The 72,089-nt window shown below is 42.4% G+C and overlaps 1 protein-coding gene across 1 annotated transcript; it reads right to left on the reverse strand.

The window, feature by feature from the left end:
• Positions 1 to 373: 373 nt before the first annotated feature.
• Positions 374 to 16,550, reverse strand: GHITM (growth hormone inducible transmembrane protein). The gene is made up of 9 exons (XM_014060091.2): positions 16,444 to 16,550; positions 13,286 to 13,462; positions 11,244 to 11,343; positions 10,344 to 10,455; positions 8,775 to 8,916; positions 4,773 to 4,881; positions 3,519 to 3,707; positions 2,519 to 2,696; positions 374 to 1,286 (listed from the first exon to the last, which is right to left on the reverse strand). The coding sequence occupies exons 2-9, from the start codon at positions 13,427 to 13,429 to the stop codon at positions 1,202 to 1,204; spliced, it is 1,059 nt and encodes a 352-aa protein (XP_013915566.2). The 5' UTR covers positions 13,430 to 13,462; positions 16,444 to 16,550; the 3' UTR covers positions 374 to 1,201.
• Between the last annotated feature and the right edge of the window lie 55,539 nt (positions 16,551 to 72,089).

A 72,089-nucleotide genomic window follows, 5' to 3' on the forward strand; every position in this document is an offset into this window, starting at 1 on the left:
AGCACTCCGGAAAGGAGGGGAAGGCATAGAGAAGTCCTGATGGCCAACTGCAGCACAGGGAGTCAATATCCATCGCTCCCTGTGTTGGGAACCACAATATGAACCTCGGAAGCTGGGTGTTCAACGGGGAGGCAAAGAGATCCACTGTCGGCTGACCGAATCTCTGGCAGATCTGGTTAGATCTAGAGCTCGCTGTGGCCTATTTAGTAGTATTACATCTATAAATTAATTAGTGTCGACAGGGCAATATTTTCTAATGTTGCATCGACTATTGTGGCCATGTGGATAATTTCGGAAGCTGTGTGTCCCTCCCAACGGATCTCAAAAGATGTGTTCTAGAGTGTGAGATGACAAAGACAACACGACTTACAAATTGTTGTGCAAGGACTTTATTTAGTAAGACCCGATATTGACACTATACATCACAGAATTGCTGTTATCTGTGAAAGAACGAGAGCATCACAGAAGCTGGGAGCTTCACACTATTTTGTATTTATTTTCTCCCTTGTAGATTTACGTAATTATTTTTTCCCAGCCTACAATTCTGGAATTAAATAAAGAGTCCTGCTTAATATTCTTTCAGAAATCCCTATCCAGTTGTCAAAAGGACGGACCAGCCAAAGAGGATTTTGAGAAAAAAAAACGTGGCTGAAGATGAGGGTCCATCTGGAGTTTGGGGCAGAGCAAAAGAACGCTTTGCTCTGCTTCCACCCTCTTCCTTCGCTACATCCTATTCCCACCACGAGGCCTCTTCCAAAAGAAGCCAATTGCAGGTAGCAATTTCCATTGAAATAATATTTTTGTAGTTTCTGAATCCACAGCTGAATTCAGCTCTTGATAAAGAGTATAAATGGTCTTCCAGGCCTGAGCAGAGTGGCAGGGAGTCCCCTTTGGAAAGTAGAAGCAAACGTAGCAACTGCTAGAGATATAAATCTACTGATATGAACTTCTCTTCCATTTCAAAAACCTCTCCAACCCGAGTAAAGTGATTTGAGTGGCACGTGCAAACTAGTTACCACTGGATGCTTTACAAATTACAACTGGAAACCAAGACCTAAGTCATGCTGACCAAGAAGAATTTTGAGACCGAGGGCTTAGAATGTCAAACTTCTACATGAAAGTTGCTTGGACGCAACAAACATTTTATTCGAGTTTGCGCTAAGCAGACAAACTGACTGGTGACCCATCAGTGCAGCTGCATCTACTTCTTCCTGCCACCACCGCCTGCAAGCATGGTAGCCACTCTGATGAAGATGTTGAGGGTGTCCATATAGATGCCCATGCACCTGGAAAGGAGGATACAAGGAGATTCGTTGGAGAGAGTTCAGCCATAAAACATATATTTGACTGTTGGACTGTTTTGTACTCTTTCAACTAAAGTCACTTAACTGTTCTTTCGCAAATAAATTCAACATACTCCTCAATATCATTTTTATTAGCTGACTTGCCCATATGTTTTCTTTCAGCTCTGAAAAACCTACTTGAAAATTACTGTTCTCAACCAAGGCAGCTTGAATATATGTGGACTTCAATTCCCAGAATTCCCCAGCTGACATGCACACATCTTCCAATTGCCAAGTTTGAGAAACATTGCTGTAAACCATCAATTTAACAGTCCATATTGAGCTTTGAGCCCTTTAAAAACAGAATCTGCTGGGTTTGAGTTGAATTTAAATTTTAAGCAATAAAAGGCTGACTTTTGAACAATCATTAGCATGCAATTATTAATACATTAATAACAATCATTAATAGGCAGGCAGGAGGTTCACCTTATGCTATTACAAAGCAAGAAACCTCAAAACTTTGCTAAAAAAAATCTGCCTTCTCCTATGCAGAAATGCTATGATGCGGAAGAACCTATGACCCCCTCCCCCTGACAGACAATGACTGATTTACATTTGAAATGGGATGTTTATGCTAAAAACAGTTCATAGTAACATGTATTGTACAATCCTACTTAAAAAGTATCCAAGAAGGCCTTATTAATCAGGCTGAAATGCAAAGGAGTTCAGAGTGAAGCCTCAGAAGGCAAGAAACAGTGGATGGAAACGAAACGAGAAGCTACCTAGAACGAAAGAGAAATTTCCTGACAGTGAGAACCATTAACCAGTGGAACGGCTTCCTTCCAGAAGTTTTGGGTGCTCCACCACTGGAGGTTTTCAAGAAAAGACTGGACAGCTATTTTGTCTGATAATGGCATAGGGTCTCCTGCTTGAGCAAGGGCTTGGACTAGAAGACCTCCAAGGTCACTTCCAGCTCTTTCTGTATACCTGGTCATATGCCCACAAAGATTTCAAATTTCCTGTTTTCAATGGCCAATCCAAGATAGATGCAAGCAAGGTTTTCGAGTGCCCAAGGCTGTGTTTTTAATGGGAATTATATTGTTGTTGTTATTATTATCAGTATCAGCATCATCAAGATGCCATGCCATTTGCTAGCCGTGGATCTCTCCTCAGGCTCCGCATTACCGTCAGCTGGGGCTCGACTAACGTTGCATCCAGCGAGCAGCAACACTTACGCGTTGATAGGATCGTATTTCCGCATTCCGACCACCAGGTATGGTTGACTCTCCGCACGTTTGATAACTTGCTGGGTGTCGTGAAGCAGGAACAGGCTGAAAAGCACCAACCCTCCATAAACGGCCACCGAGTACATGCCAGCACCCAAGATGGAAGTTGGAGGCAGGAACATGGATCCTGGAAGACACGCAGCCCCGAGGGCAGAACAGTCAGTGGAGGACCCACCTTTTCCACCCTCCACCCCACAAAATGGCAGGAATAATGCCATGCAAGTTACTTCAGCAGGATCTCTGGTTGCCCGAAAAGCTAATTACTGGTAGTCCCTGACTTACTACCATAATGGAGTCCAACATTTCTGTTGCTAAAGGAGTCATCTGTTAATTTTGCCGTTTTACGACTTTTCTTGCCACAATTCTTGAATGAATCCCTGCAGCTGTTAAGTGAAGTACCCTGGTCGTTACGTGATTCTGGCTGCCCCACTGACTTTGCTTGTCGGAAGGTCGCCAAAGGGGATCCGGTGACCTTGGGGGAGGTACATGCCAATTGCCAAGCATCTCAATTCTGATGAAAAGTGACCATGGACAGTCATGCCGAAAAAGGGCCGTAACTCTCACTGCAGTGCCACCGCAACTTCGATCAGTCACTAAATGAACTGTTGTAAGCTGAGGACTACTTGTTTATCATTACAATGTGATCTCCATTTATTCCTTCCCCAGCGGGATTCTGACAAGCAAAGTCGAGGGGAGAAGCGGTGGGATTCAATGAACACCCATGACAGAAAAGATCAGGACAACGCGCCCCCCCCCTCCAGATCTGATTCACTTAATAAATGCCTTGCTTAGCAAAGGAGGTTCTGGCCCCAACTGGGGTTGTAAGCCAAGGACTACCTGTACACTGAAATGTTTCCAGAACTAACAGCACATCTGATCCACCGTCAGACTCAGGGGCACCTGGGGCCCTTTGGCCCCCCCTCTCTCTTGGGAGATCCAATCTACTTACCCACGGAGGAAACAAGCACCAGCCCCAGGCCCACGCCCAGTGGGGCTCCCATGTTCAGAAATTTCTCACTGGGGGCGCACATGGCCACGGCGGAAAGGCCTCCCACAATGCCGGTCGTGTACCAAGCAGCTCGGATGAGGAGGGGGCCGCCAAGGAGAGTCAGAGGAGCCACCACGGCACCCATAACACCTGTGCGAAGAGAGAGAGAGAGAGAGAGATGCCAGTGGGAATTCGGCAGGAAAGAGGGGGGGGGAAAACCTTGAGTCCTTGCAGCTTTGTTTATTCAACTCATGTATTATTTTATTGTGATTTCTTTAAAAGTACTAAATGGACCCTGCATCCTAACCCTGACTGTCACAGGGACCCATCAATTTTCATCTAACCTGAGACATTCCTTCCTCTTCTGGGAAAAAGTTAATACAAGAAAAGAATACAAGAATATTCCCAGGAATAGCTGCTTTTTCAAGAGGCAACTGGACTTTCTGATTTTTCTTTGAAGACATTTTGCTTCTCATCCAAGCAGCTTCTTCAGTTCTGACTGGTTGGGGGCGGGGGAATCATTTGTTTTGGTTTGGCAGGTAATGAATGAAAGTACCGCAGGGGTTTTCTTCAAGAGGCAACTGGACTTTCTGTTTTTTTCTTTCAAAACGTTTTGCTTCTCATCTAAGCAGCTTCTTCTTCAGAAGCAAGAGAAGCGAAAGGTCTTCAAAGAAAAACCAGGAAGTCCAGTTGCCTCTTGAAAAAATAGCACCTTTGGGACAACCGTGGCCTGAACGATGGAGAAGCTCCTTAGAAAATGCCTCTTGTGGCATTGGGAATGTGTGTGGTTGTAGGTTTAAATCCAACATTGAGTCTCAAAACCACCATTTCCACCATGTTTCAAACTCCCCCTCCCTTTAATTTTTCTTCTACTGTAGGCAATCCATACACCATACGGCAGAGTGTGCAGAAATACTTCTAATACAAGATGCTAAAATTATACAGCCCAGCTACCAATTATACCAAATGAGGTTCAGATGATGGGTATACGTTTCCTTGAACACAATGAGACACCATGACTCCAGGCTGTTCCACCCACACAACCATTTCTTAGCTTCCAAAGCTGCTAACTCAACAAGCTAAGTTTGATGAGATTCTTCTGCAGAAAAAAATCTAAAAAAAGGCAAAATACAGGAAAGCATCTGGCAGGGATTTCCCCAAAATGCATTGCATTAGGAGGTCAGCGTGTTTTAAGAAAACCATAAAGGCGAGTACCTGCGTGCAGCATCCATGCCAGGTGTTTGGGGATCGGACTCTCTTCATAATCTATGGATCGAACCAACATGCCAGCTCCAATCATCACTGCAAAGGTGGCACCGATGGCCTGCAAACAACACATGGCTATTCATGAAGGCCAACAAGAAGCGCTTCGTTTGGATCAAAGATTTGCCAGCCATGCTTGCCTCTTATGCTGTGCTTTTGGGGTGTTTTCCATGAACACGACCTCAAGGGTGAACATCCCAAATAATTTCCCACCTGTCCCCGCAAGACAAGAAACAATGGATGGAAACTAACCAAGGAGAGAAGCAATCTGGAACTAAGGAGGAATTTACCAAGAATGGAGCAATCAACCAGCGGAAGGGCTTCCTTTCAGAAGTTATGGGAGCGCCAACACTGGAGACTTTTAAGAAGAGACTGGACAGTCACTTGTCTGGAATGTTAGAGGGTCTCCTGCTTGAGCAGGGGGTTGGACTAGAAGACCTCCAAGGTCCCTTCCAACTCTGACATTCTGGTCTGGTGTCTCCAGCCTAGTGTCTCTCCCAGACATACATGATAATTTTAGATAGAAATCTAAAATTACCCTCCTTTATTAAATACTGCACTTATTCAAAACAGACTCATCATGTCCCCTGTATCAGAAAATGGGATAGGAGGAAGAATGGGTTATTCCTGAATTTTGGAGGAGTTTAGGCATCTACTGCTAATAGAGATATAAACCCTCTTCTGAAACTAAGTGGGGCACCCCTGTTTCCGTTTGGGAAATGCTACTTACTTCGAGTAAAGGCTAAGGAGTCCCAGGACTGGGTGTTCTCTTCATTGCAGAAAAACATGTGTATTTATTGAAACAAACTAGGATAGTTAGAATCTGTCCCTCTTGTGGACAGAGATGGATCGCCAAATAGGGCACAAGAGCATTAAAAAAAACAAGTCTGGTATTTTTAATCCATTTCCTTCCATGTTTACAGTTTTTATTAGTTTATAATATGAAATACAAAAATACACTGAGTGCAGAAGCAGAAGTGGATGGGGGCCTGGTCCAGCCTCTCGTCCCAGAGTGTATGATACGAATGGCCTGCTGGGGAGATCGGGGGACGTGGGAGGGGAGGGGGGTCTATGGCGACGGGCCGGAGCATCCCGGTCATGGTTGGGAGAGGCAGGTACGACGGGAGTTTCAGAACGGGCCATTACCGGGGAAGGAGGGATCGCTACATTACAGCGATCCCTCGTTCCGGCCCTGAAAACTCAACCTTCGGACCCGGTGGCAAGAGATGCCAGGGCCCTGGCCTCAGGTTGCTGCTGCTAAATGCCAGGTCTGTGATTCAGAAAGCTCCCCTCGTCCGGGACTTAATATTAGACGAGGGGGCAGACCTGGCATGTATTACTGAGACCTGGTTAGGCCATGAGGGAGGCACCGTGTTACGGTGGTTCTCCTCTTACCTCTCAAGATAGGTCGCAGTCGGTGTTGGTTGGAGGACAGAGGTCCACCCCTAGGCCCCTAAAATATGGGGTGCCTCAGGGATCGGTCCTGTCCCCCGTCCTATTTAACATCTACATGAAGCCGCTGGGTGAGATCATTCGTCGGCACGGGATCAAATATCAACAATATGCGGACGATACTCAGTTGTATCTGTCCGCCCCGTGCCAACTCAGCGAAGCGGTAGAAGTGATATGCCAGTGCCTGGAGGCTGTTAGGGTCTGGATGGGAGTAAACAAGCTGGCACTCAATCCAGACAAGACCGAGTGGCTGTTGATGCTGCCCCCCAAGAACGGACCAGATATCCCATCTCTTAGCCTGGGGGGGCGAAACCCTTTGCCCCTCAGAGAGGGTCCGCAACTTGGGTGTCCTCCTGGATCCTCAGCTGACATTAGAATACCATCTGTCAGCTGTGACCAGGGGGGCTTTTACCCAGGTTCGCCTGGTGCGCCAGTTGCGACCCTACCTGGACCGGGAGGCACTTCAAATGGTCACCCATGCTCTCGTCACCTCTAGGCTTGATTACTGTAATGTGTTCTACTTAGGGCTGCCCCTGAAGAGTGTTCGGAGACTACAACTGGTCCAGAATGCAGCCGCGTGAGCGATATCGGGTGTACCTAGGTACACCCATGTTACACCTATCCTCCGCGAGTGCACTGGCTTCCCATCGGTCTCCAAATGCGCTTCAAGGTGCTGGTCGTTACCTTTAAAGCCCTATATGGCTTAGGACCTGGATACCTACGGCAGTGTTTTTCAACCACTGTGCCGTGGCACACTAGTGTGCCGTGACATAGTGTAAGGTGTGCCGTGGGAAAAACACTTTATATATAGTCAATATAGGCACAGAGTTAAATTTTTTAAACATTTTCTAATGGTGGTGTGCCTTGTGATTTTTTTCATGAAAAAAGTGTGCCTTTGCACAAAAAAGGTTGAAAAACACTGACCTACGGGACCGCCTCCTGCCACATACCTCCCAACGACCTATAAGATCTCACAGATTGGGCCTCCTTCGGGTACCGTCGACTGGGCAATGCCGGTTGGCAACTACTCGGGGGAGGCCTTTCTCTGTAGCTGCTCCGGCCCTGTGGAATGATCTCCCCACAGAGATCCGGACTCTTCCCACTCTCTCGGCCTTCCGTAAAGCCACTAAAACCTGGCTGTTCCGGCAGGCCTGGGGCTGTTGACCCCAAAATATGGTCCAGCCCCACTTGAAATGGAGTGCATGGTGTGTTTTTAAATCTATCTTTTCTTTCCTCTTTTTCTTTTGATTTGTTTGTATTGTTAGCTGCCCGGAGTCCTATGGGATTGGGCGGCATACAAATGTTATTAAACTTCTAAATACAAAAGCAAATGAAAAATAAGGGAGGGAAAGGATTCCAACTTTTATTCCCACAATGGATGAACAGCTGCAAAGGTTGACGGGGGGGGGGGGGTAGCAGAGGTGAGCAAATTGAATGCTTTGATTAAAGGAGGGGAGGGAACCACAATTACTTTTGTTTCTACTTGGAAAGCACTTCTGGATTTTGTGCTAGACAAAGGAAGACAAAAATGAAACTTTGATTTTGGGTTTTTTTTTACTGACGAGATAGGTTTTTTGTTATAGCAAATGGCTAGTTTATATTATTAGGTAAAAATAAAAAGTTGAGGTTTGATTGTGTTTCTTTCCTAAACGTTCCTTGCTGGAGGTATTGCTAAATAAGTGATTAAACGACAGCTAAGCAGAATATTCTAATGATTTTTTTCTACCTATTCTATAATCTGAAGCTGTGTAGAGTCTCCTTGCAGGGGAGACATGTGGCATAACAATATTACAATAAATAGGCAAAAATAAGTAAATGTAAACAAATGGTCCCAGGCCCACCCACCCCTTTACCATCACAACTTCTTGCCTGGCTGCAAGCAAAAGGGCTCACCTAGTTAGGAAATTTTTAAGTTCTAGGTTGCTTCTCTCCTTGATCAATTTCCATCCATTGTTTCTCATTTTGCCTTTTAGTGTTTTGGAAAACAATTTGACCCCTTTGTCTTTGTAAGAGCCTCTCAAATATTAGAAGACTGCTGTCATATCTTCCCTAGTCCTCCTTTTCCTTAAACTAGTCATACCCAGTTCCCGCAACCGTTCTTCGTATGTTTTAGCCTCCTGGCCTTTAATCATCGTTGTTGCTCTTCTCTGCACTCTTTCCAGAGTCTCACCATTCTTTTCTGTATTGTGGTGCCCAGAAATGGATGCAGCATTTCCAAGCTCACTAAGGTTTTGTAAAGTGGCACTAGAAGTTCACGTGATGTTGATTCTATCACTCTGTTAATGCAGCCTAGGATTCCGTTGGTGGGAAGGTAACAGCGTAACAGGATTACGTTGGGTTTTTAAGGCTGCTACTGCAGACTGTTGGCTCATATTTAAACGATTGTCCTCTAGATCCCTCTCACAGCTATTGGCACTAAGACAAGTTTCACCTCATCTGCACCCATAACAGTTGGGTGTCTCCCCCCCCCTCCCCACACAGGGCAGAGAGAGGAAACCTTACCAGCCAGGAACCCTTCATCATGAGCCCCATCATGGCAGGAGTTCTGCTGACGGCCACTGCAGACAAGGCGGTCAAGCCTATGCTTCCGACAAAGTACATGTAAGTGGAATGAATCCGGTCCTTCACATACTGGGGCCAAATCCTGGAAAAACCACAGAAAAAACCATAGGGTAAGCCTCCCTCTACACAGATAGGGCAAGAAACTCTGTCCTTTTCTCTGATGGCGTATCGGTCGTGTTGCATATAGATAGTCCTCGACTTACAACTGACTCCGAACAGTCACTAGACAAAGTGCTGTAAGTCAAGGACTATCTGTAGCCACATGCTGGGACTAAATCCAACGAGGGACCATGCCAGGGTTATGCAAACCCTTCAAAACAGAGCCCACTGGAATGCCAGCTCCTCTCTCATCATTAAAGCAGCTGCCTCTTTCTTCAGGCCCATGAAAGCTGCCCTTGGCTGTGCCCAAAGGGCTGTAAGTACACAGCTATCGCCCCCCCCCCCTCCAGCAAAGGTCCAAAATTACTATGTGAGTTCATTACGCAGGCACGGAGAGGGGTTTTGTGCATGAGCCTCCTGAAATGCCTCTTTTTAAAAGCAATTGCACAGATTCTCAGTTTGGGGCTGAAGACCTCCTCTTCCCTCTGAACTGCCTTCCAAGTGGACGGAGGCTCTCCATTCAAGCGGAAAGATGCCATAAATTTTGCAAAACAATAAAATTCATTTGGAATATTCTTAGAAGCAAACTTTTGTTGTTACAGTAAGACCCACGAGATTTAATTTCTGCAGCCTGTTTTCTGGGTTTCATTCTTTCTGAGGTAAATCTAGGATGTCACAAAAGTCAAGGGAAGTCCCTTTGGAAGAATATGGCAACCCTTACGCTCACCAAGGACCCCGTTAATAAGTCTAGGGAGATTCTCAGCCTTCCAGCTCATGGTTGTCCCAAAGGTGCTTTTACAAAAGGCAGCTGGACTTTCTTGTTTTTTCCCCTGGATAAGTGTCATCTCTCATCCAAGAAGCTTCTTCAGTTCCTCCAGAAGTTTCTTGGATGAGAAGCAAAACATTTTCAAGGAAAAACAAAGTCCAGTTGCCTTTTGAAAAAGCTCCTTTGGGACTTTCATTCATTATATGCTAAACCAAAACAAATAAGAAAGCTTCAAACAAGCCAACAGGCTCTCTTTATCAAGATTGGCTTATTTATTTTTGCCAAGGTTTTTCCACTCAGCAAACCCAGTTCTTGGCATGATGATTAAATCAATACCCAACTTTGTGAGGTGTTCCCCCCTCCCCCCTGAAGTAATTTAAGTGAATCTTTAAAAATAGATTATTGCTAGGGTCTGAATTGCAAATCACCTTCCACTACATTTCTCCAGCGTGTACTCAGAACTATCCATACATTGATTTTACTGTAATTACTTTAATTGCGAGATGAATATGCCATGTTTTCTCCCTTGTGGACTTGGATATACATATACATAGCTGTTGGATTACTAAATAGGTCCATATCCGCTGAGGTTCCCAAAGGCCGGTACGGCCAGAGATGGTTCCCATTAGAAATAAACTGCTTACACAGCTTTTTCCAGTGCGCCGATTTCATTGGACATGCCCAGCCCATAATAACAGAGAGCGCCGAGACCGACAGCAGCGCCCCCGGCCACGATCCATCGTCCTGCCTGGTGAACTGATAAAAGAGAAAAGAGCAATTAACTGGAGATAATTTCTCTCCTTGAGAAAGGGTTGCACCAAGACGATTCCCTAAAGCAGCGATGCTGAACTCTTTTGGCACCGAGTGCCCAAATCAGAATGTCCGTGCATGCGCATGCATGTGTGCATGTTGGAGCACTGGAAACCTGAAGACCAGCTGGCCATCGGGCGCATGCCTGTTTTTTGGCCCTTTTTTTGGCTGTTTTCAGGCTATTTTTAGCCCAGAAAATGCCTGGTGTTTGACCATTTTTCAGGCTGTTTTCAGGCCATTTTCCGGTGCCCATGAAGACCAGCTGGCTTGTGCCCATGTCTGTGCTGAAACCAGAAGCCCAGCTAGCAATGGTGTGTGTGCCCAGAGAGAGGGCTCTGCGTGCCATAGGTTCACCATCACGGCCCTAAAGGTGACCTGCACAGGGCCAATTTTACATTTAGTAAAGACCAAAGGTTTCCGTGTGTGTTTGTGTGCGCGCACACACACATTTCCTGTTTGACACATGTCACAAAAGGACTGTGTACTCCTCTAAGGAGGAAAAGAAGGGTGCCCATGCCAGGATCAAAGTACCTTTGCTTGGTTCAGAGTTGAATCCTGCCCAAGAAGTCTAGGGTTTAAGCAGGAATCGGATGGCATGCTTTATTTGCACAGCGGACATCTTTTAAATCAGAGCAAGTAGGGTAGAAAAAAACAGGACTCCACTGGCTTCTGCCGGCCCTGATTCTGGCAGAGTTAAGGACCCTCCCCCCCCCCCGACATAGATGGGCACCTACTTTTAAAGGCCGTTTCCATTGAGGGTTCAAAAGCTGCTTCTTTCACTTCTTGACCAGTTTTCCTTTGGCGTATCCCTGTCCGAACCCTGGAGGAATATCCCTAAGGTTCAAAACAACAGAACGGGCAAGAAAGGTGAACTCTAGAGGAATTCTCGAAGGAAGAGCTACACGAGAGCTGTGCCTCCTACTTTCCCTGCATGGAAAACGAAATCAGGCTGAGGCTCATTTGCCAAGAGGGATGTTCTGACCGGCATCCCTGACAACTCTCCCACTTCCGGCCACACACAAACCCACAGATTCCGGAGGAACTAAACCATATTAAAGTTTGAAAACCAGGCTTTGCAACTTGGCTGATCAAGGAAGTTAAATCTAGTACCCTTTTCAGCCCCCGCGAACACCCACAATCCCTTTTGAGGAGCTGACAAGGGGAAGCACGGGGCCTTCCTCACTCGGTCCCCCTCCAGTCATGGAGCAAAGGAGGGGCCATTTGGTTTTGCCAAGAGTGGCCTTCCCTGGAGCTTAAAGGGCTAGCGAGAGAGCCTCAGCCGACTGGGAGGTTTCTCCCTGCGGATGACACAGAGGAAAGTTCCCTCAGTCCATCCATCCCATCTGCAGAAGACCAACCAGGGGCTCGTCTATTCGTCAGGAAACAGGTGCTGGGTTCCCAGCTCTGCAGGTGGGTTAATGACCTTGGCTGGCTGAGCTTCTCACGAGGCTCAGCTGGGCTTCCATCCCTCCCTCCCCCCCTTCACATTCCCATCTTCCCCCCCCCCCTCAATGCGAATGTCTGCCTGCCGGGATAGGCGAGACGCAGCCATGACACTTCTCCTCTCTCGCTGCCTGAAAGACAAGAGGTCTGGAGGGTCAGCCCTGGTGGCACCCCAGGAAATGGGTTCCACGTCAATGAGGGAAGTTCAAGGCAGAGCAGAACTCCAAGTCTCCACCCACGTGTGGTGGTGAGCGAGCGAGCGAGAGGAAGACCACGGCTCAGATCCTGATTAAGGGCCCCTCCTATGTCGCTAGCTGGATTTCAGAGGCTCTTGGCTGGACCCATCATGACTCCTACATGAGCCTGCGCAAACCTTGATTTAGTGTTTCGCCCCTTCTCTTTCTCAAACCAGGAGAGGCGGAAGACTTTCACGAATGAAGGTGAATCTACATGTCCCAGGATTATGTCGCAGGATCCAACCTGGGTCGGTCAACGAGAATAGAGGTTTTGTCTTCCGAGCTTTTGGACTGGTGCTGGAGCCCATCATCTGGGAACTTCTCTCTAGCAAAGTGTGGGCTGTTGTGTGCGTGGAATTTATAGTGCCTGCTGTGTGTGGTTTTTTAGATATTCCCTACTACAGTCCCCTGAGACATTAAACTGGGATTAAAGTGGTTATATTTAAAGTATCAAAGGCAGAGCATGTGAGCCCCAAAGCACGGAAGAGCCTCTGACATTGCAAAAAGCTACCTTTCTATTAAGTCCAATCCCCCCAAACCAGCTGTCCCCCCCTTTTCTTTCTGCTGCATTTCAGAGACACCCCCCCCCCCCCCGCAAGTCCACACTGGCCAATTGATCCTGCCAGGCTTCCAGTTATGACTCAGAGCCTTGGTCTGCCTTTTTAAATTGAAATACATACACCATGTAGTTGTTCACACCGAGGGGTGACTAATGAACTGAATAAATGCGAAAGAAAGAAAGAAAGAAAGAAAGAAAGAAAGAAAGAAAGAAAGAAAGAAAGAAAGAAAAGAGCAAAGACTCCCTTGGACCAAGTTCACCTCCCAATGTCTACATGGAGACGTCCGGGCCCTGCTTTGGACCACAAATTGGAAGTTAGGTCATCAACACCTTCCAACCTCTTTTCTTTTTTTGCTTTTCTCATTGATGTTTAGCTTCCAGGCTGGACTGCCTGGTGGTCTCTCTTCAAAATTCTCTCCCAGGCCGACCCTGCTTAGCTGTTTCAAGCTCAGCCAAGTTCCACAAGTCCACTGAGGACTCGTGCATAGAAACCAATTGGAAAACAATAAAGGAAGGATGAGATTCTGGAGAGACGCACCTGGTAAGGCTGCATGAGCCATTGTTTGGTCTTGAGGGAGGAATTGAGGGAGGAATTTCTCACGGTGGGCGAAATCTGAGCGACGGCAGAGCGCAGACTGCTGCCGGGGAGAGCCCGAAGGCACACCAATCGTGCTGCCAACATGGCTGCGGGAACCAAGTCAATGACAACAGCAACCTGCAAAAACAGGAAAGAAGTCAGTGCTCACTGATCCAGAAAAGCAGGAGAAACCTCGGCAAAGCAAAGCTACACAACAACACAATTTTAGTTGCAGGCAATCAGAGGTTGCAGGAGACAGTGTGATGATGTGAAACAAGGGTCTCCAACCTTGGCCATTTTAAGACCTGGGGGTGAAGTCCACAAGTCTTAAAGTGGCCAAAAGGTTTGACACCCCTGATGTAAAAGTACCAGGACCACACTGGAAAACTCTGGGATACTCGACCCCTGAGGACCTCATGCCCAGGACATAAATTTCCCCTGGAAGACTGTTTTGCAGCTCCCTGCCCAAGGATTTCCTACTAATCTCCCATCCAATTACAAACCAGATCCAATCCACCTTAGCTTTTCAAGACTGCCTAAGGACACACAAAAGATGCCATCCAATTGGTTCTTAGAATATGAGACATATAACAGAGCACTGAATCTAAGTGGCTTAGGATTCTCTCACTGAGAAGTAACAATCGGTCCCCAATAGAGCTTTAAATAAAATCCAGCTGGAAAGATATTAGCAAAGCACACATTTCACATTAAATGGAGAAAATCAACAACCATCTAGATGCCCCAATGCCTGCAATGTTGTTAGCACTGCAACTTTTTAACAGAAAGAACAGAAATATGAATGCCTTTTACAGATAACCTTACCCAGAGCCTCAGTAGTAACTGAGATAAAAGGAATCCTCCTGTCAGAGGGAGATATAGGATATAATTCCTGAACAAGTGCCAGCCGAATATACCATTTGAACAACTCTGTAGCAGTTTTTCAAATAAAGTATTCAGTAATAATTTGGTTTTAAATCTAGCCCACTCGCTGCTAGGCAAACGTAGAACAATATTCTCTTTTCAAGCTTTAGTTTTATGTCACTTACACCCAAGCAGGCATGTACGTTAATAATCCATTTTTTAAAAAGGTGGGATGCCCAAGACCGAGACCATGGGGTCTTTTTGTCTCAAGAGTCGACTTCTAATTCTTCTGGACTTTTTGAAAGAAAAGGCACAGCTGCCCGCAGAAGAAGGCAAGAGATTAAATATTTCACTGCATGGTCCTTAACAGCAAACCGGTAAGTGCTGAGTCAAAACTGGATGATGTCACAAAGAGTAATATCTTGTGTGTGTATGCAGACATGTGCCCAGTCTCTTCACCTTAAAATGGCAATTATTGCAACAGGCAAGGAAACTCAGAATGAAAGTCAAAGTGCTGCCCTTCTGATGGTTAATATTCCATAAGAGTTTTATCTCTTTATCTGTTTAGAATCATCCGTTCCTTTTTTTAATAAATAACAAAATTGCTGTACTGCTGCCTGGTTGTTTATTTAGCATACCTAAAGTCAGGCAATCACTGAAACAGAACACTAACACAATACATTATATGGGCTGTCCAGTAACTGATACACCAGGCCGTGGCCTGTTCTAAACTGGGCGGGCAAGAGTGTGTGCAAAGTTCCATTTGTACAAATGAAGGATGTGAGCGGAGTTTCATGGGCGAGCACACACGCTCTCTGCTCACATGAGGGGAGCTTCATGCTCTCATGCAAGCACCCTCCGTTCCTACACAAGGCTTAATTTGGCGAGTGGAGGGAGAGAGGGAGCGTGTGCCCGCTGCTCACATCAATGGAGCTGGGCAGGCATGCATGTGTGCCTACCACTCACATGCCGCCTTTCGTGCCAAGCCGGTATGCACAATCATTTACGCCAGCACCACGCTTCAAAGCCATCCGTTCTTCTAGGATCAGCTCTTCTTAGTGTCCAACTCTCACATCCATCCAGGGAAGGTTATTGCTGCAACTAGCCTGCTTTCTGTATTTGTATCAATAGCTCACAAACACAGATATAAGTTTAAATAAAGCATCAGCTCACACATGGCTGCAGAGCGTGTGGACAGAAAAATAGAGAAAACATTAAATCAGGGGAAAGCCAGGATCAAATCCCCATCAGATGGCAGTGAAGGGGGATAGATGTTAATATCCCCTGGAGGGCGGAAGAGTGGGGTCTTTCCAGAGTGAAATACAGTTTAAGTAATTAAAATGGTCCCTAAATCAGGAAAGGATTTCCCTTTTACACCTGTTTGTCAGGATTGCACACACAACTGTCCTCTCGTCAGTTTCGGTTGTCTTCCCTTCCCACATGAACTGATGCCATTTGTGAGTTGAAAGCCGCTCAGTCTTTTTAAGACGGGCGACTCTCCCCCAGGTGAGCAAATAAAGACCAGAGCTTCATGACACAAAAAAGGATGGAAGAGAAAAAAGTTTCAGTTAGGACATAGTGTCCCTTCGCCCCCCCCCCTCCCCAAATCCAGGCTGAGTCTTCCTTGGTCAGTCTTCTGGCACCAGATGATCTCATGGTGGTCTCCCATCCACCCAATTCACCAAATCTCTTCTCCATCAGAGTCACGTGTAGGAGGAGGAGGGAGAAATGCCCGTGAACTGCAGGGGAGGCTCTGGCAGCCTGGCAGGGACCCTAAGAGGCCATCCATACCACCCCCACGGCGCCCCTCCCGCTCTCAGATCCACCGAGGAGGGGACAGAGGCTGCCCCGGGGCTGCCCAGCGATTCCTTCCTGCCTCAGTTTCCCCAGGCGAAGCCCAAGGAGCCGGAGGAGAGGGCGGGGGCTTCAGGCAGGGAAACTGAGGCAGCAGCCACCATGTATTCCTGCTCCCCCATCAGAGGGCTCCTCATGGCTGCCCTTCCAGCCACAGCAGCCCTGCCAGGAGGGCCAGCCTGAGAAAGAAGGTCTCCCTCACCTCCTTCAGCACAGGGAAGTCACCTGGGGGTCCCGGGGGAATTTAGGCCCAGGCATGCAGACACCCCCCCACACACAAACACACATGCAGCCCTGCCAGGTAGGCCCGCCCCCATTCCTCCCTCCAGCGGGGCGAAAAGGAGAGGCCCCGGGGGCTTCCCAAGGCCAGAGAAGCGCTGTCCTCGACGGCACTACCGACTCACCTCCCGCCGCTCGTCCTTCTCCCGATGGCGCAGCGGCTTTCAGGAAGTGGCGTCCTTGCCAGGAGAGGGCCATCCGCCCTTCCCGCCCTACCATTGGTTTCTCTGCCTCACGTGGTCTAATCTCCCCGCCCCCGAGTGGGTCGGCGAGGCTTCTGCGGCCATCTTGAGTGACGGCACAAGGGCACTTCTTCCGAAGGCGCTCGCCAAATGGCCGCCGCCGGGCGGAAGTTTAGGGAAGAGTTCCACTCGTTGGAAGGGAGGAAAGTCGAGAGTGGGCGGCCATGTTTGGAGCGGGCAGCCGAAGAGCCGTCTGCCATGTCGGCCGCGGGCACGGCCGCGGTCCATTGGGATTCCTTCTGCGGCTTAGACACGGTCGCAAATCGGTTTACTTGCAGACGATCCCCTGCTGGAGAGGAGTGCATCTGATGGGCTGCGAAAGAGAGAGGACGAAAAAGAGCCTTAAGTAAAGCAATTAATTACATGTATTTAATTAATTAATGTCTGGATTGAATTAGGCTGGTCAGACGCTGAGCTGTAAACATGGCCTCGGCCACTAGATGGTAGGCAAGCGCCAGGCAGGATGGGCAGAAGTGTGGGTTTTTTTCAGTCCCAAAATTCAGCCCAAAAATCTGCAGAGAAATTGTGATGCAAACAGATTATGCGGCTGCTGCGTGTATTAATGTTAGGAAATTTCAGACGAGGCTGCCCTCATGCTTGGTATTGACCTCCTTGCCTATATCTGATTTAAAGAGAGTCAACCTAATATTGGCTCAAAAGGATTGTACGGTAGGTCTTGTTTCTGGCTATAGTTATGTATTGGTCAAATTTATATAGCTCGCAAAGCTACATCTCTGCTTCTCGCAAAGCAAGTGACTCTGGGCGGCCTACGACAAAGCTGGTTAATAAAGTAGTTAATCAATACCTAAAACAAGTATTATTAAAATTATATATGCCGGAAGGACTCCTATCCTTGTTGCATTCTGTTAGATATCTCCCCCCCCCCCAACTGACAGAGGTTTCCGCCAAGGTCCTCTGTTCCGGGAACAGAGGTTTAACGCATTGGTCAAGAGGTCTAACAGATCCCTTTAAAAGGGGATGCTGCCCTACCCTTCTTCAGTCGGATGTTTACCTGATTTGCAATAAAGAGCTGTTGTTACTAGATCCTTTGTGTGCCTTCCTTTACTCGATCTAACACATTCTATTTCGTAGTTTTGTTTTGTTGAGGCTCATCAAAGAGAAACTTCTTTCAGGGGTTGCCTGGCTAAAACACAATGACAAGAAATGATCACACAAAACGATCTATTTCATATAAGTCGCATTCTTCCGCTCCGTCTGTATGATTGATGACTTTGACCCAGATCATCTTATGCTGGACCTTGATGTTAAATGAAGTTGATTCTACTGTTGCTCTAGAAATGCAATGTTTTGTTTTCTAATAAACAACCAAGACCGAAAACCTAAATAAAGATGGTCTCTTTGGACTCTGAATGATGGAGGGGCTCAAATCACCAAACAATTTGTGCATTTGAAGAAATCAAATACAATGACCTGCCTTGGCATTTTATCTTAATATCCTCTTCAAGCGGAGAATGTTCCATATTCATGTCTACTAGCATAATATGAAATTCAGTCCGGAAATCCAGAACCAGCTGGAAATCCAGAAATTCAATCCAGAACCCATTGAAAGATGATTGGTTTCAAACTTGATATTGTAAGATAAAATTGCTGTGCCTTATGACTGGTTTTCACACTTACAACCAAACAGCATTCCCCTGGTCATGTGATCAAAATTCAGATGCATGGCAACTTGACTCCACTTGGACAGTACCAGCGGAGATGCCGAGGGAGGGCCTTGATCAGATTTTTTGGAGGGAGTTCTAGCTTGTCACCCCTGAGGAAGGGGACAAGGCCACGGGAGCGATGAGTGCCTCCACCTGTTTGCTGGACCCGTGTCCCTCCTGGTTGGTCTCAACCAGCAGGGAGGTAACACGAGGCTAGCTCCAGAGGATTGCGAACACCTCTCTGCAAGAGGGATCTTTCCCGCAACCTTTGAAGAAAGCGGTCGTAAGACCCCTCCTTGAGAAGCCTTCTCTGGACCCAGCTATCCTCAATAACTATCGTCCAGTCTCCAACCTCCCTTTTTTAGGGAAGGTTGTTGAGAAGGTGGTGGCCTTTCAACTCCGACGGACCTTGGATGAATCAGATTATCTAGATCCCTTTCAGTCTGTTTTCAGGCCTGGTTATTGCACCGAAACCGCTTTGGTCGCGCTGACCGATGATCTCTGGCGGGTCAGGGATAGAGGACATTCCTCTATCCTGGTGCTTCTTGACCTCTCAGTGGCCTTCGATACTATTGACCATGGTATCCTTCTACGACGGCTGGGAGAGGTGGGAGTGGGAGGCACCGTTTTACGGTGGTTCTCCTCTTACCTCTCGGGCAGGTCGCAGTCGGTGTTGGTTGGAGGACAGAGGTCGACCCCTAGGCTCCTCAAATATGGGGTGCCGCAGGGCTCGGTCTTGTCCCCCATCCTATTTAATATCTACATGAAGCCACTGGGTGAGATTATTCACTGGCACGGGATTAAATACCATCAATATGCAGATATATCTATATATCTGCTATATCTCTCTGCCACGTGCCAACTCAGTGTAGAGGTGGAAGTGATGTGCCAGTACCTGGAAGCTGTCAGGGCCTGGATGGGAGTGAACAAGCTTGCACTCAATCCGGACAAGACCGAATGGCTATGGATGTTGCCCCCCAAGGACAGTCCAGATATTCCATTTCTAAACCTGGGGGGGTGAAAATTTACACCCCTCAGAGAAGGTCCACAACTTGGGTGTTATCCTGGATCCGCAGCTGACACTAGAACATCACTTGTCAGCTGTGATCAGGGGGGCTTTTGCCCAGGTTCGCCTGGTGCACCAGTTGCGGCCCTACCTGGACCGGGAGGCACTTCAAATGGTCACTCACGCCCTCGTCACCTCAAGACTCGACTACTGTAACACGCTCTACATGGGGCTGCCCCTGAAAAGTGTTTGGAGACTACAACTGGTCCAGAATGCAGCCTCGTGAGCGATATTGGATGTACCGAGATACACCCATGTTACACCTATCCTCCACGAGCTGCATTGGCTCCCTATTGGTCTCCGAACGCGCTTCAAGGTGCTTGTTATCACCTTTAAAGCCCTACGTGGCCTAGGACCCGGATATCTGCGAGACCGTCTTCTGCCACATACCTCCCAACGGCCGATAAGATCACACAGGATGGGCCTTCTCTGGGTGCCGTCAACCAGACAATGTCGTCTGGCGACTCCTCTGGTGAGGGCCTTCTCTGTAGCTGCTCCGACCCTATGGAACAATCTACCCCCAGAGATCCGGACCCTTCCCACTCTCTCGGTCTTCCGAAAGGCTACTAAAGCCTGGCTATTCCGGCAGGCCTGGGGCTGTTGACCTCATGAGTGAGGTCAAGCTCCGCCTAGATTGAGTGCATGAAGTGTCTTTTTAATATGCTTTTCTTCTCTATTTTTTAATTTTTATCTTTTTAGTGATGTATTTCTGTAAACTGCTGGGAGTCCTTCGGGATTGGGCGGCATATAAATTCATTAAATTTGAATTTGAATTTATAATAGAAGAACCCCTTGAAATGGAAAATATTAAAAGTTGCAGGCTTAAAAATAAATACAAATAGAACAAAGATAATTACTAAAAATCTTACACAAAGGCAAAATGAGGAATTGGAGAGAGTATTGGAAATGCAAATAGTTAAAAAGTAAAATATCTTGGAATCTGGCTAACAGCTAAATGTTCTATCATAAAAGAAGAAAATTATTCAAAATTATTACAACAAATACGAAAGGACTTGGAAAATTGGGCTAAATTACTATTATAGCTGATTGGAAGAATTACGACCATAAAAATGAATATTCTACCAAAAATTGTATTTCTATTCCAAACCATACCAGTAAAATTAGGCATTTTTTCCCCCATAGAACTAATTAAAATAATTTTAAATTTTATTTGGTTGGGGGGAAAAGCTAGGATAAAATTAAAATTACTACAGGACTCTAGAATCAAAGGAAGATTTGGCCTCCCAGATTGGGAGCTATACTATCAGGCAGCAGCGGTAACTTCAAAATAAAAGAATATTGACAATAAAGGGTCATGATTTATTGCTGGGATGGCATACTTTTATCTGGGAGGGAAAGAGTAAAGCCCATAAATACTTCCAGAGACATCAAGTAAGAGGGGCCTTATAGAAATATGGATGAAAATCAAAAGAAACTTCTACGCAAAAATTCCCAGATGGATATCAACCATGGAAGCAAATATCTACCCCAATGTAATAGATCTGAATAGGATATTGACATATAAGGAGTTATTGGATGGGCAAGGAAAACTTAAAACAAATTAGGACTTAAAATTACAGGGAATTGAATTAGGCTGGTGGCCATGCCTACAAATTCAAACAAGATACAAAAAGGACTTAGAACAGTACAGATTTCAAAACTAACAACAAGAATTGGACAAAATAGTAACGGGAACAGAAGAAAAAATGATTACAAAAACATACAATTGTCTCTTAAAATTCAAAATGGAGGAGGAAACCATGAAGGAAACAATGATATTTTGAGCTAAAAACCTCGGGTATAATATTGAATTGGAGAACTAGGAAAAAGTATGGGGGGAAAATTATAAATTGACAATGTTGGTATCCTATAAGGAAAACATTTACAAAATGTTTTATAGGTGGCCTTTACCTCTGGTGAGATTGGCCAAAATGTTCCCAAATAGATCTCCAAACTGTTGGAAATGTAATCACCAACAGGAGACCTTCTACCATATGTGGTGTACGTGTCCGAAAACCAAATAATTCTGGACCAAAATTAAAAAATGGTTAGAAGAAATAATAGAACAAAAAATTGACATGAACCCTGAGCTGTTTCTTCTAGGAATAATAATAATAAAAATATTAGTAAGGATATGCAATATTTAATGCTTCATATAATTACTGCTGCCAGAATTTCATATGCCCAAAGTTGGAAACTAAAAACCATTCCATCAAATGCAGAAACCATAAAAAAGGTGTTAGAATGCTCAGAAATGGACAAACTAACGATGGAAACAATACTATAAGATATGGAACAGGTGGTATAAATGGCTTGAAAAGAGATGTAAAATCAATGCATAAGAAACACATAGCAAACACAATGAAAAGAGATGGCATATATTTAGAAAGCAATAGAGATGGAAATATTGTATATTGATGTATATACTGTAAAAATGAGAAAGTATGAAACAAAGAAGAATGTGTATAAAATAATAGAATGGAAAATGGAAAACCCGAAATTAGAAAAAAGAAATACTGATAGCAGAAAGCTGTAAAAGTGTAATTGTGATTTTAATGTTTGGAAAATGTCAAATAAAAATAATAATAAAAAAACAACTGCGGAAAGAAAGGTTGTAAAATGGGGCAAAAGTCACTTACAAACCTCTTAGTAACAGGAATTTTGGGCTCAATTATGGTTTTAAGTCGAGGACGTTCTCTATTTAGAATAGATCACAAAAACACAAAATACTGGCACCCCATCCATTTGAAATAACAATTCTGCCTCGTAAATATCTTTTGTATTCTTTTACAAACTAGAAGTGAAGTTTTAGCTCTGTGGACTGGTCCAAAGTGCGTTGAAGACGCCATATAAAACTGAAATCCACTTGGTATCAAACAGCCAGAATCTTCAGTGGCTCTTTGCCAACATTTATGCATGAATAGATACTTCTATTCATCTTCTGGAGAGGATGTGGTGCGAGAACCAGTTGCGTGTTTCAGATACCATCAGTTCTGCATTGCAAGCTGAAACTTTAAGAGCCTATGAGGAACACAGCTGTACACAATGGCCCCCACACTTAAAGATTTATCTCTCGGAAGCTGAATTTGTATCGCCGCGTATTGTATTCCTCCCATCTCTCACCAGCCTTATGCGCTTATCACTTGATAGTTTTTTTTATCATTCAAGAATTTCATTAATGCAATAAAAATACCCTCTGTTGTTCCAGCATCAACTGAAATATTCCTAAAAAAGTTGTTCTAACTTTACATAACCCAAACAATGATGCAGGCTGGTTTCTATGCTGTTCAATAAATAGAGGAAGTTCTTGACTCACAACCACAATTGAGCCCAAAAATTCTCTTGCCAAGGGACACATTCAAATTTTGCCCCATTTTACGAACTTTCTTGCCACAGTTGTTCAGCAAATCACTGCACTTGTTAAGTTAGTAACACGGTTGTTAAGTGAATCTGGCTTCTCTGTTGACTTTGCTTTTCAGAAGGTCACAAAAAGGGATCATGTGGTCTCTGGACACTGTGACTGTCATAAATAGGAGTCAGTTGCCAAGCCCCTGAATTTTGATCATTATACAGTGAAGAACATGTTATATTCCTCTTCTTCCTATGCTGCCTCCAAAATTCTTCTTGGGGATTGCAAATATCAACGTGAATTTGCTTAGATAGCTTTTGAGATGCTATTATGATTAACACAGACTTTCAGACAAAGTCTGAAAGACAGATTTGCCTTTAGACAAATCTACCACTTCACAGGGCTTTTATAGCCCTCTCTAAGCGGTTTTATAGAGTCAGCCTCTTGCCCCCAACAATCTGGGTCCTCATTTTATCCACCTTGGAAGGATGGAAGGCCGAGTCAACCTTGAGCCTGCTGGGATTCAAACTGCCAAATTGCAGTCAGCCAACAATCGGCAGACGTAGCCTGCGGTAGTGTACTCTAACCACTGCGCCACCACAGCTTATTAATTATTTATTATGGGGCCCCCTTCAGCCTAAGTTACCCATCAGGAGCACCATAAAAATAGTTGTAGCAATGAACAGTTTCCACAAATTTCACCGGCATTTTAGTCTGACTCTTTTCTTGTGAATTTCAAAGAAATGCTGGCTCAGAAAGACAGTGCATAAATACATGAAAAATACATGAATGCAAGCTGGAGAATCTAATAAAGTTCAGCTTCAGAGTCTCGCTACTTGTTCTTGCTTTGGAATTCATGGGGCTACAGGCATAGTAAGGCTTTGAGGTTATTTGATAGTATCCACCAGCGAATCGTTTTCACATTCAGCTTCTTAACAGCTCTCCCATCACCAGAAAAAAATCCAAACCTTGGTCTAGAATTCAAGGAAATGACATACATTTCTAAGACAAATGGTGAAGAGGAAGGTTTATAGGAGACAGCTGTTAGCTTCGTGCAACCCCTTCTAAGTAAATTCTCCAAGAGATATTTATTTTGGTGCCTCTAAACCAAGCCATAAAAACTTTCAAATTTAGCCTGCTGCTGCTGTGACCAGCAGCCCCGTCCCATAATTGCATTAACAAATGGGGTGATTGCAAACTTTGAAGCTTAGGCTCTTAACACAGCGGTTGGCAGGTTTTCCGTCTGCAGCAAGACACAGTTTTATCAATGGCTCCTGGGGCTGTTTTCATCAGCAGAGTAGGAATTCAACTTTCTATTGCTGCATTGCCTCCCTGGGGCACGCTGGGTTGCTGATGGTCTTCAAAATGAAATCTGATGCATAGCCGGAAGAGGAAAAAAGAAGGGGAAGGAGACACCCAATGGGAATGTTTGCTGGCTTTGCAACCTCTTTAGCGTCTGAGATCCTTTCCTCAGAACATTGCGCAAGGCCTGGGCATTCATCTCTTATATACTATTGACTCTATCAAATAAAGTTGGTTCCTATTTCAGGCTGGACTATAAATCACATAGAGCAGTGGTCCCCAACCTTTTTATCGCCGCGGACCAGTCAGCCTTTGATAATTTTACCGTGGCCCGCTGAGCGCGCGCAGGGGTGGGGGGGTGTTGTTCGCGACGACACATTGATTGTTTATATATCAGATTGTTTTGATTAAACAACTTTTATTTTATTGTATTTAAACATGCCTTACAAAATAAAATACAATTACATAAATATAAAGTGCTTTAATATGCCCCCCCCACCCGGACAGACTTATATTCCTCAAAGACCATCCTGAACCCTCAACCTGGACCAACCTTTCTGCCCGCCCTCCCCCTCCCCACCACATTCGGTGGGCAAAGAACAGAGCGCGAGCGCGCGAATGCCGTGGAGAGAGAGAAAATAAATATATATATAAATATATAACTGTTTGGGAGTAAAAGCGGGGAGGCGCACCCGGCCGGGGGGGGGGAGGAGGAGGAAGGAGGGTGGGAAGGAAGCTGGCAAGCGAAGAACAGAAAGTAATTAGCAAGGATTAAAACGACCTGCCGGAAAAAGGAGAGGGGAAAAAAAAAACACCAGATCTGACGGCTAATGCAGCCTCCACCGGAGGGGCTGCAGAAACACACACTGCCAGTCCTGTCCTTCCTTTCCAACCAGTCTCTCTCCGCGCGCGCATACACACACACACACACACACCACACAAATACACACCCGCCAGCAGATATGCACGCACACACACTTTTTTTTTTTTGCAATTGGCAGAACTACGGTTTTCTTTCTTTAAAAAAATAATAATTAAATGGAGGTGGGGTGTGTGTGGAGAGAAAGGGAGAGAAGCGGACACATAAAACCGAGCCACACTCGCGAACCACAGCATGCATCTGGGTGACAAAATTGCAGGGAGAAAGCAGGAAAAGCCGAGGAGAGAGCAAAAAAAGAAAAGAGCCAGACCAAGCGCGGCAGGGCGGGAAGGAAGGCGATGATGATTGGGGGAGGTTTGAAAAAGCAGATCCAAGCGCAAAAGTTACTGAGTCATTTCAGCGGCGGCCGGAACAGTTTTCTTGACTCCCTCCCTCTCTCCCTCTCTCTCTCCTCTCTCTCACTCTCTCTTTCCCTGGCGATGGATCGGTGCGGGAGTGGGGGAGAGAGAAGGGAGGAGACGGCGAGGGAGGGAGGGAGAGAGAGCCGAGGGTGGGACCAAAGGGGGGGGGAGAGAAATGCATTTAAGAGGAGCGGATTTAAAAGAGCGATCATGGCCCCGGGCCGCTGCGCGGCCCGGTGCCAGGTACTCCACGGCCCGGCACCGGTCTGCGGACCGGGGGTTGGGGACCACTGCTTTAATAGCACACTCTTGTTTCCATGGGCAAAACCTTGCAATGACACTCTATGACATAGAGTGTCATTGCAAGGTTTTGCCCATGGAAACAAGAGTGTGCTATTAAAGGACCAAGACCTTCTTGGGCATGATTTTTCTTGACAGGAGAATGCTGGAATCTAGAGCAAATCTGAGGAAGACAAAATGGGTATTATTCATAACTGCTCTGGAGGAGGAGGAGGGATAGGAGAAGTTGATGGAGGAGAAGGAGATGGAAGAGGAGGAGTTGAAGGAGGAAAAGGAGGGATAGAGATGAATGAAGGAGAAGGAGATGATGGAGGAGGAGGAGGAGACAGGGCAACCTTAGAAATGGCTTGAGAAAAATTAATTTTGGATTTTTTTTAATGCTGTTTGTACTTTCTGATTGCATTTGGCCATTTAAGGTGCCGTTCTCTTTCAACTTCCCCAGCAAAAGAAAAGTAACCTTGTAAATTAACTACGCTTTGATTTAAAATTATTGGCTTTCACCCGGAAAAAGGGAAATGTTCTCGGGAGGTTTAATAACATATTAATGCATGTAAATTCATGCATAATTCTTTTCAGTTCAGTCCCTTGGAAACATTTAACATGCAGAAGGTATTTAATGTACTTGGAAAGGTAACTGTAAAATCCTCAAGGAAAAATCAAGCTGCAGAATATTTAAAAATATTTTTAAAGCACCTAGAATCTGTATGGCAAACACAGTATATATTTCAAGTATCAAAGTCAATTATTAGTCTTTTGAAATGCACACTGTCTATTTGTCATGAACGTTCACAGATATTTATACAGATGGAGCCATTTTAGACATAGTTAGAGTTTGACCTTTAAGGACAGAGGTAGTTATTGACTTATGACCACAATTATGTTGCTAAGTGAGATATTTGTTAAGAAGTGAGTTTTGCCCCATTTTATGATCTTTCTTCCAATACTAAGTGAATCTTTGTAATTGTTAAAGTTAGCAACATGGTTGTTAAGTGAATCCAGCTTCTCCATTGACTCTGCCCGTCAGAAGGCCAGAAAGGGGAATCACGTGACCACGGGACACTGAGACCATAATAAATACAAGCCTGTATGTCTGAATTTTGATTACATGACCACGGGGATGCTGCAATGGCCATAAGTGTGGACAATGCTCACAAGTCACTTTTTACAGTGATGTTGTAACTTTGAACAGTCACTAAATGAACTGTTGTAACCTGAGGCCTACTTGCAGTGGATTTTCTCTGCAATGAGTCATGTACAATCCTTGTTCCTTCCCAGCTTTGGAAATAGGTCCTGGGCTTCGGAAATGCTCTCTTTTCTCCTGAGAAAATAAAACAAAATAGAGATGCCACAGGACACAATACAGAAAGACTGGCACAGCCCCAATGTCACAGCGGGTACAGATATCAATATTGTAGTAGGTATATATGAGAAGAATTTCAAAATATCCATCACATTCTACTGACGCAGACTGCAAAACAGCCATAAAGTCCTGCTCCTCCATAAACCCCACTTCCTTCTAGCACTGATGAAGTTATCTAGTTGGGTAATGAGACATCTGCAAGAAAACCACCAGGCTCAGAGAGCACTAAGGACCTCACACAACTGAAATTCAATGGTGAAAAAAGTAAGGTTCTACATTTAGGCAAGAAAAACGAAATGTACAGGTACAGTATAGTTGGATCCTTGCTCAATAGTAGTAACTGTGAGAGGGATCTTGGAATCCTAGCGGACAACCATTTAAATATGAGCCAGCAGTGTGTGGCAGCTGCCAAAAAAACCAACACAGTTCTAAGCTGCATAAACAGAGGGATAGAATCAAGATCACGTGAAGTGTAAATATCACTTTATAAGACCACATTTGGAATACTGCATTCAGTTTTGGTCGCCATGATGTAAAAAAAGATGTGGAGACTCTTGAAAGAGTGCAGAGAAGAACAACAAAGGTGATTAGGGGACTGGAGACTAAAACATATGAAGAACAGTTGCAGGAACTGGGCATGTCTAGTTTAATGAAAAGAAGGACTAGGGAAGACATGATAGCAATGTTCCAATATCTCATGGGTTTCCACAAAGAAGAGGGAGTCAAACTATTCCCCAAGGCACCTGAGGGTAGAACAAGAAGCAATGGGTGGAAACTAATCAAGGAGAGAAGCAACTTAGAAATGAGGAAAAATTTCCTGACAGTTAGAACAATTAATCAGTGGAACAGCTTGCCTCCAGAAGTTGTGAACGCCCCAACACTGGAAGTCTTTAAGAAGATGTTGGATAGCCATATAGGGTTTCCTGCCTAGGTGGGGGGTTGGACTAGAAGACCTCCAAGGTCCCTTCCAACTTTGCTATTGTATTGTATTGTATAACTCCTCCTCCTCCTCTGCCTCCCTTCTGCAAACCCTCTAGCATGGATGATGTTACCTAGTTGGGTAATGAAACCTCTGCAAGAAAACCACCAGGCTCACCAAGAGTCCCATACTCCTCCTTACTCTTACTCCATGGTGATTCTATCAAGCTGGACTCCCCAAATTCCCTTAAAGTCCCACTTGAGTGTATCTCTTCCTTTGCTTTCTTTTGCATTTAGTCCCGCAGTTCCCAAGGGACTCCACCAAGGAGGAAAAAGTCAGTCAGCCCAACATTAAAAGTAATACAGATGTTCAATGACTTCCTGTTACTGGTACCAAAAAGCCCCTGTCTGCCCTTCCTTTCCTTCTATAGGCTCATCTGCCATTAGAAAGCATGCAGGAGAGGGGAAAATGGCATTGTTTGAGGGGGATAAAACCTTGTTCAAATGGTTCCTCTCTGAGTAGGAATAAATACAGCCAGAAGTTTCAGAAAGATGTGAAACCAGGAAATAGGAAGAACTGTCCAATAAAAATGAGCTGAGATCCCAAGGGGAGGCTGGCATAGAGGCTTCTTCAGTAATAAATGTAATAAATGTAATAAATGTAAAAGCTTTTAGTGCCTCTTTATAGTTTGTTTTCAGTGACGCTTGTAAGCAACTTTCAAAGGCTGCCATTTTTGCAAAAAGAGCTATTTACATTCTCAAAAAGCAATGTTTACATCCTATTCAAGGAGCGAAGTAGTCTATTCAGATTGTGTTTTTGACAGCTTTCTCCGGGCCATCTACCCACACACAGAGAGAGGAATGGATTTAGCTTGCCTTCCTGCCTGCCTTGGAGACAGATTCCCCAAGGAAAACACATTCCAGCCAGGATTGTCCTGCTGGTAGACATTGGAAAGTTGAAGATCCCTCAGATCAAGGGACTTTGTGACCAGAGTTAGACTTGGGTCATGGTAAATGATGGTAGTGGTCCTTCTGTTCCTCATTCATCAGATGATCTTTTAGCTTCCTTCAACATGGGGTCAGCTGAAGAGGGGAAAGCTTCCCTTTGTTCTTTTTTGTAGCAGTCCTGGACTTTTGCTGTGAAGTTCTAGTCTACTTTGCACAAAAAATACAGAACTTGAAAAAACCATTGGGATCTTCATATTAAACCTCTCATTTAGTCTAGGGACACAGAATTAAAGCATCCCAGCAAATAGTTGTCCAATTTCTGTATGGACACAAGGAGTGAAGCTAAGCCCACCACCTGTCAGAGATGACCAGGCTTAGTCTGAGGGAAGGGTCAAATGTGTCATCAACCTCGAGTCCCTTTGCACCCACAAAAAATGTAATTCCGGGGGTGGGGTGACGTCGCTACAACACAGCATGGAATCTTGGAGTTCCAGGATTGCTGTTGAAATCTCTGTTCCTGGATGGTCCTTTCGGACCTAAACCATCCCTAAGAGATGGTGATAGAGAAGAGCATGTCCTGCTGATCTCAGGGACATTGCAAAGTCCCTGATCGATCCAGGAAAAAGCTCTTTTTGCCGGCTACAAGAGAAGCAGCCATTTCAAAGCCGCATAAGGGAGGGACAGTCCCTGAATGGAAGCTTAGCAGGAGACAGAGTGTGTCGGAATTGGTGAGATAAATTTTACTTTTAGAGAACACCCAAAAAGATTTAGAGTAAAGTTAAAATTGAAGACAGAAGAGAGCAAGCAGGGGATTAGCCTGAATTAAAACTATTGTGTTATCTTTTTTCCTTTAATTTTGTTTCCTTTTTATGGATGAAATTTTTACAAATGCCTCTTACTTTTTAAATTGGAGTGGTCTCTTTTTCCATTCTTCTTCTATTTTTTCTAATTTTTTGTATTTGTGGATTAAGGATTCCTTTCTTATCTTTTCTCCAACGCATGGCAGGATTGTTCCTTTTTACCATTTTTTTCTTAACTTTTTCTTAACCCAAAGATAGCTTAAAGAAAGAGCTAAAAGCGGAGGAAAAAGAAGTAACATTGCCATCTAGAAGCTGGAGGGTTGGAGATACAGTTTTTTTATATTTGACATATATCTCATGCTTCAAGGCTTCAGATTTGTTTATTGAAAGAAAAATGGGAAGAGTACAGTTTGTTTGCACAGGTGCTCTTCTGGAATATTATCAATAGCTGGACTGCAGTAACGAGAAAGCCTTGACTTGAAAGATTATAGTGAATTTATTTGAAACCTAGTGAAAGGCCTTGGATGGCCTAGTGGCAGTGTTTACAACCTGGAGAAATTGCACAATATGAAGAAGAAGAGGAAATAACTGCAAAAAATTATGCTAGAAATTCAAAAAGTCCTAATAAGCACAGAAAGAATTGAAAAGAATCTTAGGATTATAGAACAAAGAACAGAAAGAATGGAGGGAAGAGTTGAGGATATTGATGAAACAAAGATGAAATTTAAAGATAGATCCCAAAACATTGCAGAGAAATATGAACAAAGTGACAAGAAAATTGTTGATATTGATAGCAAACCGAGAGTGGAAGGAAGTGAAACATATGGAATACTGAAAGGAGAGGTAGAGGAGCTGGATCTCTATTCCAGTGACGTGCAGTCAGCTTTAGCCCTGATGAGGCACTTTTTAGACTTGTGGATGTCAACTCCCAGAATTCCACAGCCAGGCATGCTCAGTTCCGATTTAAAGTGACAGCATTTTTCCCCCTTGCAAAATAAGTTTTCCCATTCTTTTTCTTCTCCCCCCTCCTTCCTCCCTCTCTCCCTCCCTCCCCCCTCTCTCAAACAGACACACGCACGCAGAGAACTTTGATCCCTCTCTCATTCACTCACTCTCAAACACAAACACAGAAGTTGGATTGGATATATTTTCCAAAGGCTTGAAAGCAGCTCCTCTGCCATACCCCCCTTCCCCTGCTGCCTTCCGATCAAACTTTTTGAATTTCTCCCCCTTCCCCACACGCACCTTTTCTAGCTGTTTCAGAGACGATTTCAACTCTGCTTCTCCCTGCCCTGCCCTGCCCTCCCCTCTTGAAAATCCAGAGTTCTGAAGTCAGACTGAGCTAGTCGCTCCCAGAGAACTCTAAAAAGCCTTTAAAAATGCCCTCTACAGGAGGCGAGAGAATACGTGCCTCATTTGCATAAGGAATCTTTGCTTGTTAACCCTTGCTTAACTCTTAAAAGGCGAAAAATTCCTTAGGCAAAAGAGACCCCTAGTTCTCTGGCCTCCTCCTAGTTAATACTGAGAGCAGACACCAAGCCACTATGACTTGAAATCTGGTAGCAACTACCCTGGCTTTAATTATTTTAAGAAAATTATTTAAAATCCTTTCGTTTCCCTGAGGAGACTGGTGAGGCCCCGCCTCCCTTGCCTCTAGTGATTGCACATCCCTGCTCTATTGTCATGCTTCAAAACATAGATGAAGAAAGGGAAGAAAATTTGGCAGAAACAATAAGAGTATCTTTGGCAGAAGCATCAGTGATAATCAAAGGAAAGCTGATGAAAGGAACAGATGGAGGGTTTCAAGTCTTTACAAAATATACAATGAACAAGCTGTCAAGAGAAGTTCACATAACACTTATCAAGAAAACACCAAGAATTCAGATTTTACAAATAGCAAGAGATATTGGACTGCACTACTACTGGAAGGATACAGGATGATGAAATGAAATAAACAATAAAATTAAGTTAAACTTAGTTAAACTTTGAGTATTATATATAAGACAAAGTAATTAAGTGATTAATAATGATAATAATGCATTTATATATACTAGATTGGTATATGAATTCTATATAAGCTGTAAATGAGAACCATGGAGATGTGGAAAAGCCGCTTTTTTAAATAAAAGATAAATAATTCTACATAGAATAGATATAAAGATGAAACACCATTGCATGAGTCCAGGACGATGTATGAAATGCCATAATATAAATTTGCTTTAAATTTAGTATGCTTCACATATAAAGGATGTAATAATATCTATATTCAATGAATGTTTAATAATTATAATAATTGTATGCACATATATTAGATTGATAAACAATTTTATAGGACATGTGTTCTGTTCCCCCCTCCTTCACTTGTTAACAGACGACAGGCAAATAAAAGCAAAGGGGATTGTCTTTATCAGTTCTCAGTTTCAAAATGGCTGCGAGCCAAACTAAACTACTTAAAGTCTCTGCCAGAAGATAACGGACTCAAACATAAATCTTTCTTACGGTAAATACAAGAAGAATCCAAACGCAAGCAAAGCCCTTCTTCCCAAAGTCTCTGCGAATCAGGGTTACAGAAGTCACAGCAAAGAAACCACACTCCAGGATCAAGGAACGTTGACTTCTGCGAGCAGGGCGTGGCACCACCAGTCCTTTTATCCTTAAGGGAAGCCTCTAACGAGGCACATCTGGTTGCAATCACCTCCTCAGAGTCCTCCGTTGTCCCTTACGTTGGTCAGCTCGTCTCCTACATGCATCCTGAAAATACTCACAGAAGGGTTCTTGCTCAGCCTCTCTTGTCTCCTCCCCACTGCTCCAAGGCTCAGTCTCTTTTATGTCCTTCCCACTGGCCCAAGGCTCAGCCATTACCTGGGGACCAACTAGTCTCTCTGAGCCCTGCTCGGAGGCAGACCCCTGTCCAGAACCCTCCTCCTCTTCCAAATATGACTCAAAAGCCCACTTGCTGTCAGAGTCTGATAACAGCTCCCAAGGCTCTAGCTGAGTCACAACAGACATGGGATCTATTTAATTAGTAGTTAGATTAAATAATAATAATAATAACAACAACAATAATAATAATAAGGAACTGAAAATTTATTAGAGAATGTTACCAACACCAAAATAAGAGAACAATTTAAAATATGATTAAAAGTACTTATTATTGATGTTGAAGATGATGTAATGAATTATTATAATATAAATGAGCCCATATTTAGAATACCTCGTTTAAAATGAAGAAATAAGAGTGACAGTCAAACAAATGAAATACTATAATAATAATGTATACAAATATACTGTCAGCGTTCCAAATACCATGCAGAATTAAATCAGAGTCCAAGGCAGAACTATCTTTAAAGTTCCAATTTAATAAGACAGACATGTTTGCAACGAAATGTGGAAATCCCAAATCTGAAAACTTCCTGGGATTCCACAGAGTTGAAAGTTCATGATCTTATCCCCACATCCATAAATCCATCACATAGTCCAATCTTCTTCGGCCACACTGGTATCTCCACTCAGCTGGTTCCGGTCAGGTGCAGAGGTGTGGAAACAAAAGATGACCTTGGCTTCTAGAAAGGAATGACAACAACACATTCCACAATTCTACTCCTTTCTATTCCCCCTTCCCAACTACTACACTAATGAAACAGCATAATGAAATTATAGAAAGTGTGGCAGGCCAAAAATGATTCACAGGTTGCAGTTCAACCAACAATGGCTGGCAGCCTGGGGTGGGGGGTTGTATGCCAAGGACCCCTCTGCTGTCTTGGAGGATTTTCCCATGCTGATGGTCAAGTAGGTGACCACTGGCATCTTTTCCATCCATACTCTGGGAAGAAAGCCCAATTTGTTGGTGCTTCATTCATAAAGTGCAGCCCAATTTCCGGTGGCTGGCAAGTGAAAGATGCTGGCCAAATCCCTTCTTGCTAGTTGGGTTGAATTTCCCATTTTGATAGGGAATCTGTCTTTAACTCAGTTGCAGGGTAATGGATCATTTCATTTATCGCTGTTTGGAAGGAGTCAAAATCTCCACTCCAGAAGTTTCCCTCCCAAGTCTTGGTGGGGGGAAGGAGGGGATGCATGCACTCACGTTTAGTTGCTCAAGTTGATCTGGGTTTTTCATTCTCCCTCCGTGTGGTGAATTAGGTTTCCCAGTCCCCTCTGGCTGCATCTTCCCAGATGCTATTTATCTGGAATTTCCCTCTTCTACAGATTCCTTTGCTGCTTGGGAGAGATGTAGAGAAGCGTCTCATCTCAGCTTATCTCAAAAAGCTTTCTCTTAATTGTTCACTGACGTTTTATGCTGACCCAGTCAATGTTGGGAAATCAGCACCCCGCTCACCAGCCTCCCTGCCCCTGGGTGTTGGTGATTTATTTTAAAGAGAGATTTGGGATAATGTCAGCATTCCAAATATCATGCAAAATTAAATCAGAGTCCAAGGCAGAGCTCTCCTTAAAGTTCCAATTTAATAAGACAGACATGTTGGCAACGAACTGTGGAAATCCCAAATCTGAAAACTTCCTGGGATTCCACACAGTTGAAAGTTCATGATTTTATCCCCACACCCATAAATCTATCACATGGTCCAATCTTCTTTGGCCACGCTGGCATCTCCACCCAGCTGGTTCTGGTCATGTGCAGAGCTGCGGAGACAAAAGATGACCTTAGCTTCTAGAAAGGAATGACAACAACACATTCCACAATTCTACTCCTTTCTATTCCCCCCTTCCAACTACTACACTAATGAAACAGCATAGTGAAATCATAGAAAGTGTGGCAGGCCAAAAATCCCAAAAGGAATATAACTGCAGGCCTGACATATACTTGATTGACAATATGTGACTTTATATAAAATTTAAGGGAAAGGATGGACAAAAACCTTGTAACCAATCAACACACTTATGGAATTGAAGATGTTTTTATGTTAAGTATTGTTTTTTTATGTTTGTTTTATGTTTTTGTTTGTTTTAAAAATAAAAACATTCCAAAAATGAGAAAAGAAATGTAATTCCACCTTGAATTCCATTGATCCATTGAGATTCGTTCCATTGGCTCTGACCATTAGTAGATCAGATTCTTGTAGACAGCGTTAGCGTACAATAAATCTATATATTCACTTGAACTGCCTGGGCACCTGATTTCCTGAGCTTGACTCCACCCGTCTAACTGGTTTTTCATTAGGATGTTCTCCAAGCCAAGGAAGATATCTAAGAACTCCTAGACAAGAAAGAAAGAAAGAAAGAAAGAAAGAAAGAAAGAAAGAAAGAAAGAAAGAAAGAAAGAAAGAAAGAAGTGAAGCACAATTGGACAATTGCTCTGTTTTTATAAAGAGGCAAAAGAGAGATTTGGATTTGAACAAAGGCCTCAACCAACTTGCCCAGTAGAGTCCATGTTATACACGCAACTGACTCCCTTTAAAAATGTGTATGGGTGCTCTGTAACTTCTAGAGCATGATTGCTAAGAGATGGTGAATACTTAAAATTTGTTTGGGCTAATTGATAGCTAATAAAATGAAAATGTGCCCGAGTGCAGCTTGCTTGTTAAAGAGGATTTAATTGTTTAAACAGCATCCATTCCCTACTATGGAAAAGATATGGATTCTGATGGGATCCATAAAAAGGAGAAAACCACACTGCTTCCTACACTGTTATACAGATAACCAGATGACAGGGGATAGGTGGTCTTTGACTTATGACCGCTGCTTAGTGTCTGTTTGAAGTTATGACTTCCCAGAGCTACTTATGAAAAAATGTCCATTTCAGAGAATGGATTCATTTAATAGCTGCCTCAAGAAAGGTTATAAAATTGGGCACCGTCACCTGGTGATACTCTAATGACTGGCCTGAGTTAATGACCATAATTCCAGGTTCAATTACAGTTGTAGGTTGAGGACAACCTGCAACGTACCCAAAAGAGTGCCAAACAACATGTATTCCTATAAAGTGTTTATGCATAAATCGGATGGAGGTTAGTGCTGAGTTAATTTCATTTATTTGATACAGGCATCATCAATCTCCAAAGACTGCTGTGCAATGCACAATGCAACCACAGAATACAATACAATTCAAAAGCAAACAAGCAAAAAAGAGAAAATAAAATAGAGGGAACACCCGCACACAAACTTAATTTTGATCCAATGGTAAAGCTCTTTTTATGCTTTAAAATCTGACTTCTTGTGATACATTAATAGATAAAGTACTGAATAATAGAGGCAGGAAAAGCTTTCACATGAGGCTGAAATAGAAAAATCCTTCTCTTCTGGCAAAGCTTGCAACTCCAATAAAGTCGGCATCAACTTCAAAAAGCATTTGTGGATTTGTCTAAACGTTGCCTTTGATGCTGGCAAGGAACACGGAGACTGAGGCCCTACACAATGCCTAGAGTGGACCCTCCCCCCCTCATTGGAATGAGTTAGCATAATAAAGCTTTCCGGTTACCCCACTTTTCAAGCCCTTGGTAGAAAAAATTGTATTGCCTTTTTGCAATCCTTCCTACCCTGTAGGAGCATCTTTTCCCTTGAGATCTGAAGTTTGAAGTTTTGTTTTATTTATATGCCGCCCTATTCCCTTTGCAGGGACTCAGGGCGGCGAACAACTCAAACGGGGAAGGGAACATACAATACAAGACACGCATTTAGAGCCAAGGTGGCGCAGTGGTTAAAAGCAGCACTGCAGGCTACTGCTAGATCAGCAGGTCAGCGGTTCAAATCTCACCGGCTCAGGGTTGACTCAGCCTTCCATCCTTCTGAGGTGGGTAAAATGAGGACCCAGATTGTTGGGGGCAATATGCTGACTCTCTGTAAACCGCTTAGAGAGGCCTGAAAGGCCTATGAAGCGGTATATAAGTCTACTGCTATTGCTATTGCTATTGCTATTTAAAAATAACCAACAACCATACCTGTCGAGAGGGGTGGAGGACTCATCAACCCCAGGGCTCCCAGATCTGGCAGGGCTCCCACTTCCCAGACATCTGAAAGGCCTGGAAAAGCAGGATCTTCATGCAAGTCTAGTCTGAGGAAGAGGTGGATTAGGGGTGGCACAATACCACTCTTCCAATATTTGAGGGACAGCTACAAAGAAGAAGGGAGGGTCAACCTATTCTCCAAAGCACCAGAAGGCCAGACAAGAAGAAAATGATGGAAACTAATCAAGAAAAGAAGTAACCTGGAACTAAGAAGAAATTTCCTGACAGAACAATTAACCAGTGGAAACTCTAGAAGTTGTGGTTCTTCATCCCTGGAGGTTTTAAGGAAGAAATTGGACAACCATTTGTCCAGAATGGTCTAGGGTTTCCTGCTTGAGAAGAGGGTTGGACTAGAAGACCTCCAAGGTCCCTTCCTACCCTGTTATTCTGCAAAGTGTTGAGGAAGGGTCAGTTTGAGGCTAAATGAAACCAAACCTTGATGTATGGAGAAATGTTTGCTTTGGGTGAGCTGAGATTTTTTGTGTGTGACCTCTTTATGGTTTTTAGTTGTTATTATGGTTGTTTTGAGCCATCCGTGGTTGTGCCATGTGAGACATAGCACCGCAGCCAGAGCAATCTTTTAAATGAAAGAAAAAAGCCATGAATAAAATTATCAGAGGACCCACCCTGCAGATGGCTTGCATTATATATTATAGCCCCCACTCCAGAAGTTGCTGAGATTCACAAGTAGGCCTCTCTTGGAAAATGGCCCCAGGGGATGTTCTTTGCTCTCTTTTGTTCCTACAAGTGTGAAGAGATGGCACCCTGGAGAATGTAGAAGAAAAGCTTTCCCTCACCACTTCAAAGCTCACCAGCCATTCTTAAATATCCCAGATTATTGGAAAAAGCAATCAGCTGACAATCAGTTCTGAGCAAAACTTCTCCTTTTGTTATGTGTGTATGAATTCATTTATTTATTTGAAATTGGTACTGTGGGAAAAACAAAGGATCGTCTGATTCATTTATCATTCTTTAATTCCAACAGCATAAGCAGAACTTGCATAAAAAGACTAAAAATCCCAAATGCCTAGAAACTGGATAAAATTCAGCTGCAATAAGCATAGAAATAAGCATCTAGAGCACATCTCTGCAACATCTGGGATATAAATCCAGTCATCCGAATGGAAGATCCCCAGTCAGGCCTGGGTTCTGGCACCGGAGATGGTAGCAGGAAAGCTTGTTGAGGGGACTGGGCATACAAGGTGTTGAACCAGGATGTGGGGAAAAGCTACGGTTGGGTCCAAACCCAAAGGTGCTTTTTTCAAGAGGCAGATGGATTTTCTTTGTTTTTCTTTGAAGATGTTTCGCTTCTCATCCAAGAAGCTTCTTTAGTTCTGACTGGATGGTAGAGAACTGAAGAAGCTTCTTGGATGAGAAGAGAAATGTCTTCAAAGAAAAAACAAGGAAAGTCCAATTGCCTCTTGAAAAAGCAATCTTTGGGACAACCAAGACCTGGATGACTGAGAATCTCCACAGAAATTGGGGTTCAGCTTGAATCGCTGTGGGTGCCTTTGGATCAAAAAAGATTTACCAAGTAATTTTACAAGAGAGATGTTGTGGGGGAATAAAAGAAAACATGAGAAATAAATGGGTGCCATCTTTTCCTCAAGCGATATAAAGGAAATATAAACATCTGAGACATATTAAACACTTATTTACAGAAAGCGATTGGTTAATAATCGTGATCAAATACTGTGTGACAAATGGGCTTATGTTAAAGAGAGAACCAACCAAAAATTAAGGAGAATTTTTCTGTCAGTGAGAACTATTATCCACCTCCAGAAGTTGTGGGTGCTACATTATTGGAGGTTTTCAAAAACAGACTGGACATCCATTTGATCAGGATGGAATAAGGTCTCCTGCTTGAGCAGGGAGTTGGACTAGAAGACCTCCAAGGTCCCTTTGTTACTCTGTATTCTAAGCAGTAATGGGTGGAAGATCATCAAATATAAATCCAATCTAGAATTGAGGAGAAGTTTCCTGACAGCGAGAACAATTAACCAGTGGAATGGTTGCCTCTAGTAGTTGTGGATGCTCCATCATTAGAGGCTTTCAAGAAAAGATTGTTCAAATCATTGTTCCACAAGGGAATGATGTCACCTGCTTGAGCAGGGAGTTGGCCTAGAAGATCTCCAAGGTCTTTCCTTCCAACCCAATTATTCTGTGTTCTATGGTGTAGACCAAGGTTAGTTGTAGTAAAAGCAGCCATTCAAGAAGTCTCAGGAGCAGAGGTGGGTTGCTGCCAGTTCAGCCTGGATCAGCCGAACTGGTAGTAGCGGTGGCGGGAGACTCCACCCACCCACCCGGATGCGCAGAAGCATCATGCGTGCATGTGGGAGTGCACCCGAACTGGTAGTGAAAAAATTAGCCACCCACCTCTGCTCAGGAGATATGGAAAAAGTAAACTCTCCAGGAATTCAGAAAGAGAATTAACCAGAGTAGTGGAAATGCTCCAGACATTTGCCAGACATGTCAGAATGAAATTTGCACTTAAGGAAGTCATTGCAATATAATGATCCATGTTGTCTCTTTTGAGAATGACGAATGGAAGGTCTGGCCTTGGGTGAAAAGATGTTCACAGCTGTTCATTATGTCAGCAACCACAATTCTAGGCAGCAAATAATTTGCCTAAAGCCCTAAGTTGAGAGGATGTGCAGCCCTTTGCAGATTGGCTAAAGTTTGAAAGAGTGAGAAAAATCATTTCCCATTATAAGTGCTGGCCATTAGAGATACTTTAATAAGCAATTGCTTGCTTTGATATATAAACATATTTGGAGGCTTCAAGGGATTTGTTTGTTTGGATTTTGGGAAAAAAGTATTTTAAGGAAATGCATGGTAACTTTGCATCAAAAAAAGGAAACGGGAGAACATGAATAGTGTTATTAATTGAATAATAAAGAGAATAATTGAGGACTGAACATTGGTTCAACCAACTGGGTTTCAAAAGCATCTTTATTTCTTCTTTCTCAGAAGTGTAAGAAATTGGTGGCATAAGTGAGGGAGCTGAAAAAACAGAACCACGTTTTGCATGTATTAACCAAATAATAATAATTTTGCCTTTATTCTACTCTGCTCAGGAAAAAGGCAGATCTCCTTAAGCATAACAAAACTTGCTATTTGGAGCTGTTTGTCAGGTCTGCCTCAACTTGCACCTTTAAGCAAGAATGATCCTGTGTTGAGGAAGGTATAGTCTACTAAAGTCACCTGGATTACAGTAAAGCAAAGCTAGCACAGAGGTTCGTTGCAAAATCAAAATGCCAACACATTTTCCGATATCAAAAATAAATGAAGATCGTTGGGTTGTTTCTGAATAAGAGCACACTCAACTGCTACCTTATGTTACAACTCAATCTGGTGAAAAAAAATGGGCTGGTAGAATTAGAAGGAATGTCCCATGGTGGCTGGTAAGTGATAGAATCGTGAAAGGATCTCCACTTTTTGCAAATAAATCCTCCTTTTTGGGAGTATACTCCTAGTGTTGGGAAGGCAATATAGATTCATATATAATAACAAATGGTCGATGTTGCTTTAAATGGGTGAATGTACTTATCAGCTGTAATTAACTTTGCTATAAGAGGAAGTCAAGAAAGCTCACTCTCTCTCTCTGCTTGTCCTATGCTTGATGACTACTTGCTCGCTTGATGACTGGAACGTGAAGTGCCACTGTAAGCAATTGTTTTGTTCTTTGGATTGTGTTTGGACACACATCTACTATCACTGCTTGTGAAGCTATTGTTAGTAGTAAAGCTACTTGTTTTTACTAGCAGCGTCTGAGACTCTATTTGTGTGTTTCTTCTACTAGCAATGCTCCTTCTCTCTAGCTGTACATTCCGCTGTGCTACTTTCTGTCTCCCAACAGAGATACCCCTAACACTCCTCCTCCTCGTATGCCTTCATTTGAAATAGTATACAATGGTACCTTGGTACTCAACTGCTTTGAAACTCATCAAATTTGTTACTTAATGCATTTTGATGTGAACATTTTGTCCTGGTACTCATTGTTTGTTTGGTACTCAACGCTCAAGTTAGAGCTTGTCGGTATCAGCTGCCTGTGACTCACTACATTATTCCTTACCGGAAAAATTTGTTTGGTACTCATCGTACTCATAGAACTTCCTGGAACCAATTAATGATGAGTACTGAGATATTACTGTATTGATCAAGTCAAATCTTCCATTGTTCAGGTAACTACACAAATATGTAAGGTCTTGCCTCTCCAATCTTCCCAAGAAAGCAGGACTTTTATTGGAAGGTTTGTGATAACAAGAGATCTAGGCAAAAACTGAAGCTTCTCACTTAAGACCAACTTTTTAAAGCAATGCTAGCCAAACCCCTCCCACATTACATCATCACATGGAAACAGAAACTTCATATACGGACCACTCCACTCTCCCCCCCCCCTTCCACCCACCAAAATGCCAGAATCCCTGTAAAAATATCTGGGACCTGACAAAAACTTTGTTGTGACTCAAGAGAAGTTAGCTCTTGACAAACAGTTGATGGTTCTCATCATTAAAGCTCACTCTGGACTGTTATTTTATAAGAAGGTTCCGCTTTCTCTAGGTTCAAATCCAACATCTTGCCTTCTGATGGGTAACATCTGTGAGTAACAGTAATCTGGCCTCCATCTTCTCATACTTCTTTTGAAGCGACAGTTGCTTATTTTCTACACCCCATCCTGGGAATTTCCTGCTTCTAAGGGAAACCTTGTGGGTTGACACCTAAGAAACCATTCTTCGGATGTTGTAAACTTCAATGGAATAAGTTGCTCATGCTTTATCAAGTGGGAGCATGGTACTCACATGATTAAGATGCTGGGTAGTCAATCAGCAAGCCTGCGTTTGAGATATGAGAGCTGCGGCATGACAGGGCGAGCTCCTGTCGTTCGTTCCAGTTCCTGTTGACCCAAGCAGTTTGAAAGCAGGCAATCACAAGTAGATAGATGGGTGCCCCTTTGGGGCATGAAAAACACCTCCAATCGAGTGTCCCCTGGGCAATGGTGATGTCACTGGCTAATCCTTTCACTCCAGAAGCCCTCAGTGTTTCTGTCGCTAAAGCAAGAAACAGCTTTACCATTTTTAGTCCTGGGTCCATTTTTCAATCGTTTTCAAGAAATCATATTCAACTGTTCCCTCAATACTTTGAATGGTGTGGAGGAACATTGATCATTCATCAATGCAATATCCATTTAGTATAAGGCTAGTCCATAGGGCAAACAAAATTAGGACAGGTGAGGATACACAAACACACACCCTTTGTTTTATCTTTTGTTTAAACAATTGGCCTAGCAGAAAGAGAGGAATTTTGGATTGGTAATATAAAATACTCTCTGCTTTAACCTCATACCGTATTATTTTTATGTCAAAATATTCTTTTGGAAAAGAGTAGAAAAAAAATACAGGCGCTATAACAAAATTGAGCTACAATGTGGTGTATGCTGAGAATCAATTATTGAATTGTTTATGCTTTTCTGGTGGAAGTCGAAGTTGTCTGAAAACCCTGGAATGGGTTTTTCAATTTTTAAACTTGCATGAACTTTCCTGTAAACAAAGAGCTGGAGGGTTATGGATCGAAGGGAAAAATCTATTCAAGGAGAGACAACTGTGAAGATAAAGCTGCTAAGGTGACGGGCTCTTCGTGGCAGGCTATTTTTTAAACTAATGAGGTGCAGCAGGTTTGGATTTTATTTGTAAAAAAGCCCACGGTGGATTTTTTTTTCTGAACTCTTCCTGCCTTAAAATTCTTTTTGCTGTTCCCCCTGTTCACTTTGGTGCAAATTTTACAATGAATCTATAAAAAAAAATCTATCCCCTGTTATGTTAACAACCTCTGTTCTAGAGAGAGGAGAGGGGCAGAAAAGAGAGAGGAAAAGTAAAACCAAGAAAAACCAAATGGATAACTATGAGAGGATCGTGGAATCCTAGTGGACAATCACTTAAATAGGAGCCAGCCATGTGCGGCAGCAGCTAAAAAAGCCAATGCAATCCTAGGCTGCCTTAACACAGGGATAGAATCAAGATCACATGAAGGGTTAATACCACTTTATAATGCCTTGGTAAGGCCACTTTTGGAATACTGCATCCAGTTTTGGCCACCACGATGTAAACAGGATGTTGAGATTCTAGAAAGAGTGCAGACAACATGATTCAGAGGCTGGGGACTAAAACACGAAGAACGCTTGCAGGAATTGAGTATGTCTAGCCTAGTGAAAAGAAGGACCAGAGGTGACATGATAGCAGTCTTCCAGTATTTGAGGGGCTGCCACCGAAAAGAAGGGGTCAGCCTATTTTCCAAAGCACCAGAAAGCAAGACAAGAAACAATGGATGGAAACTAATCAAGGAGAGGAGCAACCTGGAATTAAGGAGAAACTTCCTAAGAGGATAATTAACCAGTGGAACGGCTTGCCTTCAAAAGTTGTGGGTGCTCCATCAATGGAAGCTTTTAAAAGAAGAGACTGGACAGTCACTTGTCTGGAATGGTATATGGTCTCCTGCTTGAGCAGGGAGGTGGACTAGAAGACCTCCAAGGCCCCTTCCAACTATGTTATTCTGTTGTTAAAGAGACGTCTCTTCCTCTGTTCATATCTGAATTCTAAAATCCAAGCAATGCATACGAAGCATAAAGGGACAATTATGCCCCATTAAACAAAGGCAATGGGAATTACAATTATCCAACAGCATCTTGATGGCTTGTTAAACAAATACATGGTCATGTTTCTGTTTGTGAACTGCTAACAGCTTCCAGTTTAACCTTTCCATATTCAGTGTGATGTCATGTTCATGATTATTTCTCCACCAGCAGCACATAGATTAATGGCCGCAGCCATGGTTGAGGATTTCAGAACAGAATGATTTAGGAACTGATGTGAATGGCAAATCCAGGATTTACTAATCCAGTGTTCTGGTTGTGTAATCAATGTGATTAGCAGGGCTCTGTTCTTTTGCATCTATGTGGACTGACTGATGAGTTAGACTGATTGGTCCAAGGACAGCAGTATCTCAGTACTCATCCTTCATTGGTTCTGGGAGGCGTAATGAGTAGCAAATGAGTACCAAACACATTTTTCCCATTAGGAATAATGTAGTGAGTCACAAGGCATCTGAAAAAGACAAGTTCTTGCTTGTGCACCAAGCCAACGATCAGTATTGGGACAAACTTTTCACGTCAAAATGTATTGAGCGCCAAATTAAATCTGTTTCAAAGCAGCTGAGTACCAAAGTAAAACACTATATCTTAAGAGTCAGAAGGTAAGTATACTTAAAACAGCTCCCTGGATGATTTCCAAAAACTAAGCAGGATCGGATCTCAATGGGAATCCACCAGAAATCACAGAAAGGTAGGCTAGATTGGTAAAAAAAGAAAAGAAAAGAAAAGAAAAAAGAAATATCAGGAAAAAGGAGCACCAAGCACCAAGGTCTGTATTGGTGGTAAGACAATTCCACAAATAGCCCCAGTCAGGAATTTGTCTTGAGTTCAGCTCAAAGAGACTTTCCACTCTATTCCTGAAAAAACAAATGAACAACAAACAAGTTGTATTTCTCTCACTTTCTACAACTGCATTATCTTGGGACAAATTGTGTTCTTTTATGGTTCTCTATACACACTTAACAGAAATCTGGTTGGGAAATCTCATTTAACCTGCAGAAACATCGTTTGCTAAATGATGCCTGAGGTTTCTCTAAAGGGACCTTTTCATAACTGTTTGGGAGACTTTGAGCTGCCTTGTGGAAAAGAGGGTTTTCCATAACTCCAGGATCAGAAAGTTCAGGCCAGAAATATAAAATATTACGATTGGAAGGGACCTTGCAGCTCTTCTAGACCAACCTCCTGCTCAAGCAGGAGGCCCTACACCATGTCCGACAAATAGTCATCTAATCCCTTCTTAAAAACCTCCAGTCCTGGAGCACCCACAGCTGTTCCACCAATTAATCATTCCTCCTATCAGAACATTTATAGTTCTAGGTTGGATCTCTCTTGAATGATCTTCTACCTGTTACTTCTTGTCCTGCCCTCTGGTGCTTTTGTCAATAGATTAACCCTTTCTTCTCTGTGACAGCCTCCCAAGTGCTAGAAGATTGCAATCATGTCACCCCGGTCCTTCTTTTCATTAGACCAGATATACTAGCTCCCTCAATGGTTCATCATATGGTTTAGCTTCCAGAGCCCTTATCTTCTTTGTTGCTCTTCTCTGCTCCCTTTCTAGAGTTTCAATGTTACACTGTGGATTCGAACCACCAAGCTGCTGATCTTTCAATCGACAAGCTCAGCATCTTAGCCACTGAATCACCATGTCGCTATAACAGTAATAAGCATGTACAAATGTATAACCTTTGCCATTTTAAAGTGTATTTTTCTCTACAGATACTGGTGGTGTTTATGGTGCTGAATGGAGAGCTCCTGAACGCATCCATTTGGCTTTTATCTCAGGCTTTCTTGCTTGCTTCCCATGATATTTAAATAAACTCTACAATGTTCTACAATATTTACAGTGGGCAGATGGAACTTTCAGGTGTATCAGCTGAGTGAGCCTGGTCACTTTCTATCCTTTTGCTTCCTGAGGTAGAGTGATGCTCTGCCTTTAAATAAGTAAGTCAATAAAGTAAAGTCAATAAAGGAGAATATTTGTAGCTCAGAGTTGACATGAAGGGTCCTTGGTGTTCTCTGAGCTTGTTTGTTTTCTTTCAGATGTTTCATTACCCAAACTAGGTAACATCATCAGTTCTAAAGAGCAAATCTCATTCTCTTCTACCACTGATGATGCTACCTAGTTTGGGTAATGAAACATCTGCAAGAAAACAACCAAGTTTGGAGAACACCAAGGACCCCTCAATCTCAATGTCTGCCATCCTGATTTGTCAACCACCAGTCTTCATATTGTCATCTTCAACAAATGGTTAAAACAGGAGTGATTGAATTGAGGAAAAGAAATAACTCTACCTAGGCAATCATGTTCCTCTCCAAGCTCTTATGATCAACCCAACTGCTTTCTTTCTCCAAAAGCAGACTGAATGGCTGTGGATGATGCCCCCGAAGGACAGTCCAGATAGTCCATCCTTGATCCTGGGGGGTGAAAACTTACACCCCTCAGAGAGGGCCCGCAATTTGGGAGTCCTCCTGGATTCACAGCTGACACTGGAACATCATTTGTCAGCTGTGACCAGGGGGGCCTTTGCCCAGGTTCGTCTGGAACATCAATTGTGGCCCTACTTGGATCGGGAGGCACTCCAAACGGTCACTCACACCCTAGTCACCTCAAGGCTGGATTACTGCAATGCGCTCTACATGGGGCTACCCTTGAAAAGTGTTCGGAGACTGCAACTAATCTAGAATGCATCTGCGTGAGCGATATTGGGTGTACCTAGGTACACCCACGTCACACCGACCCTCCGTGAGCTGCAGTGGCTACCTATTGGTCTCTGGACGCAATTCAAGGTGTTGGTTATTACCGGGAGACTTCTGGTTTGAGGTTGCTTGCTGGTGGGAGCTTGTCGTTACAGCTCCAGAATCCCGGTTGCATTTAACTGCCAGATGAGCAATCCATCAGACATCTGACAGCTTGTTTATCTTTTCTTTGGGCCAAGGAGATAAGGTGAGCTGATTGTGCCGGGCAACGTGCCAACTAACTCTCGCAGATTGTTTCTGGGAGGGGGGGGAGGCCAGCCGACGGCAAAATCGTCTCCGTGCCAGAAATTCCTGCTGCATTAGCAGCACAAAGCAAACCTCAAATCCTCAGAACAAAATTTGATTTATTGAATCCAATACGAGCGGACCCTGTACATATGAACTTTTAATTGTTTGTATTAATCCTTAGCTTCATTTTTTTTTACAAGAACTCCTTCGGATATCTTACTTGCTAAAGAGATATTCAAAATGGCACCGAGCAACTTAGTAACACTGTTCGAGCTTTGAATTTCTACGGAGTTTAAAACTTCAAAGGGAAGGAGTGATTTAATACTAAATTAATCAGTAACAGCTGCACAATCGTCCAGCACAGACTTATTAATTGGTTGAAGAAGATTAAAACTTGGAATGGCTTTTAAGCAAAACCCTATTCAAAAGGTCCCCCCCCCCTGGCTCCAAAACGTTTGCAGTCATTACTTCCTCCCCCCACAGGGGAGCCATTAACTAAAGAAATTTTTCAGAAGGAATTGGCTGAAGCATTTAAAAATCATGTAGTTGTGATGGAAACAAAACTTAAGGAGGAGATATTTGTTGCGCATAAAGAACTGTCTGATAAACTTGAGACTCGGGTTCAGAAGATCAGGGATGATATGTTAGGGGTTGTTAATTTGTTAAAAGAATATGTCTCAGAAATTGAAGACAGATTAGAAGATCTTAATGATGCCAATACTAATTTGGTCTCGAAAATCGACTTGGTGCAACAAAAAGTTGGAAATGCTGAAAAAGAAATTATTATGTTACAGTATAGACAAATGGAGTCTGCACTAAGAATAAGAGGTTTGTGTGAAAACAATCAGGAGAATTTGAAACAGATTTTTTCAGAAGCTTTCGATAGTCTGTTGGGAAGGCCAGGGGGAAATTTTGATTGGCAAATTGATAAGGTTTATCATGCTAACTCCCTGCTGGCGAAACAGAAGCAGCTTCCATGGGACATTGTGATTTACTTTACTACAAGAGACATGAGGAATATGATATTGCAAGAATCCTATAAAACCAAGCTTCAAATTGGGGGTCAGGAAGTGACTGTTCTGAAAGAGATACCACCTCAAATGCTAAGATCCAGGAAAGACTATGCTTTTTTAGTTGAAGAGCTTAAAAATCGTCAGCTACAGTTCAGATGGGAGGCACCAGTTGGGCTAACATTCATCTTTGAGGGGCAAAATACCGTCTTAAATCAGTATGGGAAGCTCGAGACTTTTACCATAATATCTTGAAGGCCGGACATCCCGCCCCACTTGGACCTAGAGAAAGAGAACAAGAAGGACAAAATAGACAGCAAACTACACAACTATCAACAAGGATGGATCATCTTTCTCCCTCAGAAGTACAAGGAGCCAAGGAAGAAAGACAAAACCGTGTGATTACCAGACGAATGGATCAACAATTAAAAAAAACATCAATCTACTAATTACCAATGATTTGTTTTGTAGGATGAAGAAGATAAAGATATCTGCCAGAGTTTTATCAGATCATAATCTAGTTTGGATGGAGTTGGGAGGGGTGACGCAAGCAAGAAGGTCTTGGAGATTGAATGAAAATTTATTTAGACATGAGAAATATACTAACGAATGTAAAAGATTGTTCACAGAATACTTTGTTTTCAATATGTATAAGGGTACATCTATGGAAATTGTATGGGATGCAAGTAAAGCGTATATGAAAGAAGCTTTGATAAATCTAAATAGATTACATAGACGTAAACAAGGGGGAAAGTGAACAGGACTGGAAGATGAAATTAGGATTATGCAAAATGTTTTTTTTTAAAGGATAAAGTTTACCCCTCAGTTATTTTTGTTAGGTATAATTACTGATTGTACAGCTGTAGAGATTAATTTGATTTTGCACTTAATAACTGCAGTTAGATTGTTGGTGGCGCAATACTGGAAGAAGGAAGACTTGCTTACAATTCAAGAATGGACATTGAAAGTCACAAATTTAGCCGAGATGGCTAAAATATCTGCATATCTTAAACATCACTTAAACGAGAGATATAAATGAGACTGGAAAAAAATGGATTGATTATATACAAAATAAATATGGATAAACGAGATGGGAAAAAATGGATTGATTATATACAAAATAAATACAGGACTAAGAAACTCCAGATAGCTTATGATTAAGATCAAGAATGATATAAATTGTTTAAAGTTAGCTTAGCAAGGAGGAGCTAAGTTCAATTTAAAGATGTTATCAATTTTCTATTCTTTTTTCCAATATATTTTAGACTGTTTTTGTTAAAGATTTATACTGTGTATGGGTTCTGGGAAGTCAGGGAGGGAAGGCTGGGGGGGGGGGTTGGGGGGAGGGTGGGAGGGAGGGAGCTTTGACGAGGGGTGTTAGATTTTAATGTAATATGATTGCACATGTATACTGTCTTCTCTTATTTTTATTTAAAACTAGGATATGTTAAGTATATTGTTATGGAAGTATAAATACCATCAACATAGATTGGAGTTTGCTCAGAAGCGGAAATACACCAATGAGAGGAAGAGAGGGAAACAGAAGGGAGAAGAAAGACGGGAAGAGAGGGATAGGAGAGGGTAAGGGGGAAGATGAGGAGGATAAGGAGGAGTGGAATGAAGAGAGAGGAGAAGGAGAAAGGAAGGGGAAGTAGAGTAGGAAAGGATGCTGGAGGGAAGAAAGGAGGTAGGAGAGAGGTAGAAGAAAGAGGTGTATGGAGAGCAGAAGAGCTAATAATGGGTTTTTATATTTTTGGGTGTTGATGACAAGAGGAACTGATGTAATTGGTATTTAATACAATAGGATACTGGCTATGTAATAGTATACATGTGATTGTATGTTATGAAAATGAAAATAAAAAAGTATATTTGAACAAAGTGTTGGTTATTACCTTTAAAGCCCTACATGGCTTAGGGCTAGCATACCTCCGAGACTGCCTACTGCCACATTCCTCCCAACGGCCGGTGAGATCCCACAGGGTGGGCCTCCTTCAGATGCCGTCAGCCAGACAATGCCGGCTGGCGGCTCCCCGGAGGAGAGCCTTCTCTGTTGCTGCTCCGACCCTTTGGAACGAACTACCCCCAGAAATCCAGACCTTGCCCACTCTCATGGCCTTCAGAAAAGCCGTGAAAACCTGGCTATTCTGGCAGGCTTGGGGCTGTTGACCTCATTGTTGAGGTCCAGCCCCGATCGTAACGAATGTATGTGTGTTGTTTTTAACATGTTTTTATTGTCAATTTTTTTATTCTTCTTTCTTCAATGTAAGCTGCCCGGAGTCCTCCAGGATTGGGTGGCCTATAAATTGATTTAATAAATAAATAATAAATAAATAAGTTGAATCCCGCTTATGCTTTTAGAGTCCTCCATTGGTTCAAATTAAATCCTTTTCAAAACATCGATGGAGAATCTCCATCAGCCAGTTGTCGTGGTTGTCCTAAGGTGATTTTCCAGAAGGCAACTGGACTTTCTTGGCTTTTTCCTTGAAAATGTGTTGTTTCTTCAGTTCTTCTTCAGAATTAGTCTTTAGGGTATTTGTTGCCCTAAATGTCTAGAAAAACTTGTCCTGCAATATTAGTTTAGAAGAAGCGATGTAACCAAAATGATAAAACTTGCATTACAATGTCACGTTACGCTCTCTGCTCCTTCTTTATTTGCAGGCGATTTCTGCACAACGGATGTACAGTAGAGTGGGTGTAAGGCACCCTGTGGGATTTGCAAGCAATACGATGCCCATATCAACTCCTGGCTTTCCCTAGGACATGACACAGTAGTTACATCTTTCTAATCACTTTTCATATGGCGGTGAGACACAACAAATGGACAACATCCAAGTTTATTAATGCCCTTTCTAGCAAAAAGTGGAATCAGGCCAAGGTGAAACATCTCTCAGTGGGACGATCTAAGGAATGGAGCAATGGATTGATGCTAGTCAATAAGCAGAGGAGTAGAAACGAGAATATAGCAATAGCAATAGCAGTAGACTTATATACCGCTTCATAGGCCTTTCAGGCCTCTCTAAGCGGTTTACAGAGAGTCAGCATATTGCCCCCAACAATCTGGGTCCTCATTTTACCCACCTCGGAAGGATGGAAGGCTGAGTCAACCCTGAGCCGGTGAGATTTGAACCGCTGAACTGCTGATCTAGCAGTAGCCTGCAGTGCTGCATTTAACCACTGCGCCACCTTGGAGAAGAACCAAGGGAGCAGAATAAAATAGATCCAAGAGCCCTCCAAGTGGTGTACTAAATCAATCAATCAATAAGCAGGTAATTCTCAGTTCTGCACGCAAAGCATTTGCTCGCTGCTGAACAACTTGCTGCTCTTAGAAGTTTTGGATTACATATCCCATCAACCCCAGCCAGCATAATGAATAGCAGTTTCTCACTAAATCTGTCTAGAAACGAGGGATTACACCCCAAAATAATCAAAGCCAAACTCCTTTGATACTGTTATCAAAACAGCTACATGCACATGACCACAAGGTCCCTGGAAAACAAAATTGATATAAAGGAGCTGTTGAGTAGGAATCCGGATTATTTTAACATATAATGAAATGGGATCCAAACTGCTACTTCTGAATCAGCTTTGAAGGGTTCACGGCCTTAATGAGTGTCCAGCCAGCTTAGATTGTTGTAGTAGGTGCCTCAAATGTTGTAAACAATGTTTTTGAAGAATGGACTCATTAAATGTCCTTCATATGCCCTGGAAGACAACAAGCATATTGCTTAACCTTGCTAATTAGTAAATGTTAGCCCCTGTGTCTCTTGGTGGGGGCACATCTCAGTAAGCAGAGGCAAATTTAATTGGTGTTAGGGCAGGTGAACCTATCTTCTGGAATTGTTTTGGTTGTATATCAGGGATTAAAAAAGCATTACCTAAAACATTCTCTTCCATTTTTAATGCACTTGCTCTAAGAGGGGCTAATTCTCTTGTGAAAAGAATGGCATTGCTCTTGGAAGAGAAACATTTATCTAACTGCGACTGGCTCCCACATGTCCAGGAAGCTTCCTTTTGAAAGTGGTCATCTTAAATTCTCACCCCCTCCCAATATATGATTTTGTCAGCCATCCCAACTTTGTCGGTTAGAAAACAAAGACTCCATTATTAGTACAGTTTACTAAAACCAAGTGGTTATGGCATAGCAAAGCCAAATCTGTTTTTTTGCACCCAAAACATCTAGTTAATTCTTCCCTTCCCCCCACTTTTCCTCCTGGACACCTGCCTGGGTAACAGTCAGGGGTGAGTTGCTGTTGGTTTTACTACCGGTTCGGAACCCGTGTGCAACCCGTTCATGCACTGTTCAATGTAAATTGTTTTTTGCGCATGCGCAGAACAATTAACAGTGAACTGTGCATGCTCAGTCACTAAAAACCGAAATGGCGGCGGCCCAGCAGCAGCGAGGGAACCAGTTTGGGGGCGTGGCAGGCCTGAGTAGCTGCCGGTTCTGTGACCCAGGCCTGAATTCCACTACTGGTTTAGGTGAACAACCCACCTCTGGTAACAGTCTCTGGCTTGGTGGGCTGGAGGACCTTGGACCAGCTGGCAGCTTTCACAGGATGGCAAGATGAGTCGTTTCGATTCCCCTGACCTCTCCACGGCTCCCTCTGTCAAACCTGAGGACTCCATAGTTGAACCTGCTGTCACTTACCAAAGAGCAAGGGAGGTGGCTGGGCATATTCTTAAAGAGGGAGGAAAGCTCTAGAATGGAAGAGAGCCTTCTGTTGCTGGCAAGAGGTATAGACACCAAGGTCAAGTTATGAAATGTTTTTCTGGCACAGACAGTCTTTTCTCAAAACAAAAGAACTGAACCCAATTGGTGAACTATGAATCTGGAGGATTTTCACGAGGAAATCCGAGAACTGACTTTGTTTCTGCTGCACCTAGATGGATCAGTCAATAAATCTACACTCTTGGTAAATTAAAAGAGCTGTGAGTTTCTTTGGTTGAATGTGCCAAATGGGATGTTGACTGGTGCAGCAGGCGACCATCCCGACAGGGGCATTCTGGGAAATTTAAGTGGCAATCCAGTAGGGAGGCCAATGGTTCTCTGCACCAGTTTAGGCTGCCAGGAGAAACCTATCAGGGGCCACTTTGCCGAGGCTGCCTTTAGACTTGGGCCTAGTTCTGTCTTGCTATCTGTCAGGATGCTCTGGGTCAAAATAACTGCAACAGAGCTGAAATTTAATAGATAAAAACTGTGGTGGGGCAGGTTTAATGACATAGCCTCATGTTTACGTGCTCGCCTATTTGTTCTTGATATTTAAAGAGCCTTGTTAGCAAGGCAAATGGCCAAAATAGGCCTGCAATAAATAAAATGAAACAAACAGATGTCTGCAAGATTTTTTTTCTTTTTGAGCTGATGGGCTTGCACAGCAAAGGAACAGAAAAGGAGCAATGCACTGCTCTCCCAAGAACTCAACCTCTACAGTTTAGATGAAATCCAGACATTTACTTATTTTCCATGCTCCAGTGTTTCACTGGATAATTACATGTTCATGTTTTTTTTACATACAAAGAACAAGCTGAAATATTTTGGGGAGGGGGCTTTAGACTTAGAATAACTTTATTGTCACTTTGAATGTACACTAATTGTCATACCTTAAAATGAAATTTTGTTACATAAAGTTCTCAAAGGGTCACCACCTCCATATACACTACATAACCTATACACTACATAACCATGACAGAATAAATAAATAATATGAAATTAAAACAACATAATCTACTTTGGATGTATACATGTCCATGGCGAGAGAAACAAATCCTGTGAGTTTACCAGACAGAGGGCCCAGGGAACAAAGTGGTTACAGAATCTGGTAGTCGTGCTAGAGATACTTTGAAACCTCCTCCCAGAGAAACAGAAACAGACCATAAAGTGGGTGTGTAGTGTCTCTCATGACGCTTCGAGCTCTAAGCATGGAATGCTTGTAAGCAGTATCCTGAATGATGGGAAACCAGTTTCCTATAATCCTCTCCACTGTCCTCACCACTCTCTGTATGGTTATTTTTTGCTATAAATGCAAAGAGGCTTATTTTTGAGAAGAACATCTTTGCCACCCTGTTACAGATCATCTTCAGGGTGTGTCAGAGATCTGTGTGTCAGGATCAATGGCTTGAGAACCAGTCTCTTTTCAGGGCACTTTTAGAAGCAGACAATCAAGATGCTCGAAAGCTCCAAGAATGAAAAAAGGAACAGACAGAAGAATCTCTGTATTAATTTGGGGAAACAGAGGATTGGCTCTGTCACAACATCTGATGGGGATTTCTGATGGTTTTATTAGAGAAGGGGAAAAAGGATGAATGTAATAGCTTCTCTGCTAAACAAAGTGTCTGCTCTTCAAGTCTGATGTATGGATGGAGGCTGATGGAAGACTGGAAGCTAAAACATATGAAGAACAGTTGCAGGAACTGGGCATCTTTAATGAAAAGGACAAGATGTGGCATAAAAGTAGTGTTCCAATATCTGAGGGGCTGCCACAAAGAATAATGGGTCAACCTGTTCTCCAAAGCACCAGAAGACAAGATGAAAAGCAATGGATGGAAACTAAAGTAGAGAAGCAACCTGAAACAAAGGAGAAATTTCCTGACAGTCAGAACAATCAATCAATGGATCAGCTGGCCTTCAGAGGTTGTGGGTGCTCCATCACTGGATGTTTTTAAAAAGAAAATGGACAACCACTTGCCTGGAATGGTACAGGATCATCTGCTTGAGTTGGAGGTTGGACTAGAAGACCTCCAAGCTCCTTTATTCTGCCCCTTGAGAAATGGGCAATGATTTGGATAATGGCAAGATTTTTTTAAAAACGTGAAACAGTCTGGGTGCCTGTTTGGTCCTGCATGTCCACTTTCAATCTTCATCCTTCCATAGAAAAAAAAAACATCTCTTTCAATAGAACAGAGAGGTGGCATTGACACCTGGGGATCAAGGGGATCATGATGGCATGATGCTGACCTGGGAGCTGCTAAGAGGATAGAGAACCAAAGAATCAGAGTGGGAATTGGCAAGTTTTCCCACCAATGAGGAAATGACTTGCCACCTCAAAAGCCCTTTCTGCCATCAAAAAGCTCAGAAATTGTCGTAAGCCTATGCTCAGAGAAGGCAACTCAGGGGCCCCAAATCAAGCCAACGTTGGTGACAGGCGCTTGGCTCTAGCCCTGGAGCAAGGCCTAAGGATCGCTTGCTACAGATCTGAACTGCTAAGTTTAGGCCAAAGATCCCATGAAATCAAGCTTGGCGATCATAAATTTACAGATTTCCAATTTTCATTTTATAAGATTTTCCTTCTGGGAGAAGAAGAGTTCCAATTGCTGCAATATTTCTTCAGGAAAAAGAGGCTGCTGTTGCCTTGATGATTTTTCTTTTCTCGGTATCCTTCTCTGCTCCAGGGGCTCTTCCTTTTTCCAGTAGCTGTGACTTCAAAGGCGCCGTCTCACTGATTTACAATATTGTATTCCAGGGCCAACTATTTTCAATGCCTCTCTGAATAATTCTTCACCTGGCAGAAAGCTGAAGAAAAGGGAAAGGATGGCATTACTTTATGCCTTCTTAATTTAGGTTTTCCAAAAAAGCAAGAGAGGGTCTGCTTTGGTTAAATGGGAGGAGGGACTTCATTAAAAATCCCCACATCTTTCTCTGCCATAATTCTCACACTGTCAGCATGTTTGCTTTTTCCTCTCGCAGGAGCCACAATTTGCCTTGACGTTTTTATCGAGGCTTTCCTTGCACTTCCTAGAGTGAAACATGCATATTGCTTATCAATAATCCTTAATTTCAGAGGAAGAACCTCTGAAGTGGTTTTGTGTTTGCCTGGAGATAATGATAGAGTTGTTCGCAGAGACGATCTGGGTCTTACTCGACTCCATTTGAAGTGATGAGCTCTTTTACTAAGGATTAGTGGTTGCAAACAAAGCAGGCTAGAACTAAAATTCCCATGCAAAAGACTACAAAGTTTTCCCCTTCTCTCCAACCCTCCCCCCTAACTAGCTCCTCTTCAACCAATGTCATACCTTATAGGTGTTTCAGGAACCACTTGGATGTTTGGTGCAATCCACATTCCTTTCTCAGGGTTTACATCCTTGAAGACTGGAACAGGCTGGCTCTTAACACCTCTGGTTTCCCCTAAGCCTGTCATGACCCCTCCCCAGCCCCACCTCCTTACATGCCAATTGCCTATTTTCTCTAACCCCCACCCCCAACTGATGGCAGAATGCCTGTGAAGCATCAAGCAGAAGATGGTAGATATGGCAACAATGATGAGCCCAGGATGTTAGAACTTGATTTGGGCAACATTGTAAATAAATTTCTGCCTCCACCAGGAACTTCTCAAGATGTTTCTCCTGAGGCAGAGAGAACCTCCAGCATTTGCTCTTGGGGGTGATTGCATTCATCAACCCATCTGCCATAAGGCAAGAATGGGCAAAATAAATGCCCTTCCCTACAGCAGCGACCACCAACTTTTTGGGCACCAGGCACTGATTCCATGGAGAAAGGTTTTTCTGTGGACTGGATGGCCCCTGGTTTTGCATGCTGCCTGCATCCCGCAGGTGAGGCTTCACTTGTTTGTATGGCCCAGTTGCTGACTGGATGAGGGGTTGGGGAGCTCTGCTTTAGAGGTACATTGTCCATCATTATTTGTCTTAAAAAGGACAGAGGTGTTCAAGGATCATAGCTACTTTCTTACCTTTTATGCCTTATCTTTGAAATCAGTAATTTTGAAGGTTCCTGGAAACATAAATACACTCACTGCAGAGCATAAAGACAGTCCAGATGAATTGGTTTACTAAGGATTCTTTGGCTAGAGATAATGGGAATGATGGTTTTATGCTGGTGGCATCTGCCACATTGAAGAAGGTTGCCTTAGGGTTATGGTCATCCAGGGACCCTTTTCTCACTCACATGCCACATATAGCTAATGGGCATTATTTATTTATTTAATGTATGGCAAATAATATGTGAACTAGCAATATACAGTATATCAACATTTCACCTATTTAATAGACCAATAAAGTATAAATGTTAAAAACATCTAGGTTCAGATATCAATCTCTAGGCCATCTAAAGATTGAGGTGCAGCATTGTTTATATGAAATAAATCAGATACTGGACTTGAATATGCCCTCAAGTTGCAGATGATCCCAATGTGATGTATAGTTTGATGTGAAGCAAAACGCCTTGGGTGAGAAGCAAAACGTCTTCAAGAAAAACAAAGGAAGTCCAGTTGCCTTTTGAAAAAGCATCTTTGGGACAACCCTGACCTGGATGACTGAGGATTTCCAAAGACATTTAACTAATTTAACATCATTCCACCCCTGCTTCTCAGCCTCATAATCTTTTGGAACAGACTTTATCCTATGCGCTCCAGATTCCCCTGTTAGCCACACTGTTTTCAAAGCGGTTGACCCGAGACCCGGATCTGGATGAGATGCCCACAAGCATCAAATGCTTGGTAGGTTTTATGAGTGAAGTAACATAGTCGAGGTGTGGAGTTGGCAATAACGTTGCGGCATGGAACATCAGAAAGCAATTATGCAGAGGGACAACTGAATGGATTTGGTTACAATCCACCATTCAGGTCTCCAAGTGCTTCATAGGCAGAAAGATCGCCTGTCTTCATCTCTGCTGATCCTCCCTTGCCAACTCCCAGTAGCCTCTCACCTCGTCTACGGAGAGGCTCTGGATGGCAGCGTCAGGTTCTCCATTAAGGTCCTTGTTTTGCTTTTATCAGAGATTGGGGACCTTTTGCTATGAGTGGAGTGGGAGGGGATTTCATGGAAGTCACATTGTGCTGAAGACTAAAACCTATGAAGAACAACGCTTACAGAAAGTGGGTATGTCTAGCCAAATAGAAAGAAAGACTAGGAGTGACATGACAGCATTCTTCCAATGCAAAGGCACAGCAGTCAGCCTATTCCCCAAAGCACCAGAAGGCAGGACAAGAAGCAACAGGTGGAAACGAATCAAGGAGTGAAGGAGAAATCTCCTGACAGTGAAAACAACCGGTTCCACCACAAAACCGCGGTAGACTAAAGCGCGCTCAACGAAAGCGCGTACGTGACGTCATCACAGCGCGACGAAAACATCACGCTGTGAGCGGTAAATTTAAAATTAAAGCGAAAACCTTACCCTAACCCGCCCAAACCTAACCCTAAACCTAACCCTAAACCTAACCCTTAACCTAACCCTAAACCTAACCCTTAACCTAACGCTAAACCTAACACTAACCCTTAACCTAACCCTAAACCTAACCCTAACGCTTAACGTAACCCTAACCCTAACCCTAACCTTTAACCTAACCCTAACCCTAACCCTAACCCTAACCCTAACCCTAACCCTAACCCTAACCCTAACCCTAACCCTAACCCTAACCCTTACCTTTATGTGAATCGGTTTGCTTTAATTTTATTTTAATTTTAATTTAATTTATTTTTAATTTTTTTTGTCGCGCTGCTGATGACGTCACATACGCGCTTTCGTCGGGCGCGCTTTAGTGGACCGCGGTTTTGACGGGTCACGTCCTACTTGAGCAGAGGGTTGGACCAGAAGACCTCCAAGGTCCCTTCCAACTTTGTTATTCTAGGTGTCTATGTCACTACACAGCACTCTTTTTCTTTTTATGAAATTTAGTAGGCTCACGTTTCCTCTTCTGCTTCTCCTCCTCTGGAGCCAAAGAATTGCTGTCATCTAGGCCTTTTTTAAAATCCCAGAGATGTCGCTCTGATGCTGTCATCAGGAATTTTCTGATTTCTGGAGTGGCTCGATCAGTGTGAAGTACAGCGAGGTGGATAGCAGATTCTTCAATATCGTATTTAATAAATATTTTTATTGATTTTATTTTTATTTTTTAAACAGGTTCAGGTGATAATTTTACAGTTAATGCTAGTTGTTGAACATGAATTATCCTAAAATATTCAGTATGGTCAAATAAATCTCAATAAAGGATAATATTTGTAGCTCAGGTTGAAATGAGGGCTCCTTAGTGTTCTCTGAGCTTCCTTGTTTTCTTGCAGATATTTCATTACCCAACTAGGCAACATCACCAGTGCTAAATGTCTAGCACTGATAATGTTACCTAATTTGGGTAAGGGAATATCTGCAAGAAAACAAGGAAATTCAGAATAAAAAGATATGTGTACAAATTAATTTCAATTCTCAAATGCACCAAGTACTTTTGACTTGGTCTTGTGGATTGGCTTCTGCAGCAAACGTCAAGATGTACCAATGCAATAAAAAAACTTTTTGCTCATTTTATTGATGGTATTTTTATTAGTCAGTGACTGAAATATAGCTTCCTCTGTTTTCTCCTATGGCATGCTAGATAGCATTCTAAATTCATAATGGAATTATTTCTTACTATTCTGAACCAGACTTATATAAGATAAAATACTTTTAATATGTGTATCTATGAAGACCTCAATTGACATCTAAACACTTCTAAATTCTTCCATAACTTCAGAATGCATCTTTAAAGGGATCAAGGACTCCCCTACAGGCACACATTGTTAAAGCTGATTTATACTAGCGGACAAGGCTTCTGGAAAAGTCTGATTGAGAAATCAGACTCAATGAGATTCATTGAGAAATAAGCTTCTAAAGGCTCTCTTGAAAACATTTCCTTTTAATGAAATAAGATACAAGGGCATGTCACATTCACTTCTTCATCATATCAGACCAGAAAAAAGAAACTCACTCACTCACTCACTCTCTCTCTCTCTCTCTCTCTCTCTCTCTCTCTCTCTCTCTCTCTCTCTCTCTCTCTCTCTCTCTCTCTCTCTCTCTCTCTCTCATTTTTTGTCTGTCTGTCTGTCTGTCTGTCTGTCTATCTATCTATCTATCTATCTATCTATCTATCTATCTATCTATCTATCTATCTATCATCTATCTATCCTCTCTCTCCCTCCCTCCTTCCCTCCCTCCACCTCTCTCTCATCTACAGTATCATCTATCATCTATCTATGTCTGGCATTGAACAGAGAAAAGTGTTGGGCGCATTCCAAAGAAACATATGAAGTGCCCTTCCACCTCTCTTCATTAGTATTCATATTCTCTCAATAGTTCCTCTGCAGATAGTTCTTGCTTATAATCACAACTGAACCCAAAAATTCTATTGCTAAGTAAGACAATTGTTAAGTGAGTTTTGCCTCATTTTGTGACATTTCTTGGTTGTCAAATGTTTTGTTTAAAACCTCAAGTGATAGAGCAAACACAACTTCGGGAGGCAAGGCGAAGTTAAGTTTTCTCATAGTCAGGAAATTCCTCCTTAATTCTTGATTGCTTTTCTCCTTGATTAATTTCCATTCATTGTTTCATTGTTTCTTGTCTTGTCTTCAGGTGTTTTGGAGAATAAGTTGACCCACTCCACTTTGAAGGAGCCCCTCAAACATTGGAAAACTGCTATAATCACCCCTAGTCATTTCTTTCACTAGATTAGATATACCCAATTCTTGCAATCGGTTGCAAGAATTGGGTATATCTAGTCTAATTTAATTAATGTAATTAATAAATTAGTCTAATTTAATTAATATATTAAATTTATTAATGTCCAGAGTGCACCATGGAAATTAATAACTCAATAATAATAATAATAATAATAATAATAATAATAATAATAATAATAATAATAATGTCAGAAATAGAAATCCAATCATTGACAAATACAGTCCGAGTATTCAGCACCGATATTTCAATGGAGTTTGGCATGGAAAAATGCGCCACTGTATCCATAAAAAGGGGCAAAATCACTGCATCTGAGGGAATTGAAATGCCCAATGGCCAACTAATTAAATGCAAAGAAAATGAAGCCTACAAATACTTAGGCATTCTGCAGTTGGATAACATCAAGCATGGAGAAGTAAAAACTATTGTCAGGCGAGAGTACACCAACAGATTTAGGAAAATTTTGAAATCTAAATTGAATGGTGGAAATACAATCAAGGCCATAAATACCTGGGCAATACCAGTTATAAGATACACAGCTGGCATAGTTAACTGGACACAAGCTGATTTGGACATTTTGGACCGAAAAACCAGGAAACTAATGACAATGCACTACAGTTTACATCCACGTGGTGATACTGATAGACTATATCTGCCCCGAAAATCAGGTGGCAGAGGATTATTACAAGTGAAGCAAACAGTTGAAGAGGAAAAACATGCACTGGCTGATTATTTAAAAGAAAGTCAAGAACATCTATTAATCGAAGTAAAGAACAAAAATCTACTGAAGGCCCAACAGACAAAACAAGAATACAGAAAAGATGTGATAAAATCAAGAATGGAGAGTTGGCAGAACAAAGCACTGCATGGTCAATTTCTGGAAAAAATAAAAGATAAAGTGGACAGTGAACAAACTTGGTTATGGTTAAAAACAGGTACATTAAAGAAAGAAACAGAGTCACTAATCCTGGCTGCGCAAGAACAAGCTATCCGCACAAATGCCATTAAGGCCAAAATCGAAAAATCCTCTGATGATGCCAAATGCAGACTTTGCAAAGAAGCTGATGAAACTGTTGATCACATACTCAGCTGCTGTAAAAAAATCGCGCAGACTGATTATAAATTGCGGCACAATTCAGTAGCACAAATGATCCATTGGAATTTGTGCAAAAATTATAATATTAAAACAGCAACAAACTGGTGGGAACATCAGCCTGAAAAAGTCACCGAAAATCAGATGGTCAAGATCTTGTGGGATTTCCGTATACAAACCGACAAAATACTGGCGCATAATACACCAGACATCACACTGGTTGAGAAAAATAAGGTCACAATCATAGACATCGCAATACCAGGTGATAGCAGGGTCGTCGAGAAGGAACATGAAAAAATCGCAAGATACCAGGACTTAAAAATCGAAATTCAACGACTATGGCACAAACCAGCAGTGGTAATTCCAGTGGTAATTGGCACACTGGATGCTATTCCAAAAGCACTGGAATTACATTTAAAACAGTTAAAAATTGACAAAATCACCATCAGTCAAATGCAAAAAGCCGCACTGCTTGGATCTGCACGCATATTACGAAAATACGTTATGACGTCCTAGGCCCCTGGGTGGGGCCCGACTAGTAACCAATGCCAAATCCGGCGAAACAACTGGCCGCTGTGATACAATTGTATAATAATAATAATAATAATAATAATAATAATAATAATAATAATAATAATAATAATAATAATAATAATAATAATAATTCACTTTCACCTCTTCTCTTCATCATCGCAATGATCCCACTATCAGTAATCTTAAAAAAAATGAAATTAGGCTACCAAACAGCCAAAAAAGCTGAAAAAATTTCGCATTTACTATATATGGATGATTTAAAACTCTATGGAAAGTCAGAAATAGAAATCCAATCATTGACAAATACAGTCCGAGTATTCAGCACCGATATTTCAATGCAGTTTGGCATGGAAAAATGCGCCACTGTATCCATAAAAAGGGGCAAAATCACTGCATCTGAGGGAATTGAAATGCCCAATGGCCAACTAATTAAATGCAAAGAAAATGAAGCCTACAAATACTTAGGCATTCTGCAGTTGGATAACATCAAGCATGGAGAAGTAAAAACTATTGTCAGGCGAGAGTACACCAACAGAGTTAGGAAAATTTTGAAATCTAAATTGAATGGTGGAAATACAATCAAGGCCATAAATACCTGGGCAATACCAGTTATAAGATACACAGCTGGCATAGTTAACTGGACACAAGCTGATTTGGACCTTTTGGACCGAAAAACCAGGAAACTAATGACAATGCACTACAGTTTACATCCACGTGGTGATACTGATAGACTATATCTGCCCCGAAAATCAGGTGGCAGAGGATTATTACAAGTGAAGCAAACAGTTGAAGAAGAAAAACATGCACTGGCTGATTATTTAAAAGAAAGTCAAGAACATCTATTAATCGAAGTAAAGAACAAAAATCTACTGAAGGCCCAACAGACAAAACAAGAATACAGAAAAGATGTGATAAAATCAAGAATGGAGAGTTGGCAGAACAAAGCACTGCATGGTCAATTTCTGGAAAAAATAAAAGATAAAGTGGACAGTGAACAAACTTGGTTATGGTTAAAAACAGGTACATTAAAGAAAGAAACAGAGTCACTAATCCTGGCTGCGCAAGAACAAGGTATCCGCACAAATGCCATTAAGGCCAAAATCGAAAAATCCTCTGATGATGCCAAATGCAGACTTTGCAAAGAAGCTGATGAAACTGTTGATCACATACTCAGCTGCTGTAAAAAAATCGCGCAGACTGATTATAAATTGCGGCACAATTCAGTAGCACAAATGATCCATTGGAATTTGTGCAAAAATTATAATATTAGAACAGCAACAAACTGGTGGGAACATCAGCCTGAAAAAGTCACCGAAAATCAGATGGTCAAGATCTTGTGGGATTTCCGTATACAAACCGACAAAATACTGGCGCATAATACACCAGACATCACACTGGTTGAGAAAAATAAGGTCACAATCATAGACATCGCAATACCAGGTGATAGCAGGGTCGCCGAGAAGGAACATGAAAAAATCGCAAGATACCAGGACTTAAAAATCGAAATTCAACGACTATGGCACAAACCAGCAGTGGTAATTCCAGTGGTAATTGGCACACTGGGTGCTATTCCAAAAGCACTGGAATTACATTTAAAACAGTTAAAAATTGAGAAAATCACCATCAGTCAAATGCAAAAAGCTGCACTGCTTGGATCTGCACGCATATTACGAAAATACGTTACGACGTCCTAGGCCCCTGGGTGGGGCCCGACTAGTAACCAATGCCAAATCCGGCGAAACAACTGGCCGCTGTGATACAATTGTACAACAACAACAACAACAAGAACAACAACAACAACAATAATAATAATAATAATAATAATAAAGTAAAATAGTCATTAATAAAAATGTTAAGCTTAGTGCTGAGGACTACATCCCATGGCACCTCACTCGGTTTGATGTGTAACTATTAACAAAAACTTGGGTTTTGAATATTGACCCATTCAATACTCATGGCCTTCAATTCTGCCCAGGCATCCTGCAAATCTGCCTGTAGTCATCTCTGGGTAAGAAGCTCAGCAAATTAAAAAAAAACACTATAATGAACAAGGACTTACATGCAGGCCCCAAAACAGCCAGGGAAATGATTGAAGCCTGGAAAACTGTCATCACAAGTCTGAAAGCTTGGAAGATTAAAACTCAGTCCCGGTTACTGACCCAGATTGGATCCTCTAAAAAAAAAAAAGTTGTCAAGCTGCAAAGCATCTAACTTTTAAGGAAAGTTCTTGTTTGTTCCTGTTATTGAATTAGCACTAGAAACAATCTCAGAGGCCATTTGTTTCAACCACCACATCCCCACTTGCCGGATCTGCTGAAGCATTTTTGAGAGATGGCTGTCCAAGCGATCTCTGAAAACTTTCAGTGAATGGAAACATGACACTTGATAAGGCAACATATTTCATCGTGTGACAGTTCTTACTCCCAACACTACTTGCATTTGCCTATAGATTCAATCTTTGTCTTAGCCTTGCCCCTTAGGAAGACAGAGAACAAGTTCACATTGTCTTCCTGATGACAACCTTCAATATATCTGAATATTTTTACCACATTAATAGCCCACAGAAGAGTCTTCGCAGGCTATTAATATATATCTTTGATGATCCTACTTTCCATTTCAGATGTCAACTCTGACAATATCTTGTAGTGACCATGAGCTACACAGCAGTTTAAGACAATCTTCTTAAAGTGATCCTTCTTAAAGGTACATGGTCTACTAAAATCATAATCAAACTTCAATGATCCAGTGCAGAAGTTGGCAACTTTCAGACTTGTGAACTTCAACTCTCAGAATTCCCCAGCCAGTCTTAAATTGTCTAGTTTGGAGATCCCTAGTCTAATACTCAGGCAATTGCCCCTGTCCAAGGTCCTGGAGTTTTCTTGACTTGTGAAGACCAAGATTTTATTTAATTGCTTTTTGAAATACAGTATATGAAGTGTTAAAATCAGTCTCATTGGGAACTTCTCCTATATTGTGGATTTATATAAAATATCTTTATATCATTTCACCAATTAGTAAATTAGCAATTTATTACTATATATTTACACAACAATAGATAAACTATACCCCAGAAATATAATTATCCTCAGCTACAGTTTTGTGATCATTGCAGATTCCTTTGGAAAAGCATGGGCCAGACATACATAATGTCAGTGCTGCCTTTTTTGTTTTATTTTTTTAAAAGACCCAAACAGAAAACAGAAGAAAAAGAAGGAGGAGGAGGAGAAGAAGAGGTTAAGTTGCAGTTGGAGAAAAACCTACCTGAAATCAATATTCAGAGATTACTTAGTTCTTCTTCCTTTTTTGTCTACCTAAGCTGCTATCCCATAACCCATTTTAAGACACAGAGAGAGAGAGAGAGAGGGAGAGGGAGAGGGAGAGGGAGAGGGAGAGGGAGAGAACATAAGCAGGGTATTTTCTATAACAGGAAAATATGGGAGGAGGCCATTCCTGTCTGAAGTTCCCATTCATTTATTTTATTCAAGCCACGTTTTCATGTGCAGATGGGTAAAGATATCTGCACCAAAGTAAAGCAATCTAAATCTTGATGAATCTTGAAACCACCTAAACATTTCACACATTAAGCAAATGAAAAACTCCAAAAGAGAACCTATGTAATTTGCGAGAGCTATTAGGGACCAAGTGCTCTCATTCTTAAATAATCTGGGTATAATAGTTGTTGTTGCCGCTGCTAAGATGTAGTTTCATTATTTTAATAATAAGTAAATATTATTTCTTTTTTATTTGTTCAGTGCCTTTAAAAAACTAGCAGCAATTGTGCAAAGAGCATGAGAGAAAACAGAAAGAGGGATTTTCTCAGCTGTAAAGCAAGGAGAAATTTTCTGACAGTGAGAACAATTAACCAACTTCCCTCCAGGAGTTCTGAAGTTCTGCTCCAACATTGGAAGTTTTTAAAAAGAGATTGGATAACCATTGGTTTGAAGTGGTGGAGAGTCGGAGGTCCCTTCCAACTCTGTTATTCTGTAACATTAAACACTGATTTTCTCCCCTCACTTTTAGAAATCCTATCACAAACAGGATATTCCTCCAGAAAAGAATCCCCCAGAGACATCTTCCATTGCAATCCTATTCTGGAACCCTGAGGAAAAAGCTATTTCCAAAGAGAATGTGCTGATGACTTCTTTGGAATGAAAGGTGAACATGTTGGGAACAGTGATGAACACAACAGGCAGGCAGGCAATCCTAGACAGAGTTGAGCAGGAGAGCAAAGTCCTTGAAACAAACAGGCCCTGGCATTGGATAAGGAGAATTGTCTTTGTCTCTCCTGACTTTGGTTTATGACATGAGAAAGAGTTTTGGGGAAAAAAATGGAGCGTAAAGCAAAAAGTCTCCTCATGGCAATCGGACATTTGGATGGAGGATCAACAGCACAGAAAGACAAATTACATTTCCCAGATGGAAAAAGTCACAGCAGGCTCATTGGGGGTGGCAGCTTCAACCTGGAACCATAATCTTATATTGGATGCACTTTGCACTGAAGTGGGGAAGGGCTCCTCTGCTCACACAAAAGTTGTGAATTCATTTGGATTTGCGATAGACAAGCTCAGCCCCAAAAAATTACTCTGATTTCTCTTCCATTACAATTGAGAAACTTCTCTAACTTTTAAAATAATGCATCTCCTTTACCTAATTCTGCCTGTTTCAAATTGTGAAGGAGAAAGAGCTGTCTCTAAATTGCTTCTGATTTAAAAGAAATTGTGGGTTTTGTGTTGCAGTGAAGACTGTTGTCATTTTCGGATCTCTATAGAGAGGAATATGCTTTGGGGATATCATATGTAAAATTGTAAAAGAAAAAACCCAGGAAAAGAAAAAACCCAGGAAAAGAAATCTGAAAAGTAACAGAGCAATTTGCAAGCTTAGCTTTTATGAAATTCTACTCTAGAATTTCTACTTCCATCCCATTCTGTCTCGTCCTGTCCTGTCCCAACCCATTCCACTCCCCTCCCCTCCCATCCCATTCTGTACTCAGCCTGATGGTAAGGATGAAAGGAATTAGCTGCTGAGATTCTGAGGAGATCCAGAAAAAAGAAGCTAAGGAATCTGGGATAGCTAAAAACGATGCTCTGGTAACCTTCCTTCGTGATGCTCTGTGTCATTGTTAGAAGATTATAAACTAAGCCATTCTTTTTTCTCCACCGCAATTTCCTCAGTTTGATCACACTAACCATTCAATTAGGCTTTTCTTTCCCAGCAATTTAGTGCTGGATGGGTTTCCTCCATCACGTAATAGCCTGCCAATTAAGAAGAGAATGGCATTCCAGCCCTTTGTTTTCTGCTCCTTGGTACCTTAATTAAGCTAGATTCAACAAACATAGGGGACCAGAGACATACATACAGGAGGATTCTTAGCAGTCTATTGTGAGGTGGCCTTAAGAAGCCAGGAATGGACTGGTAGATATTCCCAGCACAGCAGTGATGTCCTTTGGAAGAGGAAGATAGAAGCCATAGATAGATAGAAAAAACTGGCCTATGTTCATAGTTTAAAAGAGAGAGATGTGTTGCCTGAAGACATGCCAGACAGAAGAAGGGGTCTCCCTATTCTCCAAAGCACCAGAGGGGAGGACAAGAAGCAATGGGTGGAAACCAATGAAAGAGAGAAGCAACCTAGAAGGTAGGAGAAATTTCCTAACAGGGAGGACAATCAATTGGTGGAACTTGTTGCTTCTGTCACTGGAAGTTTTCAAGGAGAGACTGGACACTCATTTGTCTGGAATGTGACGGGGTCTCCTGCCTGAACAGGGGGTTGGATTAGAACAGTGGTCCCCAACCTTTCCAGTTTGGCAGCCTGGCCCAGCCTGGGTGTGTGTCTATGTGTGAGAGTGGCAGATGGACACGTGCGCATAGCTCCATTTGTATGAGTGGCGCATGCACACGCCCTCCACGCACACAAATGCAGCTTTGCACACAAGGAAAGGGTGTTCGGCTTCATGTGTGAAGCTTCACTCTCACAAGCAGAGGGCACTTGCATGCAAAGGTTAATCCATGCAAGTGGAGCTTTGCACACGGGTGCAAGTGCCTTCCACTCATGCAAGTGGCACTCTGCGTGTGTACTTGCCCATTTCTCCCACAGCCCAGTTTCAAACAGGCTGTGGTCCAGGAGTTGAACACCCCTGAACTAGAACAGGTCCCTTCCTATTGTGTTATTCAGGAGAAGGGAGAAAAGGACCCGGAAGTCGAGGTTAATCCAGATGCAGGCAGATGAATGAAAAACAATGGGTGTCCATACAAATTAATGTATGGAAATTCCAAAGTCTATTGAAGTTTTTCCTGGTGACTTAGTAGTACAACACGAGTGTGACTTTGTTTCTGCCTTCCTTTTAAATATAAATGACCTCTATGGGATTTGCTAGTAGTATCCACTAGCAATTGCAAGATCATCCGGCAAATGATGGTGGTGATTTAACATGGGTTATATTTAATATTTAGGAGACTGGGGGATGAAACATATGAAGAACATTTGCAGGAACTGGATATGTCTGATTCAATGAAAAGAAGGGCTAGGGGGTAACATGATGTGCAGTCTATGAATGTCTAAGAGACTGTCACAAAGAAGAGGGGAGGGGCAACCTACTCTCCAAAGCACCTGAAAGCACAACAAGAAGCAATGGATGGAAACTAACCAAGCAGAGAAGCAACCTAGAACTAAGGAGAAATTTCTGATATTTAGAACAATTAATCAGTGGATTGACTTTCTTCCAGAAGTTGTGGGTGCTTCAGAATCACACCAGAAGCTAGAGTTGACATGAAATCATCTCTAAAATTTGTGTTTTGCAAATGAAACATGGAAGCTTGACTTGATCCCAGAAACCCCCCTTTAAACTTGAATTGGTCACAAGTTACCCCTAAAATTTGACCCCAAATATCCTTGGAAGCTTGCGATCATGCAAGATTCACTTGAGAAATTGATTTGACCTAACATGACCACTAGCAGCTTCAGTTGACCCGAAATGAATACTGGAAAGTTGAGGTAACCAAAGAAGCTTGAGCTGTACATGAAAGAACCCTAAAATTTGATCCCAAATACTCTTGGTCAGCACTGCTCATCCCAGAATAACCCAAGAACCTTCAGGTGGCCTGAAATCACCTAAGGCTCTATGACTCATTTTAAGTCAACTCAAGCCTCTGGCAAGTTATAGCAGATGCTCCTATAGGTATGGTCTATAAATGTCCTCTTTGGAGCTTTCATTCTAAGATCTACTACAGGATGGTCTTGAGAAGAGGCAGGCTGGATAAATATATGTGAGTTGGTCAGCATTTCTTTAGAAGCTTGCAGAGCTCGGAGGACAGTGGGTCTTCCTCCTCATGGCAATGAGCTTATCAATAAAGGAGAATATTTGTAGTTCAGGTTTGAAATGAGGGGTCCCTGGTGCTCTCTGAGCTTGATGTTTTCTTGCAAACACTTTATTACCCAAACTGGGTAACATCATCTAGAGAGCAAACCTCACTCCATTCTAGTACTGATGATGTTACCCAGTTTAGGTAATGAAACATCTGCAAGAAACCCACCAAAGTCAGAAAGCACCAATAAGCCCTCATTGAAATTACCATTTTCCCAGGTGTTGCTTCAGGTTGCAGGTTAATAGATTGATCAAACCTCCTTCTGTGAAGGTGGATCTTTTTATCTGTGGCCACAGAAACACCAGTGTTTAAGAGGCAGAGTTTACCTGCTGATTTCTCTTGGGCTCCATAACTCTGCCTCATTAGCTTTTATTTCCTCATTTTGATTCCTAGTTTTTTTTAATGGTGTTGCATTTTGCTTTAACGCTATTCCATTGTATTTAATTAGATGTTTTTGTATTCCTGCTGCACAAATATGATACAAGGAGGCTCCTTGGACACCATTTTGAGGGAAGATGGGATATAAATTGAACAAAGGAATGAAATGGAAATGATAACAATGGCCTCACTGGAGTAATTCACTTGTATCCGTGCTGAAATCAGTTTCAGATTGAAGCAGAAGCCAGTCAGACACTCTCTCTCTCTCTCTCTCTCTCTCTCTCTCTCTCTCTCTCTCTCTCTCTCTGTCTCTCTCTGTCTCTCTCTCTCTGTCTCTGTCTCTCTCTGTCTCTCTCTGTCTCTCTGTCTCTCTGTCTCTCTGTCTCTCTGTCTCCCTCCCTCCCTCCCTCCCTCCCTCCCTGCATGCTGCCCTTTGATGAAGGCAATGTAATGTACAATTAAAAATCCAAAATTAGTCAGATGCAAAAGGAGATGTTGTAACTTTGAATGGTTATTAAATGAACTGTTGTAAGACAGTTGTGAATGCCAGGAGAGAGGGATAGTCCAAGTTAACCTCTTGTGGCCTGACCATTAGTGATCTCCATCTGGTTTTAATCTGCCACACTATGTCTGGATGAAACTGAAGAGAATTAGATGTGACACTGGAAGAAGCTGTCTCTGTCCCTTGTCAGCGGGGATGGAAAGATCCCCCCCACCCCGTTGTGATTGTGCTGCTGATATGCAAACTGTTAAACGTATTGTGCAAGATTGCCCACGATGTGTGTTCCCTGATTCCTTAGAAGATTTTCCGGAAGGAAAGCCAGAGGAGATCTCCTGGGGAGCTGAATCAGACATCCAGTCAGGGGGCCACTGCCAGACCCTAATAGAAGTTTTGTATATAATTAGGTGGATTGTGTGTCTATGTTTACTTCTCTTCCATCTCATCCCATACTAAATAAATAATTTGTTACCTCTGTAGTTTTTGATCATGATAGATATAATATGCAGTTCGGCCATCATGTGTGTAGACTTTGAGCTGCTCTGTCAGGACAGAATGTTGTCTCCAGGGTGCACCATCCTTGAGGTAGTCTATACTTCATGCCCCTTGATCTGCTGAAAATAAAATGTCCTGAGAAGGTCGTTTTAAAGTTGGGAGGTTACCAGATAAAGACCTGCTCTTAGATAGCTATCAGTCACATCTCTGCAGGGAAATGGGGTGAGGGGTCATCTGGAAGAAAGCATCCAAGGATTATCTTAGGCCAGTGCTCTCCAAACTTGGCAATTTGAAGCCTCGTGGCCAGGGAATTCTGGGAATTGAAGTCTACAAGCCTTAAAGCTGCCAAGTTTGGAGACCCCCATTTTAAAATCCAATCTGGGTCAGTCACTGGGACCAGAGGTTTACTTTTCCGAGCCCATCCTCAGGGAGCTTCTCTCTATTGGAACATGTGCTTTGGGCTATTCTATGAGTCATATTTATGTGGTGCCTTCCTACAGATCCAGGTTGGTCTGTTGGTGGCTGGTGATTAGCTGTTGTTTCCTTGTGCAGCCAAGTCCTTGAATCCTTAGTATTTGATAGGATAGTGGTAATTCAGCTGACTGACTGACAAGGAACCCGTTTCCCAGGCTTCAATTCTTTCCTTGGCTTTCTTCATGCCTGCACGGCCAACAATCGGTCTTAGGATATAGGTAGAATAGAATAGAATAGAATAGAACAGAAGAACTTTATTGTCACTTTGAATGTAGACTAATCGGCATACATTAAAATGAAATTTCATTGCATGGAGCTCTCAAAGGCTCACCACCTCCAATATACATTCCATAACCATGACAAAATAAAAAAATAAAAAAAATTATGCATATATCCACATATATCATGTGGGAACAGAGAAGACAATACGTTGTTTCAGATATGGCGATTTTTATTTTTATTAGCTAAAGGGAAGAATGAAATAAAATATTAAGAGACAGCGAATGTTTAGCGGGGATAATAAGACCCAGCGTAATGATGAGAACTGGCTCGATAACTCAAAGAGAAATAGGGAGGGTGGGCTGGCCTGTGTGATTCAAACTGTAAGAAATATCTACAAACACAGAAATGGTGATCAGAGAGGCAGAAATTGGAAAAAAAAGTTATTAAAAAGTCAGACTTCTTCATTTTTGATTCAGGTCACACATATTGAAAGTGGATGGGGGAGGAAGCCATTTCAGGAGTTTAATTTCTGTTCTTTCTTGCGTGTGATGGAATACTTCCTTAACCCTGTTTTTTTTTAACTGAATTAAAATTGCTAATGACTTTTACTTTGTGCCATGAAATAAAGAAATAGTTTAGTGTTGGCGAACTCTCTCCCCTCTGACCTGAGAGTTCCCAAAGACTAAAGGTTTCAATTAAATATGAGGTTGCTTCTTGTGCAAATGATGGATACAAGTTCTAAAGGACCATTTTTGTTTTTTTGTTTTTTTTAAATCCAGAAAATACAAAGTTGGTATGAAAAGAGAAAGAGAGACTGTGGGACAGACTTTAATTCTCTGCAGCAAAAAATGGGCTAAAATACAGCAAGTTAATTCATAATTAATTCACTTCAACCAAGACACCTATCTTCCATCGTCATTACAGTGGAACTTCATACCAACCTTGTATCTTCTGAATTTTTTAAAAAATGATGAAAGTTGGTATTTCCAATAGAACATCCAGAAAAAACAGCATTTCAGTGAAAGCAAAAAAGGTTTTCAAATATGTGATCAAATGAAGGATAATCCAAGTTTCCAACTGTTTCTCAAAACATTGATCTGAATATATATATATATATATATATATATATATATATATATATATATATATATATATATATATGTGTGTGTGTGTGTGTGTGTGTGTGTGTGTGTGTGTGTGTGTGTGTGTGTGTGTGTGTGTTTAAATTTGTGATGATAAATAAATAAAGGGAGACTAGTATAGATCTATTTCAAGCTATTTAGATCTCATCAGCTAGCCATACCCTTACTGGGATTTGAACCTGGGCTATATTACATACTAGGCAGAAATCTTAGCCATTAGGCCACATCTATTTAAAAAACTAACACACACACACACACACACACACACACACACACACACACACACACACACACACACACACACACACACAC

This window comes from Thamnophis sirtalis, unplaced genomic scaffold (assembly GCF_051295495.1).
Source record: "Thamnophis sirtalis isolate CommonGarterSnake01/CBP01778 unplaced genomic scaffold, rThaSir2_p1.2 scaffold_15, whole genome shotgun sequence".
Lineage (NCBI taxonomy): Eukaryota > Metazoa > Chordata > Lepidosauria > Squamata > Natricidae > Thamnophis > Thamnophis sirtalis.

What these genes read in the sequence shown, in the direction of transcription:
- GHITM (XM_014060091.2), bottom strand. Translation starts at nt 13,429, where the DNA reads ATGTTGGCAGCACGATTGGTGTGCCTTCGGGCTCTCCCCGGCAGCAGT. An exon ending in GGCTCATGCAGCCTTACCAG is followed by an intron (nt 11,344 to 13,285) that starts GTGCGTCTCTCC and finishes TTTGAACCTTAG; the next exon opens with GGATATTCCTCCAGGGTTCG. An exon ending in GGTGCTTGTTTCCTCCGTGG is followed by an intron (nt 2,697 to 3,518) that starts GTAAGTAGATTG and finishes CGTGTCTTCCAG; the next exon opens with GATCCATGTTCCTGCCTCCA.